Source organism: Lineus longissimus, chromosome 3, assembly GCF_910592395.1.
Source record: "Lineus longissimus chromosome 3, tnLinLong1.2, whole genome shotgun sequence".
NCBI lineage: Eukaryota > Metazoa > Nemertea > Pilidiophora > Heteronemertea > Lineidae > Lineus > Lineus longissimus.
In genome coordinates this window covers 22,034,499-22,101,823 of record NC_088310.1, presented here as the reverse complement: position 1 = coordinate 22,101,823, position 67,325 = coordinate 22,034,499, and the positions used below count along the sequence as shown (strand labels likewise).

At 40.2% G+C, this 67,325-nt stretch overlaps 5 protein-coding genes and 2 long non-coding RNA genes across 9 annotated transcripts; 3 read left to right on the top strand and 4 right to left on the bottom strand.

Annotated features, from left to right (window-relative positions):
- The first annotated feature begins 11,098 nt into the window (after window positions 1-11,098).
- Window positions 11,099-12,839, top strand: LOC135484853 (uncharacterized). The gene is made up of 3 exons (XM_064766546.1): window positions 11,099-11,492; window positions 11,809-11,884; window positions 12,160-12,839. The coding sequence occupies exons 1-3, from the start codon at window positions 11,184-11,186 to the stop codon at window positions 12,837-12,839; spliced, it is 1,065 nt and encodes a 354-aa protein (XP_064622616.1). The 5' UTR covers window positions 11,099-11,183.
- Window positions 12,840-12,912: 73 nt separating this feature from the next.
- LOC135484229 (leucine-rich repeat-containing protein 74A-like) lies at window positions 12,913-20,384 on the bottom strand. 2 transcript variants are annotated; one of them, XM_064765507.1, is made up of 12 exons: window positions 20,313-20,384; window positions 18,536-18,652; window positions 17,930-18,126; window positions 17,246-17,353; window positions 16,859-16,952; window positions 16,607-16,656; window positions 16,178-16,345; window positions 15,647-15,841; window positions 15,263-15,358; window positions 14,783-15,043; window positions 14,451-14,548; window positions 12,913-14,089 (listed from the first exon to the last, which is right to left on the bottom strand). In XM_064765507.1, exons 1-12 carry the CDS (start codon window positions 20,377-20,379, stop codon window positions 13,372-13,374), a joined length of 2,169 nt encoding a protein of 722 aa, XP_064621577.1. In that variant the 5' UTR covers window positions 20,380-20,384; the 3' UTR covers window positions 12,913-13,371. The 2 variants fall into 2 exon arrangements, with proteins under 2 accessions (XP_064621577.1, XP_064621576.1); XM_064765506.1 differs by lacking the exon at window positions 20,313-20,384 and adding an exon at window positions 18,941-19,883.
- Window positions 20,385-21,781: 1,397 nt separating this feature from the next.
- Window positions 21,782-26,478, top strand: LOC135485094 (zinc metalloproteinase nas-7-like). Its single transcript, XM_064766830.1, has 9 exons — window positions 21,782-21,892; window positions 22,871-22,929; window positions 23,309-23,396; window positions 23,784-23,931; window positions 24,216-24,397; window positions 24,714-24,932; window positions 25,334-25,366; window positions 25,643-25,783; window positions 26,065-26,478. Exons 1-9 carry the CDS (start codon window positions 21,820-21,822, stop codon window positions 26,388-26,390), a joined length of 1,269 nt encoding a protein of 422 aa, XP_064622900.1. The 5' UTR covers window positions 21,782-21,819; the 3' UTR covers window positions 26,391-26,478.
- Window positions 26,479-26,653: 175 nt separating this feature from the next.
- On the bottom strand, window positions 26,654-31,761 carry LOC135484852 (uncharacterized). Its single transcript, XM_064766545.1, has 11 exons — window positions 31,692-31,761; window positions 31,257-31,361; window positions 30,838-30,897; window positions 30,160-30,522; window positions 29,512-29,799; window positions 29,075-29,210; window positions 28,688-28,830; window positions 28,220-28,459; window positions 27,649-27,879; window positions 27,038-27,277; window positions 26,654-26,834 (listed from the first exon to the last, which is right to left on the bottom strand). The coding sequence occupies exons 1-11, from the start codon at window positions 31,759-31,761 to the stop codon at window positions 26,830-26,832; spliced, it is 1,881 nt and encodes a 626-aa protein (XP_064622615.1). The 3' UTR covers window positions 26,654-26,829.
- An 18-nt stretch (window positions 31,762-31,779) lies between these two features.
- Window positions 31,780-32,457, bottom strand: LOC135484678 (uncharacterized). The gene is made up of 3 exons (XR_010446482.1): window positions 32,364-32,457; window positions 32,091-32,150; window positions 31,780-31,862 (listed from the first exon to the last, which is right to left on the bottom strand). It is a non-coding gene; the product is annotated as an uncharacterized LOC135484678 (long non-coding RNA).
- Window positions 32,458-38,903: 6,446 nt separating this feature from the next.
- On the bottom strand, window positions 38,904-59,803 carry LOC135485093 (balbiani ring protein 3-like). 2 transcript variants are annotated; one of them, XM_064766828.1, is made up of 43 exons: window positions 59,711-59,803; window positions 59,150-59,234; window positions 56,617-56,652; window positions 56,216-56,284; window positions 55,695-55,943; window positions 55,507-55,533; window positions 55,259-55,288; window positions 54,984-55,052; window positions 54,652-54,780; window positions 54,255-54,377; window positions 53,911-54,018; window positions 53,261-53,416; window positions 52,775-52,909; window positions 52,152-52,436; window positions 51,654-51,851; window positions 50,334-50,747; window positions 49,937-49,978; window positions 49,550-49,588; window positions 49,157-49,201; window positions 48,849-48,887; window positions 48,543-48,593; window positions 48,099-48,137; window positions 47,733-47,771; window positions 47,480-47,518; window positions 47,129-47,212; window positions 46,739-46,786; window positions 46,342-46,380; window positions 46,011-46,049; window positions 45,724-45,762; window positions 45,350-45,439; window positions 44,024-44,065; window positions 43,694-43,735; window positions 43,219-43,338; window positions 42,773-42,871; window positions 42,387-42,443; window positions 41,999-42,124; window positions 41,591-41,647; window positions 41,176-41,283; window positions 40,630-40,686; window positions 40,186-40,359; window positions 39,757-39,924; window positions 39,419-39,478; window positions 38,904-39,128 (listed from the first exon to the last, which is right to left on the bottom strand). In XM_064766828.1, the coding sequence occupies exons 2-43, from the start codon at window positions 59,214-59,216 to the stop codon at window positions 39,016-39,018; spliced, it is 3,990 nt and encodes a 1,329-aa protein (XP_064622898.1). In that variant the 5' UTR covers window positions 59,217-59,234; window positions 59,711-59,803; the 3' UTR covers window positions 38,904-39,015. The 2 variants fall into 2 exon arrangements, with proteins under 2 accessions (XP_064622898.1, XP_064622899.1); XM_064766829.1 differs by lacking the exon at window positions 51,654-51,851.
- A 2,274-nt stretch (window positions 59,804-62,077) lies between these two features.
- On the top strand, window positions 62,078-64,164 carry LOC135485092 (uncharacterized). The gene is made up of 4 exons (XR_010446524.1): window positions 62,078-62,307; window positions 63,193-63,217; window positions 63,693-63,743; window positions 64,090-64,164. It is a non-coding gene; the product is annotated as an uncharacterized LOC135485092 (long non-coding RNA).
- Window positions 64,165-67,325: the final 3,161 nt, after the last annotated feature.

The following is a 67,325-nucleotide window of genomic DNA, read 5'->3' as shown; positions in this document are numbered from 1 at the left end:
AGTGCGTCGAGAATTTTTTCATGCGCACTAAAATTTTCGGATAGATTTAGCACTTACCAATCCAGTTGGCCATCTCATTCTTGTTCACTATCAATTTTGTTCGCAGCTACATGTATAGACGTTTCTTACCCATAAGTCATGTCATTTTAGAGTATGTGATAAGAAATTATGAATAGCTCGTCAATTCATAAATCATTCGCCAGATTAAAGTCTAATCATACCAGACTCTATGCTTATCAGTTTCTGCCATAGCTATAGATACAAAAAATATCGACTCTACTTTATACTATGTACGCTGCTTATTAAGGAATTCACAGCGTAATCAATTCATTGCCATCATCGGGTATGACTGTTTCAAGAAAGAAATGGTGAGCAAATGGCCTAAACAATTTATCGCAGGTAATTAAACCCCATATGAATAAATACATGTAATCAAAATACGCGTCCCAGTCAGATAAATGATTGCATTCACCACGTGCGAAAAATATGTATATAAATGCATTTTATCGACGTCCAGCCCGTCTAATTAATTTCCCGTTCGATGGCGTGATGGTGGGCATTCTTTGTCTTAGAAGGGTTTTAAAACCTCGTTAAAATACCATTTCCTTATTAACCTTATACATATAATCGCTACTAAACGAGGAGCACTATTTGAAGCATGTATTTTTTGACAAGAACCAAGCAACAACCAGCCAATAGTAGTGATAGCCATTAAATAGAGTTATCTTGCAAAATCCCCCTCTTGTCAAAATTTTGGACCTAGTGCTAGTTAAGATGCTGTATTATTGGTTCTAAATTCTTATTTATGAATACGGTTCAATAGTCTTTATGAATTCTTGGTTCAATATAAATTAAAAAAAATACAAATTCATTATTAGTAAAATATTCATGCTGTTTGATTACACATGAAAGTCTTACGGATATATCATTGAAAACGAAAACAGTAAAACAGTAAGTATGTTGGACATTCGACCTCGGTACTGAAAAAGCACCGACTATCATGTCATTTTGTATAACTAAAATAGACGAAAAAGAAGAAGAAGAAGAAGAAGAATTCAATATTCATTCTGCAAGAAGCATCTACATGTACATGCATCAAGTCATACGGCGTTCCATTTGCAGAAATACGAAAGAAGAAGTGCCCCAGATAGGCCTTGATGACTAATCGTTAGCTTATTGCAAGGTATTCGATAGCACGACCTCGTAAATAATGTATCAGTCTAAAAGGTTTTCTGTCGTGTTTGATAGTTGCTAGTCTAAAAAATGAAGGTTATCTTCTATCGACTTGTGCATCGCGTAACGGATTGTATACATGTATAACGGTCACAGAAAGAATCCCGGGAAATAATTTTATTCAAGTGTATGACGATGCCCAGGGCTTTTTATCTATGAAAAGTTTTAAAGAGGATTCGCTTGCAAGAAGAAGAACAAGAGGACGACTATTGCAACTGATATATTTTATTTCAGGAATTGTAAATTCCAAAATGTTTTACTGACATTGACTTAATTGTGTATTGGAGTCGGATGATTGCTTTTCCCAGCAATCACAGGAACCGTGCTCCTATCGGACGTGGTATTCGTCCGGCCGTAACCATGGGCCAGTCACGATGGTTACTGCACTGCCAACAGGAAACGTGGCATTGTGTAGTATCAGGCATACCGAAATTTACTGCATGTACGTCATGACCCCCCCCCCCCCCCCTCTCCCACAAACTTCCAAACACACAACTAGCATTGACTGAAAATTATTCAGATAAGCTGAAACAAAGAAGCTGGTTTCCCTCCCCTTTATGTGTTTTACTAATGAATAAAAATGTTTGCAGCAGATCAATTTGCCATTCATAGAAGCAGGCTTCAATCATGTTGAATGGTACAACCTTTCCAGGTGGACAATGGAATATTCTGGCATATTTTGATGTCAATATTTGTATTTCCTCATTTGATCTGTGGTCATATCAACTAATGCACGCTACATCAACGAGTTCTGTGAACTTGTCAAAGCCGGCCTTGCTGGCAACATCAACTCAAATCGCGTAACGGCTTCATATGTTTATGGAGTTCTGTAACATTACTCGCATGGAATTGTAACTATGAATAGCTTAAACCTTTATTCAATTATGAGATTATGGTAAATAGCAAATGAACAGTTATGATCTCAGGATCCATTCGGATTTGTTACAAGACACCAGAGACTCGACCAACGTTTAGACGAACGTCAAGTGCATCAGAGGCTGGGCACAGATTCACATTCACATGCTTCACTCGTCGCGACCATTACCCAACACCTTCCGTCCGCACCCGCAGGCCGTGATACATCCCGAGCAGCCATCATACAGTTTTGTTGTGACTATGAAGCAATATACATGCAATTGATAAGATAAAACGTTGATGAATTTTCATGAACCGCATATATGTCTCGCTTTTTACTACAGGGATATCATCTAATTTAAATTCAAGGTCTCGCCAACTGTTTACAGCTATTTTATTGCTAAGGGACTGGAAACACAAGTCATGAGCAGGGCACAATTTGATTTCGTCACAGAAAAACCAACACTCAGTCTGCTCCAAGATGAGATTGATTTGAAATGGAGGATCGATTTGATTCATGCAATTAAAAAACGTGATGTTGTGGAGGTTGCCCTTTTGGTGAACAATTCACCAAATGACATTGTTTTACTACTGAATAACTATGAACAATTGGAAGTAGCAGGAAAGGCAGCACATGATAAGAGTTTAAAATGCAATGAAAGGTTCAGACTTCCTCTGCTTCTTGCTGCCATTTTTGGCCAGATGGACATCGTCGATCTTCTGTATCAGAAAGGAGCAGATATTTATAAGAAGGACGCAAAAGGAGACAATGTTATCCATGCTCTTTCCAAGGTTGCTGGTTTTAAACCATCTCGTGAGCAAAACCTCTGCAGAGTGTACGGCAAACTAATGGAAATAGTCGGATCCGATGAGGGAAAAAAAAGACTTCTGCATGCCGAAGACTCAATGGGGCTCCGCCCACTCGAGGTAGCGGCAAAATATGGTTGTTTTCTACTTCTGAACACAATAATAGAGACTGAGGGTGTTTACAAGTCTGTCGTGACCGAGACCACCACCGGAACGATTGTACGATATGATGTCTCCGAGTATGACTGTTTCGGTGAAGAAAATAGGCGCCATCTCAGCCCACTTCAATTCCTCCGCAACGCTAGGGTATCGGATCTCGAGAAAGACGGTATCAGAGAAACACTTAGGCATCCTCTGTTCAAGAAATGGATGAAGTCCAAGTTGAGTGAGATCCGTTTTGCAATTATAATACCACTCATTATGTCTTTGACTTTGGTGATATCCTTCATGATAATGGACGAATATGGCCAAAGCGACTCGTGCCCTGCAAACGTTACTATGGCTGTAATCAGTATCGACAGTGGGGTCAAAATTGCTATACTTTACTGGTCGATTCTGTTGGATGCGTTAATAAAGTTCATCGGTTTAGGAACGTCAATTAGGGGTATGAGAAAGGCACACGGAACCTATGGGAGGAAGAGGATGACAAGACCCATGATTGACATAAGCGCTCGTCTGGTATCAAATACACACTTTGGCGCTTTCTACATTTCCAATGCGTTTGTAATGGTAGCCTACATGATTGTGACATTGACAGTGCCAGACTGGCAGTACGGAACCACGGGAAAGTTTATGTTGCTTGTTCGTGTCATGATTGAGATATCATTATGGTGGATGCTACTGTTCTACATTCAGATTCTGCCAGGGATAGGACACCTTGTTATTGGTGCATTCAGATGTTTCGGGGTCTTTACATATTTCATCTTCATCTTTTTGCTTTTCTTTGCTGCATCATCAGAAGGAATGCGGTCAGTTTCTCGGTACTATTGCTTAAACGACATCGGTTACTCATTTGACAGTATTTACTCAACCTTCCTGGTTATGATGAACATGATCAGCACAAGAGACTTGGATAATCAAACAGTGACTCCATTTGCCGTTATTTTGATGCATGTTCAAGTCGTATTCACTCTTGTAATTCTATTGATAAATTTTTTGATTGCTCTTCTCTCAGAAGAGATAGCAAATATTGAGCGTCACAAATTGATCATTCAGGCCTTGACAAGATTGAATGTTTCACTTGATGTTTCGTCGATGTACGATGGTTTGTCTGACTTGCTGCCACGGCGTTTGCAATCGAAGCGTCATCACTTTTATATTGAAAATGAAGAATACAACATATAACCAATCACCAGGTTACAATAATAATCTGTACATAATAAAACAATTCAGAGTAACATTCGCCGCGATAAGCCTACCAATAATTCAAAATATGAGACAGTGTGGCACATCAGGCATTTCCTACCTTGTTCGAGTGATTTCCTTCAATAGTACGAAAATTATAATACTGTTCACCTAGATATTGTTTTTGCGAAATAAAATATATGTCGACGAAATTCATAATGCAATGGGATACATGAGGTTTGTCATTCTTGTATTTCCGTTGTGTCTTCTCCTGCACATATTTTCTCGGGCAGGGTCGGCACTACAGCCCGCTATGAAATACATTTTGCAGACACTCTCAACCCCTGATCATCACTTGCTCGAGCCTCTTTTCATATAAAATCCAGTTGGTATCCGTCGGCACACTTCTCTTCGCGATTATACTTTGAGCAACATAGGAATCATCGCCGTAAATCGTCAAGGGAGCGGTCGAAAATGAGCGTCAGGCCAACAACTGACCCGTCAATGTTGGTCATTGTCAACAGGGCATACCTTTCCATGACAGACCCTTCATTGGGCAAACTCTTCTGGATTATCGTCGATTTATACCTCAACTTTCCAGTATTATTCACTTCATATGTATAATTTTGTCAATAATATCACGGACTGGGTTGTATCAGATATGCGGTGTTTTAATCACGCCGTTAATCGTTATCTGTACTACTAACTAATTGTGGCTTGGGAAAACAATTTAGAGACAACACAATGATCGTATACGCAAATTTATTAACTGCTAAAATAGACTGGGTTCAGTGATGACTTTTCACAGTGACATTCATGTATCACGAGTTCATCAGTTGCGTCGGGTGCCTCAGTCATAATGGTAACAGTGGTAACAGTATATACAAAAAACACATCGAAACAGCGGAAGCGCCAAGAATCAAAAGTTGACATCATCTTTGTATTGACAAGTTTCAGTATCATGCGAACTGGGATGGGTGGCTGCATAATAATACGTAAAATTACTGCAGCTGCAGGGTTAACGAAGAGCCGATAAAAAGTTATATACTGGTATATTAGCGATAGGATTCTTACATTTCAAGTGTTATAAATTACATTATAATTGCAGAGATGAAATAGTACATGTACCTCATTATACAATCCTGAACTATTACATGTATATCAATACAACATATTTTATACAACAAGCGAATGTAAATATGTAATATGCAAATGAGCGAAGGATCAAACTGAGATTTCACGGATGTATCGGCCTGTGTTAGTGCGATACATTCGTGGTGTAATGTAATGTGGTTCTGATAAAGAGCACACGGTCAAAATATGGACTACTTTTGAACAAGTTTAAGTTGATCTGACCCGTGGCAGTGCATCGATACTATACTCTTCGTGCTCAATATAGAAAGTTTTGCGCTTTAGTTGCAAACACCGAGGTAACAGATCATAGGCGCCGTTGTACATTGCCATCAAATTATGAGAAACATTCAGTCTTGTCAGAGCCTGGATGATTGATTTGTGACGTTCAATCTTTCCAACCTCCTCTGAGAGGAGAGCAATCAGAAAATTTATCAACAGAATAACAAGAATGAACACCACGTGGACGTGCATCAAAATGACGGCAACTGGCGTCCCTGTTTGACTGTTACTCAAGTTTTGTGTGTTTATCATGTTCAACATAATCAGAAGGGTTGAATACATGCTATCAAATGAGTAACCAATTTTTTCCAAACAATAGTACCGTGCGGCTGACCGCATTCCTTCTGTTGATGCAGCGAAGAACAACAAAAAGATGAAAATAAAATACATGAACACGTCAATACATCTGAATGCACCGATGACAAGATGTCCTATCCCTGGCAGAATCTGAATATAGTACAGCAACAACCACCACACCGACACCTCAGCTAAGATACGAACGTGTAACATAAACTCTCCCGTTGCCCCGTACTCCCAGTCTTGCACTGTCAATGTCACAATCGTGTAGACGATCATTGAAACTGAATTGAATATATAGATTGTCGTAAAAGTTGCGTTTGATACTAAGTAAGCGCGTTTTTCAGAGTTAGTTGTTGGTCTTATAAACCTGTTCTTTATATTTTTACCTTGCGCCTTTCTTAGTGCCCGGAATCCTAAAGTAGGAGCAAGGAACTTTAAGAAAGTATCCAGGAGTACGGACAAATAAAATATACCGTATTTGATCCTCACATCGAGATTGAATACGGATATAGTTGTGTTCGCTGGGCACGAATCGCTTTGACCATATTCATCCATTGTGATGAAGGAGATCACCAGCATCAAAGACAAAATAAATGGAACAATGATGACATAGTGGATCTCAGTTAACTTCGATTTTATCCACTTCCTGAAGAGTGGATGCTGAAATGTATCCTTAATGCCATCTTTCTGAAGATCTGTTACCTCAGCGTGGCGTAGGAAATCAAGTGGTGAAAGGTGACGCCGATTCGCTTTCCCGAAACACTCGTACTCTGAAACATCGTACCTGACTAGCGCACCAATGGTGGTCTCCTTCACGACGAACTTGTACACGCCTTCTGTCTCTATTATCGTATTCAGAAACATAAAGCAACCGAGTTTAGCCGCTAACTCGATTGGGCGCAGTCCCATCTCGTCCTCGGCATAAAGAAGCTTCTTTTCTCCTTCAACTGTTCCTGCAAGTTCCATCATTTTGCCGTACACCTGGCAAAGTCTTGGTTCAAGTGATGGCTTGTATGCCGCAACTATAGATATTGCATGTATAACATTGTCTCCCTTTGCGTCCTTTTTGTAGATATCCGCTCCTTTTTGGTAGAGAAGATCAATGATATCAAGGTCACCAAATATGGCAGCGAGGACGATCGGAAGTGTAAACCTGCCATCAGACTTTAGACTGGCATTAATCTCTTCGCATTTCTCCCCTTCATTATCCAAAGGGGACCAATTCAACATTTCCACAATGTCACTCGGAGGGCTGTTTACCGACAGAGCAACCTCAACAACATCACGTTTTTTAATTGCTCGAATGAGACTGATCCTCCATGTCAAAATATCAACAATTTTGGTCAGTTTTGGCTCATCGTCAGTGACGAAATTAACAGGAGTGACTCTCATGGCGCAGGTTCATGTCCGCACCAGGCTGTATCAGAGACCAAGTGCCAGCAATCAACATCAACAAATGTAGTGATTTTACTGATGGGGATTATCGACCCTGACCAATGTTGTGGTAATATAAATACAAAGATTCCAGTGTTAACAAGAGATGGTGTGCGAGGCAGACGTCAAATTGGTTGGTATTCCTGCTGCAAATGGGTAGGCGTGTTGACTTGATTTAATCATCAGTAATGGTTGCATCTCATTTCGGTTTGTAAAGGCTCTGCTTTGCAATCGATGAGAATTGTAAACATGTATTATATCCGATTTTATGTCCGAGCCAACAGATATCCGTCCGGATGGAACTGTTAAGGGTATCCATTCAATTACGATGTTGCTGGTCCGCCCTAGGTCTGCGATGTCATGTCACATGGATTAGATAGCACAATTCGGACCAGGTGGAACATGCTTGACTGGCAATCAAATAGTGCCTAAATGTAGCTGTACCCTGGTTACACCCTTATCAATGCCGAACTATGTATACAGAACCGACCAATCGATCATTTAAAGCCTTCACATGAGCTGATCAAGTCATCAATTGCGTATTCCTCATGCTCAATAACGAACTGTTGGCGCCTAGATTGCATGCATCTTGGTAATAGATCATAGACACCATCGTACACGGCTACTGAGTCTAGAGAAACATTCAGACTTGTCAAAGCCCGGATGATTGATTTGTGTCTCTCAATCTGCCCAACCTCCTCTGAGAGGAGAGCGATAAGAAAATTGACCAGTAGAATAGCAAGAATGAACACCACGTGGGCATGCATCAAAATGATGGCGAATGGCGTCCCTGTTCGACTGTTGCTCATATCTTTTGTGTTTATCATGTTCAACATTATCAAAAAGGTTGAGTAGCTGCTATCAAAGGAATATCCGATTTTGTTCAGGCAATAGTACCGCGCGACTGACCGCATACCTTCTGTCGATGCAACAAAGAATAGTAAAAAGATTATAAGGAAATAGGTAAAGACGCTGAAACATCTGAATGCACCAATAACAAGATGTCCTATCCCTGGCAGAATCTGAATGTAGTAAAGTAACAACCACCACAACGATATTTCGATGAAGAGACGAACCAGCAACATGACCTCTCCCGTTGATCCGTACTGCCAGTCTGGCACTGTCAATGTCACAAGCATGTAGGAAAACATTTCACATGTATTGAAAATGTAGAATATCGTAAAGGTTTTATTTGATACCAAGTAAACTTGTTTTTCTGGATAAAGCATTGGTCTGATCAACCTCTTCTTACCATATCTCCCGTGTGATTTTCTGAACCGCCTGCATTCTGATAAGACCGTAATTATCTTAAGCAAAGTATCCAACAGAATCGACCAGTAAAGTATAGCTTGTTTGACCCCAATGTCGACATTGATTACAGGAACAGTTACATTTGCAGGGCACGAGTCGCTTTGGCCATATTCGTCCATTGTTATGAATGATATCACCAAAATCAAAGAAAGTATGAGAGGTATTAGAATTGCAAAACGGATCTCACTGAACTTGGATTTTATCCATTTCTTGAACAGAGGATGCTGAAATGTCTCATTAAATCCGTCTTTCTGGAGATCTGAGACCATGGTACGGCGTAGGAATTCAAGCGGGGTAAGATGGCGCCTACTGACTGGCCCGAAGCATTCATACTCAGACACATCGTATTGTACCATCGCACCAATGGTGGTCTCCATTACGACAGACTTATAAACACCCTCGGTCTCTATTATCGAATTCAGAAACATAAAGCAACCAAGTTTTGCCGCTAGCTCGAGTGGCCGGAGTCCCATCTCGTCCTCTGCATGAAGGAGTCTCATTTTTCCTTCATCCGAACCGACCATTTCCATTATTTTGCTGAACACTTGGCAACGACTTCTTTCAAGTGACGGTTTGAAAGCCACAACCAATATAAGCTTATGAATAATATTTTCTCCGTTAACCTCCATTCTGTAGACATCTGCTCCTTTGCGATAGAGAAGATCAATGATGTCAATGTCACCAAATACGGCGGCAAGGATGATTGGAAGTGTTACTTTTTCATCGCCTGTTAGTTCTTCTTCATTTCTCTCTGCGTTCTTCGCCCTTTCCTTTTCCAACGGTACACAATTCAGAAGATCAGCGATGTCATATGGGGGATTGTTTACCAATAAGGCGGCAACATCAACACAATCACGTTTTTTAATTGCTCGAAAAAGACCTCTTCTCCATTTCAGAACATTTTCGTCTTGCAAAAGCTTCGGTTTTTTGTCAGTGACGGAGTCAAGCGATGCGACACTCATGCTTCGATCTCCGATTAACACCACCATTTCAATCCCTACTGAAGACGAGTAGGTGACCAACAGCACTATTTGACCACAACTAGTGTCACATGCAAGCATTTATATTACGTTGTTGACTTAACAGATGGGAACTTGCCGATCCCTTATGTTAGGATACACTGATACAGTGTTTGGTAAAGTGTACATACAGTGTCAACGGAAATTGTGTGCTTGTTCAGATCGAAGTGGTCTCGGCTGAAACTAGGCGTGCACATGTCACTGCTAATGGGTTCTCTGGTAATTTGTCACGATTTGGATCTCTATGATGTTATGAAATGGTGTTGATCGTAAACAGTTGACTCAGTTATCATTCCACCTGAATAAAAATGTCATCGGATGTGATACGACCTGGGTCATCAGAGGGTTGTCATAGCCAATGTCCGTTAGACAAACTAATGCGGCTGGTCCCAGGATACATGACAGCCGGGCTGGTTCTACTAGTCTGTTGAATAGCATTAGAATTATCGATGGATACACATACCATTCAGAAGTTCTAGAACAACCAAATCATGTCAATGCATTCCACTGTCGAGGGTCTCGCACTGATTGAATTTGTACATTTGTTGTGTGTGATAAGGAATTGCTTGCTGTAGCCTTTGACTCAATATGTTGGGGTTTTAAGTGATTGTTTACAATGCCGAAATGGTCCAGTCCTTGCTCAAAGGATCACATATCCTCCCGTCTTCTCCACTTGTTTGTTTTTGAAAACAAATCTTCGCGCTGACGCATTGACTAAACAACCTGATCAGAGAGTGCTCCTGTCACGATAAAGATTCAGAACCACGACAACAGCATGATTAGACACTTCTATAACGGGATTGTTTAAAAATCTGATAACTCGGCGATTTATGTGCTCTGTGGCCTGTTAGTTGCCTGGGCGACTGGCACTTATTTCGCACTTCGGAGGCAAAGAATATTGCACACATAATCTACAAGTTGTAATTCTAGCATTAAGATGTTTTCCTACATATAGACGTATTGTTGAGTAAAGTTGGAATTGTGAATTGGTTGAGGAGGCAATATCCTGAGTGCGGAAGTATAAGCCAACAAGGAAAAGTGCAAAGCTTTGTCAGAATATCACTATCGAGAGTATTCTTTATTCCTTTGCATTCGTTGCCAAAGAAATTTAAGAGACGTTGTAATGTTCATGTACATGTACATAAAGCTGTAATGTACCAATAAATAAATTTTAGCGCATTTCCATACATTACCCATTTATCTGTAATTTGGCGACATTCGTTGCTAACAGCAGTACAACTCCATTTGGGTTCTTAATGATAGGTTAATTATCTGGAATTCAAAAGGATTGATTGATTCCTTACTCCTTTCATGCACATGTGCTATAAATCTACAGGTAAAATATCAAGAATGTCAGTTGGTTTGGTCATTGGAGCTTGGAGTACTGGGGCGGCCGATTACGGACTTCACTCTGATTGCAGAATTCAATCTTCAGGGCGTTTCATTCTCCAATCATATTCTTAAATAATGGCTAACAAATCTGTTCTTGTTTTATCTTTCGTGTTTCATGCGTTTTCCATGTCGTTAGCAATGAATTGGATGCTCTCACGACCACAACAGTGCCCGGGCAAGGTACCAAGATCACAGGCACTGATTTGGACCTCCGAGGCAATATCTACAGTGGAATGTGTGAAGAAGTGCGAAGAGAACCACCTGTGTTTGGCGGTGTACTACAATGGTGAATGTCGGATGTATTCTAGTGTGGCTGATAAAGAATGCACTGGATTTGTGGTGGAGACAGACTCAGTGAATTCCAAATATTTTGAAATCCAACAGGTAGGTTGATATAGTGTACAGTTAACAATTTGATGAAATATAAATGCACTGCGGGCATTGACGGCATACCAAACCTTTGGTGAAAAACGCTGAAACGGTCCAATCAAACTTATTAAGGGAAACAATAATGTGAGCACCAGGATGGGAAACCAGTGCCGGACTGGCTTGCTCAAGGTAGAAAAACTCTGGTTTACAACGGAAAGGGATGCCCCACAAGGAACCGATTAATTACCGCCCATAGCATGCCTTACACATACTACAAAACAATGTTAGTGGTAATTTCTATCAAGTTAAATGAAGGTTGACTTTCTTTCAGAAATGCAAAGGATCGAAATGCAGCTGCACAAAAACCTACCGAGGAAGATCTTGCAACATCAATATCATTGCCATTGGTAAGTGCATGATGGTCCTTCAAACATATGCCCTAGCATATTATATGGGAGCCTCATCTTCTCTTGCTGTCATGATTGTGGAATGAACAATAGCTTTATTTGTTATGGTATTCGAATGATTTAGGATATGAAAATGGCATTGTCGTGAATCATTGCGATCAGGCAGCGGAAGCACTATTCGTAGGGAATAACTCAGAGCGAATCGAAAGATGTCAGTTTGTTTCCAAATATAAAGAGTAGCTTGGAGTAAATTCCGATCCTTGGTTTCTTCACAGGTGCCGTATCTTACCTGCCCATGGACGAAATAAAGGATGACAAGCTGGTTGGTTATGGACTTATACCAACCTTTGGTGTCAAACCGGCTTTCGAACCCGGAAAAGACGGCAACGCAATCCGAATGCAATATCCAACTTATCTGGATTATGGGGACCAACGTCACAGATGTCTGGGGAACTTTGATAAATGCAGCAGCGGTTGGACGGCTGCTATGTGGTTGTATAATTTTGATGGTAATCGTCACGGGGGATACTTTCTCTCTACTGGTGGTCAGACTGCAAGCATAGGGATGGCTCTGGTGTATTACAACGACGCGAACGGAGACTACATCAAATGTTTATTGAAAACATCGAGAATGAAGTGGTCAAAGAGCGTTAAAATGTCAGTTCAAATCTGGTACCACATTGCAATCACCTGGAGCACCGATAATGGTCTTGCAATTTATCTCAATGGTCATCTTGTAATCGAGCAAAAGACAGGAAAAGATGAGACAACCACTGTTGACATCTCTAGGAACTTCACCATCGGGGTACCAAACAATATTCTTAGTTTAAGCGACTTCAGTCAGGCTAATTATTACCCTAATGGGTATATTGATGACTTGATGGTTTGGGAAAAGAGCTTATCTGCAGAACTCATTGCAGACTTGTATAATACTCCAAACTATAAGCATGACTGATAGTAGGCTATATCATCCATGAGAAATACAACAAAATGACATATATTTCAAAAATTTTAACTCAAAATCCTGATGCCAGCTATAAATATATCGTCTATTAGTACGTTTACGTCCTCAGGTCGTGGACCATATATATCTACATGTAGCTAATTTGTAATATAGCACATTTGAAAATAAGTACATGTATATCATGTTTACATGTAGCAAATACCATGATACCACAAATACGATGTCCTCGTAGTTCCAATAGATATGCCCAACTGATTCGTCGAATCAGATTCTACCGTTGGCGTGAACCGACAAGTTCAAAACGAAAGCGAGCGGAATCGTCATGTATCCAATGATTCTGGCCAGAATTGCACAAAATCAGTTCTGAGAATCTAGTTTTCTGACCACGCATGTGTCCTAGCAGAATCTTTAGCTGATCGATTTATTACATGACATGGTAGTTATTTTATGTCCCCTCTAGTGCGCAACCCAAATGTGGAAGAAAATGTGGCGCCAACAATAAAAGTCCTTGAACATATACAGCTTAGTCGTCCGGCACTATACTGGCCATTGTTGGCTCAGGCTCAGTGAGAGGAAAAGCCTTGTCCTCCTCTTCCAAACTCCTTTCTTGTTTCGAGTTAGATTTTTTCTCCTCCGCTGCATCAAACATGTCTTTATTGGCACTATTACGTGCACCGATGTCATCGATTTTGCTGTTCCGTCCACTGACGTCACCAGCTTTGCTTATTTGACCACTGACATCATCTAGTTTGCTGTCTCGACCACATGTGTTACCATCTTTGCTCTCCCTTGCGCTGGCATCGCCACTTGTGCTATTTCGTCCACCAACATCACCAGCCTTGCTATCCCTTGTGCTGGGGTCACCGCTTTTCCTGTTTCGAGCACTGCCACCACTTTTGCTCTCCCTTGCATTTGCATCGCCGCTCCTGCTCTTTCTTCCACTGATGGCACCATTCCTGCTAACAATTTCAGCCCTACTTTTGCTATTTCGAGCACTACTTTTACTTTTGTTTAGAATGTCATCATTCTCAACGTGGCTGACATCGTCTGCAACAGAAGATGCCCTTCCACCGTCAGCTAAGATGATGTCAACCTCCTCTGCTAAATCAGACGCTTCGGATAATTCGCCATCGGACAGATCTAGCTGTTTTCCCGCTTCTGTTTCATCTGGCGCCATAGCAGCTGCTGCCAATTTCCTCTTCCGGCGCTTGCTACGGTATTCTCTTTGGTTCACCAGGTTACTGAAGTAAGATAGGTGTGCTTATAAGCTCGGCTAAGGTATTCCCCGGACACAGTGTATTCGGTCCGGCCGCCAAGTCTCACATAAAAATTTGCCTCGAGAGCCTTGTCGCGTCACTATTTAATTTCTATAAGAAAATATATCGCGATTCTTCTTCAATATCATTGCTTATTGATCACATCTTTCATTGTATTGCAGCATCGGTTACTCAGTCCAAAGTAAAATGATAAGTTCTTAAGTTCGTTTTTTAGTGAAGGTTTTTTCTTAGTGCTAGCATTGACTTTCAACATGACGCTAACAGCAGTACGATAACTGTTACTCCTGGAAAGGATTGATATAATAATGGCTGATTCCTGCCTTACCTTAAGTCAACACCGCGGTCTACACCTTCCTCGTCCTTAATCTTCAAGTCTTTTACAAGCTCGTCCAGCTGTTGGTCATTGATTGGTATGCTGGCTAACTGAAAAGATGGTAGTTGAGTATCAAAAGCCCAAAAACGCACATCGGCTTGCCAATGACTCCAACAAATATTTGACAAAAAAACGAGTTACCAAATTGGACCATCATCATGCTGCCTTGATCTATACTTCACATGAAGAGAAACTGCATATTTAGTTTAGCAATTTCAAAGAACTTATATGTCTCAATTGAAAACGTGCCATTTTATGATCTGAGGAACTCCAATTGACTCTACCTTTATGGCGTTCCTGAACTGATCCTCCTTCAACAACAGCTCCGTCTCTTCCTCACAGTCAACAAAGTAATTAACGAGGTGGACGCTTCTCTCCCGGACGTACATCTTCACCAGCCTGAGTGGGTCAGCAATCAACTCATTCTTGCCCTTGGCCAAGTAGTCTGTATTGCGAACGTAGCAGTCGTGGTGTACGTCCAGATCCTTCTTGAGCTCCTTCAGTTGCTCAAGGAGGACACCAAAGTTGTACGTCACTGGGACATCCTGGTAAACGAAAAAGCACGCGAATGTTCTTATTCCCCGGGTTATAGAATGAGAGTGCAGTCAGCATCCTTGCCTGGTCAGTCATAAGACTGGCAGGAAGAATGAAACTGTCGCTACACTTCCACCTTGATTGGGGACCAAAGGCAATTGTGACGAATTCCATCTGGAAAACTACAATAATGTTTTAGCCGTTAACTGGAACTACAAGAGACTACTTACATCGATATCTACTTCCACCATCTTGGTTTGTTCACTGTCTTTGAGGACCTTTAATAACGCCTCCGCACCAACTGACGAAATGGGATTGCTTCTCAACTGAAGAGATCACCAACAATACAAGGTAGTTGCGATATTAAAAAATGGTTCTTACTTGAATATCAATAAAATCACATTGATGTTTTAACCATTGGCCGAATAACAGGGCTTCCGCAAGGATTTTTCCTAAACTAGCTGAATGAGACTAACTAGTGAGGCAAGGGAGCATGATCAAGCTCTTTGGCCCTTCATACCCCTCCGATTCGACTATATGGTCGAAACGAAATATTTGGAGGGGCTGCAACCTAATAACTCACAGAACGGGCACCCTAGCCCAATACATCTTACCTTGAGAACAGTAAGACCTTCGTTCACCTGCAGTCCCTTCAGGAGGTAAGCCAATCCCTCTACGCTGATCCTATTGCATGACAGATCAAGTTCCTGGATGCTTGTATTCTCAGCAAGGACTTCGCCAAGGACCTTGACACCATCATTTCCAAAGCCATTCCAAGCAACATTTAGCCTTTTTAGAACCTCATTCTCCTATAAAACGGAAACATATCACATTCGTTCCATTTTTACAAAATACTTGATGATGCTCTTCGTGAGCCATTTGTTTTCGATCATGTAAGCCATTATATTATGGAGGCAAATGGTTGATGCACGTTAATGCTAAAAAAATCCCGACATTGGCCGTAGTCGAACTCGACAAGAACTAAATTTTACAGATACAGTATATATGTTTGCTTTTACACAGAAAGTATTTTTTTAAAGTGTAAGTGTCGGTACCTTCAAATGGAACAACACGTAGAAATCACTCGTGTCAAGAACGTATAGGAGATAAATCCTCTCTATTGTAGAAACTTTGACAACAAATACCTTTAGACTTTTCGATATCGCGATGGCGCCATTGAGGCGAATGTGATTCCAGCTAAGGTCAAGTTCATCCAGACTGATATTTTCCGCCAGCGCTGCACCAATCAGAGCGCCGCCTTTCTCTCCAAATAGATTGTGACTGAGGTTGAGGTACTTGATGACCACATTTTGCTGTGAAACAAGAGCAAACAATCGTGGTGAATCACGTAAAACAATATTTGTAATTGTTTTATGTAGAGTATAATTTATTCTTGTTGAACATTCTCTTCCTTTTGATATATGGTTAGTCACGCATCTTCGACAAGCCCTGTTCTTAATTTGCAGTGTATGTTTCCAATGCAGTTTATATGTAGGTTGAATTTTAAGTGAGATGGTTGATTGTGATAAGATAACATGTTTGTTTAATTTGATAACGCAATAATTCAAACTTACTCTAAGCATATCGGCGAATTCACGAGCATCGTACTCAGAAAACTTGTTTCCTGAATAAAACAGTTACTGTTAGCTATTTTACCAACGAGAAAAATAGTAAACATGTATGGACAAAGTATTGCTAAGTTTTATGAATTGTTCGGTCATTTACAAGAAGTATTTCTGTTCACTCATGAACGTTATCATCTTGCGTATATACTGAAGCTCCTGATCAGGAGCAAAATGGATATCAATGCCAATTAAACGACTTGCCCGACAGGTCTATCCTTTTTATTCGTGGGTGAGTCTGTAGCATACGACAGACCCACCGAGCTCCTTTCAGTCCCAAGTTGTTATCACCTAACCCCTGAAAGAGTAGAGCTGTTACATTATATCGTCAAGGTTCACAAACTGATGAGACAAACATATTACTTATACACAACTTCAAATTATTAGAGTATCGTAATGCATTTTGCTCCAGTGAGCATTTTTGTAACACACAGATCTACGAATTAAATATCAATATATTGTTCTTCACCAATCATGCCCTTGCAGATACGGATCTTTGTATGAATTTGGTTAAGGGCTGAATAGGCTACAGCGTATATGTACATCATCGTCAAACATGAATTGTGAACGAACGTGCTACATGTGTCTTACCAATTCGGTTATGTAAACATTTTCTTTGAGCATTTCCAAAATGTGTCGGACGCCTTGTACAGTAAAATGGTTCCCAGCGAAGTCTACGGCTGTCACAGTCGTGTTATACTGAAACAGAGAAGCAGACAACCCGAGTACAGAACCCGACAGAATGCTAAGACTACACTGAGGATTCTCGTCCAGTAACTGTGTGTTATTACTAGGATATTAGGAAAATCAAGAGTCTGATGAGAACCTGCAGAGTTGTATTCAGTTTAAAGCTAGGAAGCCTAAAACGTTTTCGTATATTCACCAAAGGGCAAATCACTTCTGACCTTCTGACTTTTTGAATGTGTTAATCAGTCCATAACAACAATATTTAAAAGGCCTCTCGATCGCACAAGATTAATCTTTCAATATCTGGTTCATGTATTCTACTACATTATCTTTATATTGATAAACCCTAAGCTCGTGTGTGAATACTCGATATATACGCCCCACCGGGCCAGACATGGCACAAGGAACACGTTATTCCCAACTGAGAAACACTAAAGTATGCAATACGTCAGTGACATCAAGATATCGAAGTTAACTTATAGGTCGATCTCCCTGAATAAATGAATCTTCATAATACTAAGAAATACTATGGGTTCCTTCCTGTAATACAGCTAGTACCGCAATGACAAGATAAACCATGAAACCTACCAAAAGGGGAATGCACATTGCTTTGATCTCATTATCTTCCAGGTTAAGATGTGTCATGTGCACCTTGGAACCTTGGAGCTGGTGGATGAACTGAGAAGAGGGCACCACGCCGAACCTCTTGCAGGCTGCTGCGTACATGATCTTACAGTCACTCCGATCTTTCTTCTTCCTACCAAGTATCTCATCCATTTCATTTTCTAAAGGAGAAAGTGAAAGGTAGACGTATAAATGTCAAGAAATGCAAGTGATATGACAAGATAATTACATGTACTTCTCAACCTATTGGTTTGTGGTGAGCCGATTCTTCGAATCTGAGAATGAAACAAGAATCACCCCTAGTAGTAGTAGTATAAGCACTTTCGATCCATCTAAATGTGATTTTGATGAAAAAGTGTGGCATTTGCTGCTGGTTTGCGAGAGGACCTCGGGAAAAGGGATGTCTTTTAACCTCGAACCAAGCCGAACCGAGGAATGAGATCGGGAAATGTGGTGCTGAATCTGCAGAGAGACCAATATTTTACATCGAGAACTTTGAGAATGTGTTGTTGTCTGTCACACTGAGTGTAATTTATTCAGTGCAATCATCAATAAAACAGTTCTGCTTACCATTGATGTCAAGGTCAGTACCCGAGTCCTCATCATCGGGGCTGGTGACTATCTCCACCTTCTTCTGCCAGTCGTCGAACTCCTCTATGTCCATCATCTCTTTCTCATCGGCCATATCTGCAGCGAGATATCAACTACAAATAATTATAATACAAAAAGTTGGAGTTTCTATTTTCACCATTGAAAGTAATCCACTAAAGACTGGGTTTTTTAATGTTGTGTGACGATGATGTCTTGGACGATGATGTACTTGACAAATAAAGACATGAAAGGAGGCTCATGACTGACTGCCTTTTATGGTGGTTATCGTCCGGCTCTGATGAGCAAGCAGTGAGCCGCCCGCTAAGCGATCTAGAGTATCCTCTGGGCACATTCAAAAACAACTTCTTTATTCCTAGTACTTACCAGAAAACCTAACCACACTCCGCCTGGGCTTGGCCATGTCACTTGGCCCTGCTTGGGCCCGGGCCACCGTCGTATGTTCTACTGTCATCATCTTGCCCTTCTATTGCTCACAACCGTTAACCGTACAACACGACACCCCGATTAATTGTATAACTGATATAAGAGATATTTCCGATCGGAAATGTGCATTCACGTGATATCCAAGGTGAAATCAATTTGTTATTTCGATTCCATGGTGAACAGATATAAGCCTTTCATTCGTTACCAATAATCCTTAAACAAGGCTAATACTCAATGACTGATATTGTGAACACGCCTCACTGCTCTGTTGGCTTGTTTGAAAATATGCTATGTGTAGTTGGAGACAATCTTTTTTCTTCTTTTAGTCACCAAGCTCACTCAGCCTTCTTCCCGTGCAGTCAGGGCCTTAGATATACTTATTGCAGATAACGGTATTCCCCGCTGCAGTGAGGTGCACAGTTTACATGTATTCCCGGTCAAGCCGAATGTATGAGCTATTTCTCGAGTATTGCGAGGTCCTCAGAGTAGACGTTATTTCCTCAGTGCATTGGGCATGTTGAGGCCAAAAGGGTACAGTTTTTTTCAATCCAGCCAAACCATTAGAGTGCCGTTATAACAACAAACTACTCCAAGCCGTGTTCAACATAGATATATACATGTATGGCCGAGGAGCAAATTCCTCATGATTTACATTAACCTAAATTGCATCGAATTCTGAAAGCGCCGCGGGGAGAATTAGAAAAAGGCGTGTGATATTGAATTTTGTCATTTTTAAGTAAACACGTTAGGTTTGTGTCCAATATACATCTATCGATACCTGACATCACCGTCGAATGTCCTTTGAATGCCAATGTCACCAATGACATAAATAGGTTTCCTATTCATTGGTATTTGTTATCGAAATACATGTACTTCGTTCTTGATACATGATCCATAAAAATGCTAATCTGATAGAGGTCCCAGAACTAATAGGTAAAGATAATTTGCAGGACCGTTTTCAGCCAAAATTTTGAAGGCGCCATGTCTCAGTATACTCAAATGCCGAGTTAAAGACTAAAATCAAATTCCGAAATTAATTTTAATCAAATAAAGGTGCAAATCGAAGAAATCCCTTGAAGCGTACCGAAGTGTTTTTCCTTGAGTAGAGTAGAAGCGTGTTATTGCCAATGCGGTAGAAGCACCGATTTCAAGAGGCGAATGCTTGACGGTATAGCGGTAACTGTTTCTGTGCAGCAATCGACAACCTGCACTGTCATCGAAGGAAGCTTGACTATGTTCGACCTCACTCTGCTGGCTTTCTCTTCGATGTGTAGTTATTGTCATAGTAGAAATCTAGGCTTCGATGACTTACCTTCAAACTCTGTAACAGCTGACTGTAACCCAAGGGTATATATTGATGTGAGTAAGCGTGTGAACATGTCAAGGATGAAGGTTATTTGCCAATCTAATGCATGTATGCCCATACCCCATAGTTTTTTATATCTCCAGTGATCAAAATCATTCTCACACTGTTGATTCACGGCTTACTTGCACCTCATGGTTGGTTTGCTTCTCTCAACGGACGCTTTGACCAAATCCCACCTTAAATTCATTTCTAACGGACTCATTTATGATATATAATTGCATTAATATTGCAAAGCCTCATCAGGTAAGTGCCAATGAATGAATTAAGTAGGTCTATCTTTGTTCGGGCCTGATGATTGTGATCTCTAACTGGAGCAGCACTTGATCTCTTGGTAAAAAGTCTGTGAAGTAAAAAGTCTTGGCAAAATGTCTGTCCCAGCCCGATTCCGACGGTAACTAACTCAGCTTGCAGTCGTATTAACATGATAACGGTTAAAAATTCTCTTATAATGGCTCATTCTCTAAGCGTCGTCAATGGTGATCATCATTGTCAAGCCACACTCGATCTACTATGTGAACATTTCAGCGGGTGCATGTAAAATTCGACAGACGGACCGAAGACCGGGAGATTGATAATGGGTTCCCTTGATTGGGCAGCAGCAGAAGAAGTATCCTTACCAGGAACGATGTATCGCTGAATGAATTCTTGTTGCCATAAACTCGACTTTCATACGATGTGATAATTTTACTTGACGTCACTTAAATCGACAAGTCAACGACATCGTAAATCAAGAAGGAGTGTAACCAGATGTTTATTCTCTCGGTTAGCACAGTTCAGTTCTGCGTTAAAGCTGAACCATCACCTTTATTCACAGCAATATGGTCCTTTTGTAATACCAGTAACTGCTCTAAAATTCCTCGGCTCCGATGTTCTATTCAAGTCGCACAGAATTTAACGCAATACAGTTACATGGCCCACTCTACTTTCATGTGAATTTAACGCAATAAAGTTACATGGCCCACTCTACTTTCATGTGATAGAAACGGACTTTGGATAGATGCAGAATCTCCGATAGAAGGGCGATTGTTTGTGCCGTATCTAATACTTAATCTTGACACATTCAAACATAAACGCAACATTTCGATGTAAAATAAGCCAATCTTCGACGTTTAAGGCGATCTGCATTATTTTCCTTAACCCCCGGATTATAAGAGTATATTTTTATATCATACTAACCGGAACACAACCTGAATTTGTGGATGGATAGTAAAGGATTTACTTTATTGGATAAAAGTTGATGCCAAAAGAAATCATGAGCAGGACCGGGAATTGCCGCTTTGTCAGGTTGCCTTGACTTGAAACAAATACGTGTGAGTAACCTCCAGATGACAATGATTGACTCGCATACAATGCCAGACTTCACTTTCACACAAAAAGTTAATATTTGTTTTAAACGACCTTAATAAAGTTGGAAATCTTATATTATCCTGTTGGGCGTTGACAAAGTAACATCATGGCGGCTTCGTTCATACTTAGCATTTTGCTCGTAATCGGATTACAGACTGTTTTGGCTGAAGATAAAAACGGTAAGATAGAATTGATAAGTATATATGACTGCATCGATTGGCTATCTGGAAATTTAGCCGTTGCCACGTATTGGTCCGCCGTCATCAAATAGAGGATCACTCCGGTGTATTCCTGTTTCGCCTATTCCTGTTTCGCCTATTCCTGTTCCGCCTATTCCTGTTTCGCCTATTCCTGTTTCGCCTATTCAAATGTATTGCTAACCTCCCCACAGACGTAGGAATATGAACCGTCCCTTACTGACCGACCAAACCCGAGGAGAGCCACATATGTACGCATTGAAACAATACGTCAATGGAGAGAGGGACATAATGAGTTACGTTGATGCCATCAGTTACCTTGTCTGACATAATATCATGATATGTATTTTCCACCTTGTTTGACTTTATATGTGCTGTACCTACATGTATATTATGACATGGGTTTTACAGCTGATTTTGATCAAATAATTATGAGAATGTACAATATTATGTATTTTTATCAAAAACTCATGAATTCAGTTTTCATAAAATAAACGACTGCTTTACTCTACTTAATCTATTAGTTTTTACTGTGTGTCAGTATGGTCCTATGGTCCTATGGTCAAATAAGTCCCGGACTGTCCCCGCTTTCAAGGTGACTCTTTCAAAACGGTCATGGCATAACAAAGTTGATGGCATTTGATTAGTCAAATTGTCATCACATCGTTAACATCATCCAATTGTCCCCTCACATTTTCCCCATAAAATGGACATGCATCCCTAAGGTTCCCCGTGGGAGAGTCGATTTATTGTAGGGGTACTGGAAAGTAGGCGAAACAGGAATAGGCGAAACAGGAATAGGCGAAACAGGAATTTTGTAGGCGAAACAGGAATAGGCGAAACAGGAATAGGCGAAACAGGCATAAACCATCACTCCACCAAGCATGTCTTTTTATATATTGTGTCATAATTGGAATTTTGCCTTCCCCTTAACAATTTACTCTCTTTCATTCTATTTAGTCTATGCCTTTGATCAAGATCTAACGAAGTTCCAAGGAGATATTGACATACCATCTTCAGTAAGTAATTGACATTAAATCGTCTCAGAGATATATTACATTCTTTTCAACTCAGGTGGATAACAGGATGGTACTTTGGTTGTCAATGGGACGCCTGTTTTCCTTGTACACTCATTCATATCTGAAGAGAACACAAAAGGATCCAGGCTGTTTACCCTACTCAATCATAAACCATCTTCATGAGACCAAGCTGAATTCGTAAATGTTTTGTCCGCATCATTTGGGGCTCTAAAGCCGACACAACTGGTATGATTTCATTGAACTTTGGTTTTTATCGATTCTTTTTTCACGAACCAACAGATTGGCTTGTTTTATTAACGATTTGTTTTATAGGAGGGGGTTGAAGCTTTTTATCAGCATTATGTTTTTATCATTTTAGTTTCGCAATGGACTCATCGGTGCTCATACTATCTGGCCCGATGGAATACTACCGTATGAATTTCTTGATGATCCAGAACATGCGTATCGTGAGTTGCATACACTGTTTCCTTTGCTGTCGTCCAGAGAATCAATTATTATACCATTCTTTCCATACCCCTTACCTTGCATTGTGCCAGTGATGTTTGTGAACACGACGGATCTCCTTTTCCTTTTTTAGACGAGTAGGTTAACGTGAGATAATAACTTCCATTTTGCAAAAATAGTCGAAGATCTCTCTAGAGGTAACTTAGAGAGCGTTAATGTGATGATATTGCTGAAGTGTCAAGGTTGAATACGCAATCATAATTTGTGGACACTTGGCAATAACTAAGAACGCAGAAGAGGGAGAAAAATAACCGGAAAGCATTCTAGCTGAAGATTAAGGTGTGATAGACAGCCCCTGACATGCTCCAAGACTGGCAATTATCTTACAGAGCAACATCATAAGGACAAAATCATCAATGCACTGAAAGACATGGAAGAAGTACTGAAGGTGAATGGTAAGAAATGTCTGACATTCAAACCAAGAGAAGTTGGGAAGGATAAAGGTGGATGGCTGTTTTTCGTCAATGGAAAGAACAGGTAATTATCAATACATTTGCTCATGGCTAGTCAACTAAGACCTTTTACCCGAGCGAAACAATCAATCATAAGCAATCTTAACAGTATTGTTTTAGACGTTGAATGATGTCAACAAAATTGATGCAAAAGCATTTCCTGACCGCCGAATAGCGGTACTGCAAGAGTGTCTAGTGCTTTATCGACGTATCAATCGGGCAATACACGTAAAGCTGATTAACAGCGCCTGCGAAATACGTCAATATTCTCATGGTTTGATATGTCTGTAAACAGTTTTTCTTTCACAGCCTTACCTGTCATTCGCCGGTCGGCCAGCCATACACAAAGAACTACGTGAACCTTGGTTACAATTGCTTGAGGAAGGGTACCGTCCAGCATGAAATAATGCATGCCCTTGGCTTCTTCCATGAACAGAGTCGGTCAGACCGAGATGACTATGTCACGATCAACTTCGAAAACATGGGAAAAGGTAGGTGGATATTTTCTGGTAGCATGTCGTGAGAATGTGAACGCAAAAGTGCAACGAGGTGAATGGCTATAGGCATAAAGTCTTGTCGGATAACCACAGAGCCTTTTTGGATAATGAACACGACAAGGTTCGCTGAACTATTTCCATCAGTTTATTTGATGTTCGATGTTGACTTGATTTTAAGGCAGAGACAAAGTTTTTAAGAGGAACATATTGATTAAAAGACATATGTTATGAAATTTCGATTATAGGTCAGAATCTCAACAGCAAATTTAGTCGTCTCAAGCTACAACATATGTTTTACTAACCTCCTTAGGTGCTCATTCACAGTTTGCGAAGTATCCCGACACAAAAGTGACTGCGTATGGGGAACCATATGATTATGGCTCCCTCCTACATTACGGTGAATACTACTTCTCCAACAATGGACGCCCGACCATCACAGTCAAGAAACCTGGGGTCAGTATCGGCCAACGAGAGAAAATGAGCATACATGATATCAGGAAGATCCAGAAACGATACGGTTGTAATGTCGGTAAGTAGGGATTTGCGAAATGTTTTCTCGAGTGGTATTCATTCTCCGGAAGATCCCTACTCTGTACATGGCCATCTGAAGGTAGCACTCATCACAGTTTAAAATCAAGGTACATGTAGGCCTATAAGGTGGGCTTGCTCATGATGGTATTCAGCGATAGTGGTAATGGCTCCCCTCCCCAAATAAATAGTCCGATCATTTGGGCATCGCTAATCAACCTTTGACTAACACCCATTCCTTTTCTTTGAGAGACTTCACATCAGTTCTTCAATAAGAAAGTTCCTGTTATGAATCATATTACTGAATCGTCATACATGTATACGGGAAGGATTTTATGCCCTTTAACAACATCAGGATTTTCAAGGAAGACGTTTCTACACGTTCTACGATGTGTTTTTCAGCTCCCCTTCCAACGCAACCGCCAGTGGGAAAAGGTATGATGACTCTCTGCAAACCAATGTTTTAACTCATCGTAATACACATACTGTTAACTGCAAAGGTTTCGCCGGCGTCCTATTTTTTGGCGGTTTACAGTCCCTTAAGCACTGATGAACGTAACCTCAATCCATGCTGTAGTAATTGTCTTTCAACGAAGAATGAAATGTACCTGCCTATTCAGGTGCAGTTTTACGAGAGAGACATGCAGAAAATAACAAAATATCAAATGGCTGGCCTCCTTGATACCTGATTCCTTTACTCTCTCGCTTCAGACCTGGTGGACTGTGACTTCGACGGCAATGGTGACGAGGTGAAAGGGGATTGGTGCGGACTTAAGCCAACTGGGTCAACCGAGAGATGGAGTTTCAGGAATACTCGAATGGACCACGGAGCCCCGCGCCCATACTTCACAGGTAGGTTGGCCAGACCAGTTCTAAGATCCTCAGTGTCATTAGGACAATACTGAAACTTGCAGAGCCTTATATGTACCTTTATTTTGGTACCTGACTTGAATATGTTCAGAAACGGTATTAGATCGGTGAACATTGAGTTAAGGTTGTCAGTGGAAGACAGCGCACACAGAACGAAAGGTAAGCACTTGATTTATGCATTTTACAGTTCTGGTCATACATTGCATAAAGTATTTTGACTCCTTTAAATCTCAAGTGAAGTGACTTTTTCTCATTGTCTACAGACTGGTATCTTCGATTCACGGTCAGGAAAGATGAAGTAAAACCGTTCGATCGCACCTCGCACATCTCTCTCAAGGAGCTCGACTTTGGGAAGAAGTACTGCCTGATTATCTGGTACAGAACGGGCGACAACGCAGAAGTAGCAGTCAAGTCCCGAAGCCAGGTTTTGTCGAACCTTTCTCCTAGTAGTGACTGGAAGGAGTACAAGTCGACCATGTCTGCACCATCGAAATACGACAACGACCTGCGTATTTTTGTCAAGGTCGCAAGCAACAGGTACGGAACTGCAGATGTCAACGGTATCAAGCTGAAGTTCGGCCCTTGCTGATTAGCATGGTTGTACCAAGAAGATTCATATTTTTCCTGCCATCACATAAGATGCAATTAAAGCTATCGTAATTAAAAACATTTTCGAATATTTCGCTTGTCGTTACTGAATCACGTGAACAGCTCGGACGCAAGTGGACAGCTGGCGACTAGAATAACGTTTTCTGCCAAAACCTACACAGCTCCACAAACAAATGTCATGATACAAATGATGATGCTACCTTTATTGCAACGAACCCTAGTAGTAGATACTCCACTACGGGGGTAATTCAGAAATCATGTTGAATAATGCTGATATTTCGTACTTCGTAAGTTTACATTTTAAAGGCTAAATCGTATTAACTGTATGTTCTTATCGACATTAAACAGAGTCTTAGATGGTTCAGATTTGACAGCTGCATTTGCTCCGCCCATGCGAGACGAGGTACGATCTTGGAAAGTTAGCCTGCAAGAATAAGTGGATACGATGGTCATATACATTATACCAATGGTTTATACGCCGGGTGTGGTGGGACCATCTGCTTCGGGATAGCGTATTCCGGGAACAAATGATTCCTTTAAGCACGTGTAACCTCTCGGAGTATTGATCTATTAGAAATGAATAGAAAGGAAATCATACAACATAGTTGGAAGATCAACAGTACTTACCAGATGGCAAATTTTCACCATATACCTCCACCTCGCACAGGGCCAAAGGTGTCTTCCTATCCTTCTTGCGGATGACAACAAATCGTCCTACCATCGGTCTGTAGCAAGAGAAGGATTTGGTCTTTCCCTTCTTGAGGGCCGAGACGCTGTAGTAACATCTGTCGTTGCGGTCGATTTTGAAGGTGGCCGCATTGGGCAATTTGTTTGAGACCGCCACCTCAAAGTTAACCAGATTTTTATCTAAAAGGTAGAGAAGTTGAGATCGTGACGAACCAACCTCTTCCATTAAAGAGTGAAACAATCTAGTATGTAGTACATGAATGAATCACTTTCTAATCAGCACTTGCACTTCGGTTTTGAAATTCCCAAACCCCTGTCACTCAGATAGTTGATGGACTGGCTATGTTCACCAAGGCATGAGAATGCGTGTCGAGACCAACACCACCAATTACTCCTCACTGTGACTTCGCAAAGGCTACTATTTGGATAGGCACACGATTACAATTTCAGAAAACGGTGAGAATTGGATGCTGATATAAAATAAACACATGTGTACTCATAAAAAATCCATTTAGCATGCTTTAGAAGTTTTTTTTAACAGAAACACTCACAATTCGCAATTTTCACAGACTTTACTTTGTATTTTCGGCCGAGATCCACCGCCCACCAATGTTTGTGTCTCGCTGTATTTTGTGTCGCTGAGCACGATTTGCTCTGCAAGGTGGTACTCTTGTTGCCATCAACGGCTCGACCAGCAACAGCGCCATTTAAGGTGGAACTCTGGTAAGCTTTCTTATTCTTAGCCAAGTTGGTAAGCGCTGTCACCTTTGGGGTTGTCGTCTCTGTAAAGAGGTTACTAAGTATTCTTGCATGGGTATACTGATCGATGACGGGCAGTGGTGTTATTTGATATGTGTTATGTGAAGACAGACTAACACTTGGATTGAAATTTGAAAAATGACCCTACCAAAACGAAGGCCAGACGAAGTGAGCAACAGCAGCGAGGAAAATATTGCGGAATGAAACGAGCCAAGGCTTCAAAATACTGTACATGTATAGCTTTAGATACATCGAACACATTAAGTCGTGTGCTTCCTATGAAGTATGACAAAGCCTTATTTATGACACTGGTTTATGATAAGAAATCAAAACTGTTATACATGTAGATGTATTATGACTCACGCCATTTTAATTTTCCGCTGTACACCTCGACCTCGCAAAGCGTCAAAGACGAAGTTCTATCCCGTTTCCTTACGATGACATAGCGGCCTGAAACTGGCTCTTTGCAACGGAAGAATCTGCCTTCTCCTGCCTTCATTGGAGCACTCCGGGAAACGCAGGTATTTGTGCTGATTGGTTTTACGTCTCCATCACTTGGGTCACTATTGGTGACGAGGACTTCAAACTTGTGTAGTCGGTTAGCTGAAAAGGTGCATGCATATTTGAACTTGCTACAGACAGTGAGAAATTAAGTAACTGCACATATGGAATACCTATCCGGATGATATATTGACATTTTTGTTCCCCAATGAATTAATTTCTGTTTTACGTCTCTGTCGCAATTTTTCTTAAGAGGAATGCTTATGCCTACCTACATTGCTCAATCTGTGGAAACATCTCCTTACCAGTATTTTCTCGGATTTCACTTACCGCAACAGTCTACTCGGTTCATTATGTACACAACTGAGACTTTCCTTGACCTTCCAAGGTCCACTCTCCACCAATGGTACCCTTTCTTATTGTCTGGAATGGTCTTTGTCATCGTACAAGATCCTTTAGAAAAGTCAGAATTTCTGAAATGGTTTGAACGGTTGATTGCTTTTGCATTTCTGAGGAAAAGGTCTAATTCTAGTAAACCCGAATGCCACCAACGGAGGAGATCTTATGCGTCTGGTGCGGGTTAAGAGTTTGGTAACTTTCTGATAAGTATCTATAGCCTTCAGTGTACGTTGCAATCGTATCACCCCTGACGGCTTTTGGTCCTTTGAGTGGTAATATTAGGATGGCTTCAGCCTCGTCTATTGGCGTCTCACCTACCTTTTGCCGTCGACCGCACGTGATGCTACGCCATTATTCACTGTAGAGCTCTGTTTTGCTTTTTTTCCTTGGGCAAGGTTCGGGCCAAGCTTGGCGTAGTCTGGATGACGCTTGTTCTTTGCGGGAGCATTGCCAGCTGCATGATAAAATTAGCAAAAGAGTACCACTCGGTACACAGGACATGTTCATAAAATGACCAAAGAGACGAGACATGGACAAGTTGCAGAAAAGTCCTATTCCTTGATCCTATTCAGAAATTTATAAATGTGGGATTCGGCTTTTACTTTATCGGAGAAACGATTTCATCGAGAAGAAAACAAAATGCAAAAAGTCAGCTGCCCCTTTACTCATATTTAAGCTGACTGGGCCTGACATGGCGTGCTAAAGATTCGCATCAGTTGCCAGTGCATTTGAATATATGCTGAAACATGACTTACCCTTTACACGTTTCGTCTTGTGGGGCTTCTTACTCTTGCTTTCACCCGCATCCTGGCCTCCTACGCCATATACCTCCACCTCACACAAAGTCAGAGGAGTTTTGTTATCCTCCTTCCATATTACCACGTAACGGCCTTGCATTGGTCGCCGACATTTAAAACGAAACGTTTGGCCTTTTTTCATAGGTTTGTCCTGATTGGCGCAACGCTCTTCCAAGCTGGACCGCATCATCATCGGTCCTGGGCGTTTGTTTGTTACAAGAATTTCAAACTCCTCCAAGCGATCACCTGCGATGAATTAAAAGAGTTTTTTTACCTGTAGATGTGTACATTGCCAGGCTTTCTTTTAGACAAGCCCTCGGTAATCAAGGACCACTAAAGACGGCGTTGGCATTAACGCCAGGACAACCGAGTTAGAGGCTTCTAAGCATTTTGTGCTGGGTAAAACGTTGAGGCGGGTGATATTTATGAACGTCTGCAGTCAAATATTTAAAAGTGCAGTTGGACCCTTTCACCCTCTCGCCTACTTTTAAAACTCTTTAGCTATTTGCCTGCCTGTATTGGTAGTCTCAAGGCTAATATTTTTGTGTAGTCAAACGTAGGCAACTAAATTGAGGTGGTACTGATCTGGATATGAATGTGAATTACCACAGCAATCGCCTCGATTAGTCAAAACAACCTCCTGGACTGTTTGAGGTTTCGTCATGTCGACTGCCCACCAATGATGATACTTGTTGATGTCCTTTGTTCTCGTACACGTGCCCTTTTTGAAGTTTGTGTTCTTGTTGCCATCTACCGCCCGGCCTGCTACAGCATTCTTTGCTGTGGTCGATTGCCAGGCTTTCATCCTCAGGGCGAGGTTGACTGGGGCTTTAGGTCCACCTTTGCTTTTCCTGACCGCCGTCTTCGCATCAGTTTTCTTACATATTCGTCCAAGGCGAGAATAACCTAATGGACACTTTGGCAGACATTCTAACCTGTAGAGGTCGTAACCCTTCTTACAGGAGATCGCTGGAATATTGAAGTTATTTAGGTCAGGTGTAATATTATTACACTCGACCTTGACCGAGATATTTTCACACAGTGGAATAGTTCGGTCTAGCCAATGAGGTTATTTTTTTTCGGTGAAACATTTTTCAATTACAAAGATCCAATAACCATTGCCAATGATCAAGCATACATTGTAGCATGTAAAGTTATACCTGGACCAAAGAGTAATAAGGGAGCATTATAAAATATTGGTTGACTAGTTACATGAACGTTTGATAGGAAATCAGTATTCTTTATTGGCACAAGCCCTCCACAAATTGTTTTACCTGAGCCTACCTGGTGAGTAAACGCATAGTTTTCCTTTTTGGTCGGTTCCCTTTGGGCATCTGTAGTCAACTGAAAAATAACCCAATTAGATTGTAAGAGTGACGAACACCTATTTCGGTCTATATATATATGTGTGTTTATTCGTCGAGAAATAGTTCTGACACATGTGGTGCATTTACAGATTTGTGCTGGGTGCTAGGTGCTTGTTTACAACGATCTATTTACATATCCGTGAAAAATCAAGGTTCAAAGAATTTAACTAGTGCAACTATGCTGTGCTCTTACCTTTACTTTTTTATTAGCCTGCGAATACATGTCTTGAAGGACGATTTAAGAACATACCTTCCCGAAAGCTGTCTACTCCGAGTTTATCAGCAAAAGTATTACTGTGCGGGTCGGGAAGTGCTGTTACAATAAGTGATACTCACGGTTTGTCGTCCGTAAGCACAGATTCCCTTTCCGGTAAAACTTTCTCGGACAGCGGTACCGACATCTTCCATTGTAATTCTCGAAGCCGCGTGGACATCTAATTTCTAGAGAAAAAAGCCAACAAAACAAGGAATATTATTCCTACTGTTACTCGTACTCCATTTTGGATCAAAATCCCGAACATGTGCTCAGCTGATGTGTGTGATTGCTTTTTATTTATTCAAAGGACCAACACATCCCTACTGTTATACTTTCAGAGCTCTGAGAACCTTATTTGCAAAAAGAAATAGGAGGATCTGATTTCCAAAATGAGCGTTAAACGACGTCATCACTCTTCCTATACGATCGACACGACCAATGGAACCACAAGTTACAGAGACTGCCATTAGAAGGGTGTAAAAGAACATTCCCTTCCGTCAGACTCATGCACTTACTCTGCTTCTTGATCACGCATCGACGCCCAACTTTCACAGATAAATTTGGGCACTTTTTCCCAGAAAGCATGTTCGTCATGAGGCAAACCTTCCCCGATCTTGTGAAGGCGCTTGGGCATTTCTGCAAGCAGGTTCGGTGCACCCTCTCAAAGCCACTATCACAGCGCAACTCTGGAATACATTTTTTCAATGAGATTCTCATCGTATTCGCTGATTAATTGTATAGAACATGGTACCAACACGACTTTACTGAAACGACCAATGGGTTTTTGAATCTCGTAGGATTTTTGCGCGATTCTGAAACTGGATCCTCTTAAAAGTTAAGTTTCAAACTGTAGGATTTCCGTTAAACTTTTGACATGTTAAGATACCGCCTGGGTTACATTAAAGTAGACTTACGTGGTTTCTTAAGTACGCATCGATTGGCCACCTTCAGGGTATTGGAAGGACACTTCGTCACTGGAAGGAAGCGTGAACGGCAAGCACATAACGGTACATAGAAATGAATGAGAGATGAGAGTACATGTCATGGTTTCGTGTATTCAACAATCCATTGCGACTAAGAGCTATAGTGTAATTTTACAACTCAAACAAAAACATAGAGTACCAGCATTTGTAAAATCGTATCCTTCGTGAATTTTGTAATGTGCATATGTTCTTGCAAACACTTACGCTTGCTACTTGGGCGGCCATAGCACGAGCTGTTACTGGGGATGAACCCGGTGGGACAGATCACCCGGCATTTGCCTCCCTTATTGTAGGTGCCTGACGCACATATGGAGCCTGCAACATAAGGAAATTAGGAAATAATGAAAACAACACGCAATTGGAGATGATATCAATATTGAAACATAAAATTGCGAGAAAGGTGAAAATCTAGAAACCTTCCAGCAGTAGGCCTAACCATATATTATGTTGAGATTTAAAATGAAAATAGATAAAATGGACAGACAGAATGCACCCCCAAGCGTAAATGATATTAAATTTGATCTTCTTCTCAAGTACTGTACTTCGGAGAAAACATCAACTTACCAGGGACTACACCAAGCTCTGTCACCAGTGTGGACTGTTCCTAGCGGTTCTCTTCAGGAGTGATATTATTACGAATATTTCATGTAAAAGATTACTAAAACGATAGTAATCTGTGCTATCTGAACACAGTCTTGGAGCAGAGCACATGGAGCGATATATTGGTGTGGGTTAAACTCATTTCATTACTTTAAGGACAACTCAAAGTTCCGTTACCCGGATAATTAATGCTAAAAGCATATTTTACACTCAAGCATCTGGCTTGCCTCACACAATCGCAATTCTCATCTCTCGAATCTCACCCGACTCGATGAAGAGAAGAAAACTAGTCTTACTGTTGACATTAACAATTCAGAAAAGGGTCACTTCCACAGAAACTTCTAACAATAAGGAGGCGGAGTTGTGCTATCCTTTTACATGGTTACCTTTTATTTTCAAAACAGCAGGCCCAGCAGCTTTTGGCATCGCAACTTGTGTTTTCTTCTTCGTTGATGTCGGTGTCACTATACCTTTCGGCACCGTTTTAACAGCGCGAGCCGATACTGATGTTTTGGCCGGTTTGAATTTAACCTTGCCTGCTCGAGAATCTTTGTTAGAAGGAGGTGGCAACAGATCACTTTTCTTCGGCAGGAAGTTCAGTGGGTTGAACTCTCCTTTCGCATCTTTCTTCCATACACCCTTATACATGTTATTCTTTGAAACTTCCCTTTCTCTACTTTTGACATTTCTCTCCGACTTTTGTTTACTGCTACCGTGTACACCTGATTCATTGTTCTTTTGAACAAGTTCACTGGCTTTAAGTGCATCTGTTGGGCGTTTTGATTTGACCTCCTTTTTTATATTCGTCACCGTATTTTGTTCAGTCTTGCCATTTGATCCTGATGCCCTATTCTTTGGAACAAGTTCACGTGATTTGATTGCATCTGTTGGATGTTTAACCTTGACGCTTATGTTTTTTTTCTGAAAGCCCTTCGCTAACTGGGACTCCATTTCCTTATGTATTGCCTTCTTTAGCCCTGCTGACTTCTTGTTTTTGGTAAATAACTTTGCCAACTTTACTTCCTCTCTTTCAATAGTTTTAAAAATTGGATTTCGCATTACGTTCTTTATTACCTTGCGAAAGCCTTTATTGTTCTTGCTTGTAACCGCTGCAACCCCATTACCAATCTTGCTTGAATTAATAGATTCATCAGACAACTTTGGCGTACCTGAATGTATCATAATTGAGCTTGAAGATGATGCAGGTTTTTCCATTGAATCTGGAGATGGTGTTAGCTTTCTCACCGAGTTGTAAGAGTTTTCATTCTTTCTTTTCGAATTCGTAGAAGTTGAAGGAGAATCTTTCTTCGTTTCTTTCGAATCTGTTTCTGATCGTTTAGCAGATTTTGCAGATGCCTGGGTCTCTTCCTTTAATCCTGCATATGTCGCAGTCCTCTCCACTGGGTTTGCAGGCGTCTGTTGAACATCCATCCAACAGTAAGCTTCGATTCTTACAAATGGTAGTGGACATCGTCTTATGCAGCCACCATCGATCTTGTCGAAATTCTTTGGGCATGCGAAATCTAAAAAATAAAGTTGAAATGCATTTGATTGGTCTATGTCACAGATATACTTATACAAGTATCATTGGTTATGGCTTTCATTACACATTAAGGATTTACAAAGTAATGATTGATGTTCACAAGGCAGCATTTATTGCAGAGAGCAATTTTTATGAGTAATGATTTTGTTTGATAGCATACATGTACATAGGATGGTCAGTGGCTTTTAGTATATACAGTCAATACTTACTTGGTATCTTAAGAACGCATTGATCCTCTGATGATAATGTCCACGACGGACAGCCTGCAAGAGATATTTGATAACAATATTATAATCAAGTAAGTGTGGACCGAATGTACACGGCACAAAATGCAATGTCTGATGCTTCACCTTTATAGAGTATGGGACGTAGTCCTTTAAGAATTATAGAATGCAATGTTGGTTACTTTTGAGGCACCATGCATAAGTCGGTGCCAAATATCCTGATCTCAGATGTTTTAGATGGAATGTGCAAAAGTACCTGTTGCAAGAGGCAGAGTCCAACATCGATTTTCTCTCTGGGCATACCCCTTGGGACACTGAATTACGCACTTCGAGCCTGTTTTAATATAATATCGGGAACACCTGATGTCTGAAAGAGATGACAAATACACCTTACTAACTTTTAACTACCTGTACTTGGTAACATCAGAAAGAATGGAATGGCTAATTGAGTGAACGATGGTTTTCCAATTAACTTTAAAGCGCGTTAGCCTTACCTTTGATCCGAAAATAGCATTTATTTTTCAGTTTTGTAGATCCATTGGGACATATTCCACCTACGATGAATCAAAAAGGAGGGGGTAAGTCGCGAAAAATGTAGTAGAAGAACGTTAGCCCTGCTTCCAAATACTAGACTCCAATATTGTTCCCTTCGTGTTTTCGGTAATTTAATAAAGGTACATGTAGCACTGGCACATTGTACATTTATCAATTCAATTATTGCAAATAAAAAATCGCATTTTCTGACAAAGCAGTACTGTTCAAGATACTAGGGTTGTTTTCATGAAATATATTGTCTGTATCACAAACAGTTTTTCTTACCTTCCTTTTGATTTTGTGATATGTGCTGAAGTTTCTTAATACATGATCTTCCAACACGGTGGAACTTAGGGGGACATATCAACAAGCATTCCATGTCTGTCAATTCATAACCCACTGGACATGTTTTCGCTGAAAGAAAGATACGAATCATCATCAACTTAATTGCCAATCGTCAAACAATTTCAAGATAAGATTATTTCTCGTATTCCCAAACATTCTAACCTTTCCTCCGTAAAAGGCGAACCTGAGAAATAAAGCTCCATGCACTTACCGACTGGATTGAAAACACAGTAGTTGCCGACACTCTTCCCAATGGTGCAACCCATGACTGAAACGAAATTTTGCAAAAGCGTGTTGAAGAGGCAATTTGCAGAACGCACGCAGGCTGGTTTTCCCCTTTTATATGTCTCGATTTCGCTTTCGAATTTGAAAGGAGATTTTTTTAGTGCATTATGTACATTGACACAATTACAGGAAAACGTTTTTTTGAATCCCCGTATGGCTATTCAACTTCTTCATAATAAAACTTAATACATGCATGTACATGTATAAAACGTAATTTCGAAGTCAGTGCTGCCAATAGAATATCACATATAGTATTATTCGTTTACTTCTCTTGGTGTTACGCATTATACATACTTGGTTTCATCGGTGCAGAGCAGACGCCGAACATTTCCTTGAAGCCCTCCGCACATTTCACCATGCACGTGTCCTGAAACTTTCGATAACCCCGCGGGCAGACCATATCTGGAGCAAAATATGAATCAGGAATTCAAAATGATAAGCGTTATCACACAATCGTGTACATCCCAAAGGTTATAGGAACAATTTTGTTAAGGAAAAGACTTTATCTGACTTCTTAATTCAGAGCCATCAACGGGTCTGGACAATCATAATCATCAGTTACCTGTAGCAAATTTAAAATACCGAACAAGAGCTTTCGTGCGACTTCGAATAACCTTTCGTGACAAGGCCAGAGAAACTCACATTCTAAAATCAGTTGGGTGGGATATAATCTCAAGGTATATTATGATACCTACTTGTTCTCTCAATGACACACTGCAGCCCGACTTTCTTCGTCTCAATAGGACACTTTCCATCTGAAGACAAGAACAATGTCTGTCTGAATCATGGCCTTAAATAATCCATTTTTACTACCTATACTCACTCGTCTGCGAGAAAGGCGTATTCGGAAAGTATGGATTGTTTGATCTAAAAGCGAGCGTGTGATCAGTTCTGTGATATCCGTTTTTATAGATTCATTTTACCTCGCAAAACTTGAAGGTGCTTTTGTCTTTTGAAAAAGAAACAACAGAAAGATATTGAAAAGTAGTGCAGAGGTAGCAGTTACACAGTAACGCGACACATTGCAGAATCATGTATATAAGAGAAGTCGTGTAAAGCATGTTTTAGTGTTGATACTGAGGTTAATATGAATATGGCCACTATAGATTGATTACTCAGTGACGTTTCCTTTTTTTCAACCTGTTTTTGATTGAAACTTTTCCTGCAGAAATGGAGGTCCGAAGCATGTACTACGTGATGACTACATTTCATTCATACTTCGGGCCACAGATAAAGATTTGCGGGAAAAAGTTGGCAATGATTTTCAATTTTGTGAACTACGAATGATGTTATGATAATATCAACGTACCCGTAAACTCAATCCATCGTGTGCTTGCAGCTGCGTGTTGTCACCAATTCTCCTCTTCATCCGCCTTATCGTCGAGCTGTCCATATTTCTCGATGGTATGAAAGGCAACTTAGACTGCTTGGAGAAGATGTCCGGGGAATGATATTGCAAGATCACAATCAACCCGTCATTTAAGAATAGCGTATATAAGCAGTAGAACAGCTTCTTCAAGGGACTAAATTTACTTTCACGTCGTGTTCAAAATAACGATATGACAAACTCGGCAAGTTAAATTGGTGTTAGCCTTGATATTTCTCTACACTTTTGTTAAAGTGGAAGAGACAGTTTCTTTGTGCCATGATGATCGTTGTGCTTTTCGAAATAATGGTATGTATGTAGAATGTAAGAAATCGTAGGAAACGACTTGCTTTATCATTTTAGGTCAATGTGTACCACGTTTAGGGGCCTTAAGCGCAAACTACAGGTTGAAATACTTAAACAAGATGGAATAAAATCCAATCTTTGTAACCGATCGGACTAGCGAGTAGTTTGTGTGACTGCAACACCAAAGGATGTGGACATCTTATTGTTTACTTCTGACGGCGACTAGTTCCTGGTTTCCTGACTCGTCCCGGATAGGTCACGTGATGTCGCGGACTTAATGCTGTCCTCAGGTGACTGTTTGTCAACTTGAATGATTATCATAACCAAAAACCGTTTAATAATATTTTTGTTGTATGCAATGTCCAAGATATGATGATAATAGGGAATATTACGCAACAGATTGTACAAGCAAGTACCTCTTCGTCTCGCTTGTGTGGGTGGTCCTCAGAGTTTCTCCCCATGTCTTTCCCTCAGGAGTGAAGTATTTCGTAGCTACAACTGGGGCCGTGCAACTGTATCTCTATTCGAATGCGTACTGTCAGACAGAGAAACGTTAGTAGTCCCGAGTATATCTGGCAAAATCAAAATACTAAAGAATCACTACATGTATGTAGTGCTTATTTGGATGCTTTCATGATGTAGAATTACTGATCTACTGTACCCAACCTATTTTGTAGCAGTCATACGACATACGTCCGTTCATGATATACCACTTTTTCAACATCGCAAGTCTCTGTTTGGTTGGTCGTTACTGGGTAATTCCACATGCTGAACCATCGAGCTAGCAAAAGCAGTAGGTATATCACAGGTATACATGTACAGATGTTTGATAATAATTTGACATTTTGATGAAACGTACTTTTTTCAGCTCTCAAATTCTGATAATGTTATGTTATGTTAGATAAACTAACCAGGTATATTCCATCACTTCTCATACCTTATGAATCATCTAAAGCTGAAAATTACTGAGCTCAACCAAGATGGTAAAGCGTACATTCTTGAAAATTTTGAAATGTGTTTTATAAATGAACATCATCCAGATACAGTAACGCACAATCAATGCAATTGACAAGCCGGAAAAATATTCGTGGTACAATGCGATTTTCGTTATTAAGGAGTGATCAAATCGCGCCGAAATAACGATACTACATAATAGCTTTTCTCAATGGAAATTCGATATCCATGATATCAACGATAAATAAGTTGATCTTTTATTTATTTTTGATAATATGATACAAAATTCAACGAATAAAAGTATACCTTGTAAAACCGATACCCACTGACTTTGCAAGCTTGATGGCAATATACCCGGTTGCAAAATGCATCAAGGGTGTAAACCACTGAAATCTATAGAAAGAACATGACTCTTTCAGAGTAATCGTTCTCATTTCCATCCAGTGCAGGTTCCAATCAATTCAAGATTAACATCCATTCGGTCTTCTTAAAAGTCATGTTGGTGACCAATTTCAAGGGTATAACACGTCATGATGCATTTTGAGTTTTCTAACATAAAACGAAAAACACAAATAATTTCTTCTTTATTTATCTTTTCCTTATGTATATTACCATCAAATAACAGTATACCTGCAATATTCTCTACGAAACGAAGTGAAAACCAATGGAAAGGCCCACGAACCAATGTCAGGAAAGCGACTAACGTTTGCTCAGCTTCTTGATGCAGACGGCGCCAACCCTTTTGAAGCCTGACGGACATTTCTTAACGCATGCACCGGCCGTGTGCTGGTAACCCTTTGGACATTTCATTGCTGGAAGGAAAATGTGTTGGAATCTTAAAAAAAGGGATTATGAAACCGTTTTATTGAAACTGAAAATGCTTCGTCTCGAATTGACCCGACAGCGATTAGAGTGCTTCATCTCGAAATGACCTGACAGCATTACTGTATTGGAAATCCATCATCTTATTGAATGAGGTATGTGAACCCATGTTGTTTTGACGAAGATGTTCCATAACGACCCAATTTGCATGAATATAAACGATTGGAACTGTCGACTTAAAAGTCGAGAGATATAGGAACGTGAAGCAATGTGCGCTTACGATTCGGTTTGTAGACACACGCCGCGCCTGAAGCAGTTGCTCCTTTCGGACACTTGTTGCCTGGATGGATGAAAAATATATTTACCATGCTAAATATCAAAATTTATACAAATACATTCTTCTTTAAATACGTGTTTATGGTACATGCAATAAGTAATCTGGAGCCCTGTCACGTCAGGTGCATTGGAGATTCATCCAATATCATACCATAATTCAACGCTGGGTAATACTCAACAAAGATTACATAATTGTTGGTTGCACTGTTTCATCTTAAAAGGGAATCCTGAATGGCCATAAAAAGCATTCCGGCTCAATCTGTTTTCAGAAGTTACACTCACCTAAAGACTTTTTGAGGGCCACGCACCCCTTTCCCTTGATGAGACGGAACTTAGCTGGACATTTTTGAACACATGACTTTCCTTTAGCTTGAAAGCCGCGGGGACACGTTCTGCCTTTGCTGATTATGATACATGATTTGCCAAGCTTCTTGGACCCAGCTGGACAACCTGCAATGAGAGGCTAGTGTTAGGATGTATTGCCTTTTCCTTTTGTCATAAGTGGTAGGCTACGCTTTTATAACTTGATTGATTTGGCCCGACTAATCACTAGATCGCCACCCCTGGAAATCACGTGTGGGTCGGGGCGCACGAAGTAAATGAGAAGGATATCAGTTATAGGCATCAAAAGCACGTCGCTATCTACGTTACTTACTAATCTTCTTTTAGGCAAACAGAATGATATCAGAATGATGAATGATATCAACGTACCGCCTTTTCCTCCTTTCACCCCTTTTTTACTTATCGACATCGGTATAACGCGGGCTAGTAGGGCGCCACCTGCTAGAATACAAGTTGATGACGTCCCCTTGCGCTTATAGCCCTTAGGACATTTCTTCCGACAGATTGCGCCTACTTTCTCAAAATTAGGTGGACACTTGAGACCTGAAGAGAAAGTAGCATACGTACTTAATAGTATACGACACGTCGTACCCGTTCGCCATCAGACAAAATAGGTAACTAACCAGAAACTTGATCCATAGCAACATGTACATTTATGGGTCGTCATAAGATTTGTCTGTCTTCATATGAAAGAGTATTACATTACGATTTTCTCAGAGTAGGAGTGAACTCAGTGTATTATTGATATACTAATCAAGGATGAAGTTATTTTATTCGGATGAACCTGGAGCTTGTATTAACCAGTGCACTTACATGGCTTCAGCACGCATCTGTTACCAACCCGTTTTGCTCCCTTTGGACACACAAGTTCTGAAAGATATAGACAGCAATTCTTAAAGTAATACCTCAGAACTTATAGATCTCGCCAATATCTCATAATCTTGAATGCCAGTTCATCCTGCGATGACCATTGGCTTGAAAACAACTATGTGTAAGATCCTCGTAGCATTCTTCCCAACTTAACATGCTTAATGGAATATTGTGTCGAGTGCGACATCTTTATGCGCAGTGAAGATGTCCTCACAAGTTTATGACCTGCTAAACGTGTTGTAACGTTAAAAGGTAACCATTTTACAAGTGTTCAAAATTCATGCATTTCATTGCTGGAAAATAACATAACGTCACGCAGTTTCGAAAAAATGATTCGCCGTCAGTGTCACTCCTCTCTTAACTATATTAAAGGATGCCGGGATAAGTTTATAGACACGTATCATTCAAAAAAACATTTCCTCTGATATGCGGACTGCTGGCAGTCATGCCAACTCATAACCTGATAGTACTCAGGAAGTTAGTACTTACTCATGAAGCACACATTGCCTAACTTTGTGAAATTTGGTGGACATTTCACGATACATTTGGGATTTGGAATTGGAGGTTTAGATGGAGAAGGCTTGTCACAGGAGCTTGCTACAACAGAAAGAGAAACATGATAGCTATGTTTAGGCAAGTGTAAATGAGCTATTTATGCCCCACATTCGTAAAATGATTATTGTAAAATCATTCGGAATAACATAAATACAACAGCTGACATAACGCTGAGAAAGGGAAAAAATAAAAATGCACGAAGTGCATTTAAGCCAACATCTTTTCCAATCCTGCCTGTCAATTGTTGGCTTTTGCACAGGAATGAGTGAAATGAAAGAACCAAAAACAAGCTCCGCACGGTATGGGTCTTCAAACGTAGCCGCCGAAAATCAATAATGTTGTTACTTACGAATCTTCAGGATGACGCATGATGTTCCAACCTTCATCGACTTCTTTGGACATTTCTCTGAGTAAAAAGTTTGGTGAATTAGCCAGCTGCATGTAGTAAGATATAAGTAAAAATGCTTTTTTACAAATCATTTTTGGCCGCTGGCCTTTTGTTACGGCGAGTGACGATGCCACATGACAAATTAAACTCATTACGCAAGGGATAATGACACATGATTTTCATTTCGAAGTGTTCAAGACTTCCAATATTTTTGTTCAATTTCACTGATTTCGTGCAGATGGATGAAAATTGCTACTTCTAGAATAACATCGAAGGTCTTTAACCATAGCTATTTGGCTATACAATGGCAACATTGACAATCAGGAACAGTGATATGATGGAGATCATGGTAATTGTTAAAAAGCTCACCTTCAAGTCCAACAACCTTCAAGCATATCTTCCCCCTTTTACTGAAACCACTAGGGCACTTGAGGATACACTTTGGCGGTGAGGTGTTCACAGGTGGTTGTTTAGTTGGGTTTATACACTTTTGAGCTGGATGATAATAAGTGAGAAATATAACAACTACTTTTGTGTTTAATTCGGTGTAATTGCTGGGACTTTTTATAAAGTGGATGATAATAGCTAGGGAGCAAAACGGTTGGCGATGGCTTTGCTTAGTAAGCTCAGCTACTAAGACAAGTGTCCATCGTCATTAACGGCTTCTCTATCTATACCTCGTAAAGTCTAAGTTCAAGTGAGGCCTAAACGAAATGACTACCAGGATAGCAAAATCATCCTTATTATATTTACTTACGTGGTTTGTGCAACACACATTCTTTGCCTTTCCTTATGGTACCCTTTGGACAGCCAACTGCATCAGAAATGACACTTTATAAGTTAACAAATGGTTAAGAGCAAAAAGTCATGATTAAAATATGAAAATAGTGCTCTCAGTTTATAGGGCATCATAATGGTATTATGATTCTGCAGCATGATTTTTGTTAGCACTGCACATTCGCAAGTATTTTACCTGCGAAGCGACTTTATAGGGTGAAAATTTTCAGAGCATAGTTTGAATAACGGATCTCGATACACATCGTCTTCAAGAACTGGGGTATGGTGCATCCGAAAACGAGCGAACCCCTTGAACTACATGTGGTCCCTTGCCTAGTGACATTTGCCCTCAATCATCAAACATACCTTTCAGGCACCTCTTTCCAATTCTCTTAAAACCCTTCGGACAAATCATGACACACTTGCCACCCACTCGTTTATAGAATTTGCCAGGACATTCACCCGCTGTAACGAATATTGTCAGGTATTTTAAAATGCGATTCGAACACGATGTCCATAATCCTATACATTCCGTTGTTTATAAGCCTATAATACAAAATGTACTTCAAAGTAGGGGACTGGACGCCGCGTTGCTTTCCTTGCAGTGTCATTTGACTTATCACATATGGCACAACCATGAGGACACCAATCTGTGCTTGAAGGCATGCCATTGCCAAGAAGGCAATCACAAGGTGTTTCAAGTGTCACTTCCACCTCACCACTGCACTCTGTAGTTCTTCTACTTGAGGATGATACATGATGGTAGAATTACACCGTATCACATAGATCTCCCCTCTTACTAATCTACGTACGTGTATGGACTTCTGGTGGTGGTTTTCTGGTGCTCTTTTTTGGTTTAGAAGTGGTAATAGATGGAGGTTCTCTTTTTGGAATTTCCGTGGTTGTCTTAACCTCGTTTGGCTTTCCTGGAACTGGTTCAGGACCAAGCGAAACAAAAGAGTACATTACACATATTTACCAACATAGTGCCCAAAAGAGACACATGCTTACGGTATTATGTGATGAATGCGCCATGGCCATATTATTTCTCATTCCAAGTGGGACACGTCTACACAATAATATACACAAACGAACTACACCTTTGATTGTTCATTATCTTAGCTACATGTAATCAGAGGTGATGGGTGGGCCCCTGTTTGTTCCTACGAGCCCTAGCGCATCAAATATGAGCACTGAACCTGCCACGCTGAGAACGATCTATTTACTCGCATTTGCATTTTTTGCTAGTATCTTTGCTTCACGCTTTAAAGAATGCACCCTGCTTACCACATTTGCCTCCCTGCAGTTTTAGAGGTGCTGGGCAAATCACTGAAAAATATATTGCAAACGTTGGATACCTTGCTTGATGCTAGACAGTTTACGAGTTTACTTCGGTTGATAGACGTCCGTTTAAAGAAATCACACAAAGTGTTCTAAAATCGAGTGTTATGAAGCAAAAAATCTCTGATGTCTCTAAAGCGATAATTTATAAGCTATGCATAATTTCCTTATTTAGGCATGCTGCTCCAACACATTAATGACGCATGCTGCACGCCGATTCACTATATTCTTTATTTCTGCTGAATCATAAATCTTCTACTTGCTAAGGAGACTTACAGACACACTTTCCACCCTTGTAAACCTTTGGCTTTTTGCATTCTGGAATGTGAATGTTGTGTTTAATACATAACAACGGTACATGTATTTCACGTTATAAAGCTGCCATTTAGAAAAAAAATCTATTCTCAACATTTTAGGCTTTTTCCCTGAATCGGGATGTTTGTTTTGAGTTTTTAACGGATCTTTCACATAAACTTTTATTTCTAAAGATAAAAAGAAAATATAGGGCTTCTTTAGGTTACTCCGATAGCGGACCTTTATACGGTTAATCTTGATTTGTATGAGAAAATGGGCCTATAGACAATTTTACAATAAATACATTCGACATGGATAGAACAAAGATAGGATACGTCGAGTATGACCCAGAGTATGGAAACAGGAGACAAATATAACATCTACGACAGTAGTGCGTTCACTTTTTGTGGCAAAAATATCATTTGCTCATGATGAAATGATAAAAAGAAAATTAAAAGAAACATTGCATAAATTATGTTTTTACTGATAATACTAGGCAATGTTGATATACACCATTGGTGTGTTTTTCCAGTCGTTATGGGAAAAACGAGGAATAACTAAAACAGACAACAATACACGGCCTGAAATGATTTTATTTGGAACACATTTACAATTACCGACAAATCATATACATGTAACTACTCAGTCATAATATAAGAGAAAGAGCTACAGCCAAATGTTGAGAAATGCAGGCCCTGTATGTTTGTTATCCCAGTGATATGACAAATATACACTGAACAGTCACACATGCAGGCGAACACTATGAATGCTGGTCGAGAACTGATTTCTTTGGTCCACAAGTCAGCCGTCAGATTACACTGTGCGTCCCTAAGCATAACACAACAAAGGGCTATTACATTGCTGACAATCAAACAAAGCATTTAGGCGAACACAATAGAAGCCAATTAATTGGAGCCATTTATTTGGTCCACCGGTCGGTCTAATATACGCACGGATTACACGCCATAGGCCATGTGTCGTGTTATGCTTTGGGGCATGCAGTGTAATCTGACCGCTGATTGTGGACCAAATAAATCACTTCTCGACTGACATTCATGGTGTTCGCCTGCGTGTGTGACTGTCCAGTGTATATACCATTCATTGCGACAGGAACATACATTTATTGGGCCTGCACTCTCGTGATTTGGCTGTAGCTCCTGCTATTATTACATGTACATGTATTGAAAAATGTGTTCCAAATAAAATCATTTCAGGTTGAAAAATGTGTCTGTTTCAGTTATTCTTCACTTTTCCCAATTTTATTACATTAACATTGCCTGGTGAGTATTTGAAATATGATTTACGTACGACATATTCCTTTGATAACCGTTCTCGGTGGCTTACAGACTGAGACAGAAACACACTTTCCTTTCTTGAAGATCGTAGGCGGTGGACAACCTGGAATATCCAGGTTTTAAATGATCAGGTCACATTTAACCCATAGATGGATGACACGTCAAAGAGAAACGTGTTAATAATTTTAGCAATTAGAACTAGTTCCCTCTGATTTAAGCGAATTTTACTTTAATCGTTAAACGTCATTGTGACTCGAAAATCAAACAAACACACGCACACATACGCGTAGGAGTATGATATTATGCAAATTAAGCGGGCACATAAATGACACGCTGAGGAGTTCTATTTAAAATACCAGTCCGATCAAAAATGACAATGATACTTACGGCATTTCTTGCCAACCATCTTAAGAGGTTTCGGGCAAACTGAAAATTGCAATGTAGTACGTATATACAGCCTTGCGACAGTATGTCTAATGTCTTGATGAGTACAGTTTTTTTTCTTTGACAAGGGCCTGAATTGTTTCACATTGCAACTCGACAAACAACAGACAATACATGTATATTGAACAGTTATTCTTCATATAATGAACCCACTAGAAATTCATCTTTTTAGAACCCCGAGCATTTAATGGGATTTGAGCAGCTGCTGATCTTACTTAGGTGATACGTACCACATTGTCCACTCATGAATGCCAAAGGTGCAGAACATTCTGTAAAAAAAATGAGGCTCATGTTATGACGGCTTAGATTTTTCTAAATTTTTCTAATACAGCAAACCGACATCGTCATGAGAGCAATTGTCAGGCACTGGCAGTAATCAGAAAATCACTTCCAGGCCGAACATTTCATTTTTACAACTTGATTGAATGATTATGGTGATCAGTAATGACAACAAGAGCACATATACTTTCAACGTCCAAAATTTGGGGCGAAAATTACGACTTCAACATTTAAAATCTATTGCATTATCATGCAAGTAAAAAGCCGGGAAAAAGTTCTTACTGCATTTTCCTCCAATCAGCTTCCTTGGTGCTTTACAGGCTGAAAGAACACAAATCTGTTGCGATTACATCAGTGAATTGTGAGAGTGGAGTGTTAATGGGCCAGTGAGGAGGATTATTGCCCATCGTTTCGTGCGTTAGTATCAGTCATAGAATGCCATGTTTAAAGCATGTTCACGCTCAGGTTTGGACTCCACTACGTCGACCCGCAACTTCGTGACACCATGGAAGGCTGTGTAAGGAGTACCTCTAGTCGTTCAGATTGTGGTAAGATAGACATAGAACAAAGCTTGTGAGAAAACGTAGTCCAGTATCCGGGATGACATGTTAGTGGATTGTCCTTTACTGGCTCCAAAGTAAGTGCGGTTTATGAAATACAGAAAAAATACCTTACTTACCCTGTGCCACACACTTTCCGCCTTTAAACTTCGTTGGTGGTTGGCATTCTGAAAATAAATGCTTTGGAATAGTTTAATCAGTCAGATTGAAATGATAATAAGTAAGCACCGCATCGCGAAATGTAGCACACAAGTAAAATAACACATATGAGAATAATATAAAAATATATCATTGATGTTGAACTCCTTCGTAGAGCTTACAAATGTTGATAATGTCGATAATGTCAAACGCTTCATATTGCACAATTTTTTTAGACCATCTAAAAACATCCAAAAACTTCTTTCCTACTTGGCTTATTTTTGTAATTTCTTTCTTCTAGAAGAAGCAGTTACATGTTAATGGAGATTCTAGCTACTTTAGTTTAAATGTAAATATTGGTGTGTCCTTACTGCACATTCCACCAATAATCTTTCTTGGGGGTCGACAGACGGAGGTGCATTTTCCATCTTTATACACGGTTGGCGGTTTGCATCCTGGAAGAATGTTAAAAAATAAACATGCCACACCTGTATTATAAAACGAAGACACAGCGAATTCCAATGTTTAACACCTTTGGCAACAAATGGATTCTGATATCCACCATCAAGCTACACGTATCATACACATCAAATTTCACAGAGTCGTATTCGTACAATGTAGCTACATTTTACATGCATGTAGTACGGCACTAGAAGTACGATTCAAATTAGCTAAACTAAAGTACACACGAAAGTATATGACGGAAATATTCGTAAACTTACGGCATTTCCCCTTGATCATAATCAATGGTTTTGAACAAACTGAAAGATAGGCGATGTCAAAGTATTGATGAGAAGTCTTTGGTGGATATTTTTTAAGTATACGTGATGAGTAAACATTCGCTCCCAGCATTTGGCTTACTCTTGCAAACACACCGCCAGTATATACACATATGTAATTTTTATTAGGCAAAGTTGTAAACAGCATGTAAGTTTCGACTGAGATGACTAAGTCTTCCCTAGAAATGCTACTCACTGCATTTTCCATTGACGAATACTAGCGGCTTCTTGCATGCTGGAAGAAGAAGCATTATATGTTACTACGAAGTGACGTACATGATAATACATCTGGACGATTTATTTGACGTGTCGTTTCATTTATTGATGTAAATGTATAACAACGATCATGTCATCATGATGTTATGAGCTAACATGCTAAAACCGGGCCAAGGTTTCCAAGAAGTTATAACTGATAGTCTTGGTCAAATGCGTGGATGAACCTTAATGGCTCATATCAGCGTTGTCCCTACTGTCAGCATCACATGCCATCCGATTTTCGTCAAATCATAGTTATGACTTGTTACCAAAAGGGATCAACGCTATTAATCAAAGATAGCCTTACAGCATTTGCCCTTTATCCAACTTCTTGGTGGTACACATTCTAAAATGGAAAAAAGTCTTGATTACATTATGGACACTGTATGTGTCTCTCGTCGTGCTGCCAACAACCGCAAAGGAGGTTGAGGACAGTTAAATATATTTTCACTGGGCGTGTTTGTGACTTACCATGAAGCAACAGTATCTCCTTCACGCATCTGCGTTATTTCATACACAATCTCTTGAAGGCCATGACATCGCCACTCGTTTAAAAATTGAAATCAAATATTGCGATTTTTCAAAACAGTAAATACACGCTTGCTTCTGTGTGAACCAATATCAGATTAAACTATAGGAAAGTCCATTTCTTTAGTTAATGCACAGCAACATGTTCTATTTATGTGCAGAGAAAAACAATTTACAAAAAAGCGTAGGCCTTGATTCAATGTGTGCATTTTCTCTTCCTTACTTGGTGCAGTAAGGCACTTCCCGTTGATCTTCGTCATACCACCTGGGCAAACTGGAAATACAAAAAACAAAAAGCAACAACATCAATTCATGTAAAGCAAATTGTCGTCATATAAATTGCTATATTCTCTTTTATGGTACAGAGTTCAAATAGGCATCAACACCCCACAAATATTTATTGCTTTTGCCACAACCTCTTGAACCTCCTGACGTCATCAGACATGGTCTTTTTTGATTGCATTGAGAACAATCTCAATCATGAGTTGCAGGATTTAGCATTCTTAGGAGATGAGTTACTTCCACTTACCGCAGTTGCCACCCTTCCATATCATCGGCTTAGCGCATTCTGTGAAAATAGAATCAGTTCAGTATATAAAATACTGTAGCCACAATTGACAGTCATACATTCGCTACCAAAGTTATTTTTTAAAGCATTTTTTTCTCAGCAAAATGTGGTATGATTTGTGGTCCTGCCATCTACATACAAAGGATCCGCAAGCCATAATGGATCATGTTGATTGGCTGGCGAGTGGTTTACGATACTGTAATAGCATAGTTGCCAGTGAGTGGGAATGATAATGAATAATATTAAGTAAAATAAACAATGATACATACTAGGCACACATTTCCCTCCCTGTCGCACTAATGGAGGCTGACAACCTGAAAATTTTAATATATACAACATTATTTAGTCGATGATTTAAATAACGTACAAGATTCTTTTTCTTAAAAAATTTATGCTTACCCAACGCACTCGCGTATGTTAGCCTGGTCCTGTCAATGATTCCCTGTCAATGACTCAATGACTGGCATGAATTGGGGATGATTCAAAACGTTACAAAAACGCAAATTTTTATTTGAATATATGAAACATTTGTGATCAGTTAGAAGGGGAGCATGATGCTGTCCGGTATTTTAGTATGAAGAAACTTTTTTACACTTAGTACATGTAATCACACAAACGCATATTGGAGGAGCAATTTTACTTTTACAATTTGACTACCTTACCACATTTCTTGTTAATCCAAACTAGTCCGGCTGGACAATCTGTTCAAAGAAATCAGTTATCAGCAGTATTATGATTAGTATGACTTAACACCGGACTCGTGGGTCCCTGTACTAAATCAAGACCGGAAAGGAGGAGGTTCTTATATACAGGTTATATATCAGGTTCTCTCCATATACAGGTTATATATCAGGTTCTCTCCGTATTTCGCTTGACATCTGGCTCATTGTTAGAAAGTGCTGTTGTTGTTGATGTTGGTTTTATATCACAGTTGCTATTTACCATAAGAAATGGCTTACAGATAGTGAAGCGTTTCCCATCTAAGCTAGAAGTAATATTTGATGTACGTGATATACGTAATTTATCTTTGAGTTGCTTAAATTACTTACGCGGACATTTTTTGGAAGGTGGGCATTTAGATGGTGTGACCGCTTGAAAGGAAACAATGAATCATGTTTCAGCAAAGGCATTTACTTAGCAGTATTTCAGGACTCAAAGTTACTGACTAGTTCAGTTGCCAATTCAAGCAGCATTGTCGTCAATGTTGGCTCTATTTTTTGATGCCCCTGGATTATTTCAAAGAGGAGTCAATACACTTCAGGTGAAGCTGAATACATAACAGATGTTGCTGCCAACTAGAGAGTTGCTAACCCGGCCCTAGTTGATAAATTAGTAGGCGTACAGGGCATGGTGTGTACAACTCAGCGTTGTCTTACCAATATATGTATAGGAAGGTGGAAGATTGATCGGACATGAACCAAAACTGACAGAGAACGGTGTACTCACGTTTTGGTGTACCAGGCTTCACCGTAGGTCCTGGTGTTGGAGCGTTCATGCACTTTCCTCCAACTAGAGATTTTATATGCGGCGGACAGCACTTCCCTTTGAGAACTTTGTAACCCTTTAGGCAACATTTTCCACCTCCTACATGTATCAGGCCAATCTTACAGCATCGTTTATTTGTAAAGTGGTGACCCTTCGGACAGCACTCGTTGTGACTCAGGATCATTCCTTTTGGACAACATTTTGGCTTTAGTGTTGTCAACCCTGGTCTCGTTGTTGTGGTCGTTGTCGTTTTCCCAGGTTTTACGGTTGTTGTTGTGGTGGTGGTGGTGGTGGTGGTGGTCGTTGTCGTTGATGTCGTTGTAATGATAGGCTTTACGGTTACAATCACAGAACCTTCTGGACATTTCACCGGAACTGTAATAATGCGGTGATTATTTCAATCGAAATGCAGCAACATTAACAAAATGCCACAGACTCAGCGATTCAACCATCCAAGTAACTTAAAAAAATGATCAAGATACGAAGATCATCGAAATGATAACCATCTGTTAATTTTCTTCTCTGTACACACTCTTAAAATAAAGTTTTTTTAGCTTTCAGAAATCCTTTTAGAGCTTTTTTAGCTAACAGAGATATGCACTCTGTTGAGGGGGATATTAAAAATTCAGGGATATTAAAAACAAGCTGAATTGTTTAACAAGCACAAACAAAACCATAGAGATTTTCCAGTTCTCTGAAAAAACAATTTTGTAGGTTGAAAAACCATAAAAGCTTTTTGAAAAGCACAAAACCTTTATTTCTAAGGGTGTTGGGTCTTAAAGTAAATAAATATTAACACTTTTTGTATTAGATACGAGTGAAATCTATTGACATGATTGAACTTTATCTAATACAAAAGATGCAAAGATTTTTATATTTCTTCAGTTACTTTGAAGACTGATTAGACCTACAGACATGACCATAAGCACGGTGACCAATCGATTGGCGTACTACGTACTGTGGGGAACTGAATTCCGGTAGCAACAGACACGCAATAATCTATTGTGGCTGGTTAAACTGAGAGGTGAAAGAAGTCCTTACAAATCACTAAAAATTCATTTAAACAATCGTTTCGCAGGTCTATTGAGCCCAGTAACCATATTCATTCGATTGACCTCCGTGATAAATAAGCTGTGGCATGAGCGCGCTTCTCAAGTCGAGTGAATTTTGCAACCCGGCTATTTGTATTCACGAGATTTAAAAAAGTGTTGAGATGTCAAACGCTATCGCCCTTAGGAAACGCGCAGGAACATGCTTTACTTATGGTCATGACTGTGGTACCTGGTTTTGGTTTGACTGTTGTCTTTGGAGGTGGTGGTCGCGAACACTGGCCTCCAGACGGGTTACTTCCAGGTGGACAACATTTGCCCTTGATAAGGACAGTGCCCTTTGGACAGCATTTGCCTCCCGACCAAACTGTACCAATCTTGCAACATTTTCTCATTGTGCCCGTTTTGAAGTAACCTTTAGGACACTTCGCTGGAATAATAGTTTGAAGTTAATACAACAGGACGTAAAACAATTGGGCACCAAAGCCAACCCAAAACGCATCGACCAATATTTTTTTCTTATTATTTTGAAAGTATACATGTATAAAAACTCAACCATACCAGTTTTTTTTTTGTTAAGGTAGTTACTGCCGTGCTGAAAGGTACTACCAATATACGCGTGTCATACAATGTATGTTTGCAGCTATAAACATAGTGGATGTATACTTTTGAAAATATCATTGAAAATATCCCTGAGTACAAATTTGTTGGTACCAGGACAACTACCTACGTTTTGTGGTTGTTGATTGTCCGGGCCGGGTGGTAGTAGTCGTAACCAGGATCGGTGGTTTGGATGGCGGCACAGTTGGCGGCGTGGTGCAAGATCCTTCCCTGATGACTTTGGTACCCGGTGGGCAGCACTGGCCTTGGAACAGTTTCGTTCCCTTAGGGCAGCATTTATTTGGACCGACTGGCTCCTGTCCCTTTGGACAGCAAATGCCTTTACCCTTGACGTTGACAAAGCCGAGAGGGCAACACTTTCCAAGCGAGAGCATGGAGCCTTTCGGACACCTCACTGGAATTAGTTAAGATAGGTGTTTATGCATTGCGTTGTTAGAAAGTAGGAAAAGCTAAACGAATCCACATACAATTACGTTCGCAGGATTTGGAAGCTATGCCGATGGATTCAACAGGCCCTTCGACCTTTATATATTGCAACATATGGCCATCTTAGATGTAGTTTCGAAGACTGACTTAATCCATTTCTTCCTTTTTCTAAGGACAAATGTGGTTCGACCCCCCTCCCCCGCCCCCAATAAAAACACAGAGACCCTCCGACGCTGTTGGTCTCCATCAATGTCAAAAGCGGCTTAAGACTTGTTGCACTGTGAATAAAAATAAAAATTTACTTACTATCTATTTTGATTCTAATTATCTTAATAGTAATGTGTTCACAGAATCCATCCGTTTTTAATTTGAATTTTTTTTCTTTACAATATGGTAGGCATTTTCCCTTTAGCTTCTTCAGTCCTTCGGCGCATATTTTTTCTAAAAGAAGATGTATTAAGTGTTTTTTTTCAACATAAACGCAATGTTCGAATCTGACATTGCCTGATAGCTTTGTAACTTGTCTGCGAGTAGATAGATGACAAACATCCATTCAGACTTAAGTCAGTTATTCAAATTCGGTCTGCTATCGCTGGTTCTATAAAGACGAGAATTGCATGATTGTATGGCATCTATGGTTCATTTCTTCGAGATTTTCGGCATGGCTTTATGTACATGTACATTGAATATAAAGCACAACTCCATTCACCATCAGTCTGCATGGCTTCATCGGACCGTTATAGCTTCATGCGCTGTTTTATCTATTGCTTATCATCCCCAAATTAAACTTACTGTGATTGGTTATCACCTTGATACACTTTTCGCCTTGTTGTTTGTACCCAGGTGGGCACTTAGATATGCAGATACCACCCTTTCTGACGAAGTCGGTGGGGCACTTGCCAACGCATTTATCACCTTTCTTGACCATATTCTTCGGGCAAAGAGTCACTGGAATTACAAAAATATGCTAGACTCAGTCTGTTTCTTTTTTTTTATAAATCAGATTCCCGAATAGAACGGTATTAATCGTTGTTGAATCTTGCTTTCGGTGGGTGTGAGAGATTGCCGATTACAAAGTACGGAGAAGGAATTTGTCCATTTTGTGACTGGCATTCAAGGAGATAACTAAAGGTAAGACGCAAAGCAAATTCAACAGATAACTGGCTAGTGCTCAAGTTAATGATTTTTGGCTAGTATTACCTTCATGCTATGGCACATTCAATCGTGACCGAACGCGGTTGGTTTTGGACCTCCTATGGGAATCCAATGATGTTCTGGTAATATTTCAGCCATGTTTTTGGTGAGGAATGTTGCCTGTATATAGGTTTTTGGTCCTAAACAAACCCCTTTTGCCACATTCATGCCAAATTTGCATGAAACACACATTTGATAGTGAGGCCTGTCTGGGGGCAGTACACCCCCACTATGGCCCCATCGATTACCTTTGGTAACAGTTGTTTTATGACATGTATCCTTTATTCGTTTGTACCCCGGAGGACAAACAAAGATGCACTCATTTCCCTTGTGCTTGGCTGCTGGACAACATTGATCTAAGCAAAACAAAGTACCGTAATTAATTGTAAGATACACAGATATAGAGAGTATGAAATAAAACAGTCAATACCGTTATTTAGTATATGGTTCAAAATTCAACAGCAAATACAAAAATACCTCCTTGTTTTTTTGGTAAAATAAAGCAGTTCAAAACAATACATAAAATGTATCCCCTCTATTCGCAACAGGCAGTTTTCAAATATGCGTTATGCACACATTCACGGGAACTTACTTTTCTTGACTACTTTCTTCACACATAGGAATCCTATTCGTTTCGATCCCTTTGGGCATTTAAATTGACACACCAGCTTTCCTCCTTTTTTAACCGGTTGCAACCCGGATGGACATGCCTTCCCTGAAAAGAATTTAAAAAGATGCAAATGATCGCATAGAGAAAGAACGCAATCGGAATGACAAAAAAGTGCGGGCTCGAAGAGGTAGAGACCCTATCAGTAAATGTGGTATCATTCAAACTCGTTTGATTGCTGAATCCTTTAATAAAGTTACCCAGTAAATCATTCAATCGTTGTTATCAGCATTATTAGCGAGAAAAAATGTCCAAGAAAAGAGTTATTTTGAAATTAAGTGCACCATTGTCTGAAGCAACGACCACACAAGAGATGACTTACTCAGTGTTTTAACCTCTTTCCTCACGGTCTTCTTGTGGCACCAGAACTTCTTGATTCGAGTCCATCCCTTAGGACATTTGTAGGTGCAGAATTTTCCAACCTTGGTGCCGCCTACGGGGCATTTAAGATCTGAAACGAAGTGGGATGACCTTATGTAAGACTCAGTCGCTGACAGAACTTCCGAATTGGCAACAACTCGCCGGTTTAATGACAACTGGCGCAAAAATTTGATCCCTGCCTGACTGGTTCCTCGGGTAATGCATATTGTAGAATTGTTTTAAGATGAAGTGATGTGATGTGATATGATACTAGATGTGACACCGTAAACCTACCAATGATTTTCTTCCTCTTCACACATTCCTTCCCTTCTTTCTTGTATGTCGGAGGACACTTGCCTGCAACTAGAAATTAGAGAAGATGGTAAGATTTATTTTTGGGAAGACTCAGGATCACTGCTAACGATAAATTCGGTACCGGTTGCTCACGTCGTACGTGCAACCAACCAAGCCATTGAAAATACATATACAACGTTCTGTGCCTCTCGCGCGGTGGAGGCATGTTCTGGCGCCAGCCGCTGAGTGCGAGAGTTTTTCTCTCAATTACTCACCTTTCGCAAAAACCTTGGAGGTTTTCCCGGCTGAAATAACAGATGAAAGAGTTTTTGAGCTTATACATTCAAGAACAATTGCTGATCGATGAAGAAGGGTTTGGTCTCTTTGCCAATGTTATAATAAAATGAGTATCTTCATGTTAGGTGCACCGCTATCAATATAGACATGTACATGTATAACAATTAATTAACTAGTCTAACGTTCCATTTGGCAAAAAATCACGACTAACTAAAATATTACGCACCCGATAATACTTTTCCAAAGCCTTTGCCTGCAAATTGAACGAACACAATTTCTATGATTGTCAATATTTTGACAAAAATATAGAAACAACGAAAGCTTGAATAATTAGACGTGTTTATTATCGAGAATAATTGATGATTATTATCAAGAATAACTGCCGCCAGCAGTGAGCTGTTTCTCAAGCTTTACCTGATACTGAGACCTTTTTCGTTCCCACTGCACCAGCCTTCACTTTGCTCTCTCCAGCCTTTATCACTACATCCTTCGCTGCGCCTTTTGGTGGTGTACCCTTCGCTGTGCCCATTGATGCCACTGTTTTTTTACCCCCTGCAGCTAATTTGCCAACTTTTATTTTCTTAGTCAGCTTGGCTGCTTTGCCTTTTTTAGAGACACCTGCCGACTTCGTCAAAAGAGTAGTTAACTTTTTTAGTTTTGGTCCTAAAATAAAATGGAAATGGCTGTTCGTTATGATTATCAAATAATGATAATTTACTAGGATCAAAGTGCTAAATTAATGTACATGCATTTCCCAAACAATGCATGTACATTAACAATGATGAAACATTTAGTACATACATATAAAACATATCAGTTATAATGACAATAGTAATGATAAAACAGGTCAAATGAATTAGTATTATCATTATTTTTTTAAACCTGCGACACTCCAGCATTCAGTTATAAAATGCAGAGATATATTTTTACTTTACCTTTTAAGGTTTTCTTTGCTATGTTCAACTCAGCAGCCAAAAGCGCCTTCTTATTCTTTACACCTGAAACTAAATTCGAATAAGCTATTGCAAACGGTACTCACTTAAAGGATTACAAGTAAAATGACCTATACATTCAAGTCCAATGGATAGTGAATAGGGCCTGTTGTTTTGCAATGCAGCCCTTTCGATAGCCCTATTCCATCGTTCATTAACTTTAAATGAGGTGTGGGACTTAGTCTAAAAAATGACGTATGCTTGATGTCGTACAACAGATACAGTAGGTCTTTGGTCCCTGTCACACCGGATTTGATGATTATTTGTGTCGGACAATAGAAAAGGTTTTCATATAGCCTAACATTAAAAACAGACACGTTCATTCGGTGATAGGTAATACGTACTTTTCACGCCTGCAGCCTTGGCGGGTTTCGCCACATCTGAAACGCAAAAATGCGTTGGTGTTACACAGGGAAAGCATAAGATTATTGTGTCTTTCAGACACACCGATCAAAACAGTGCAACTTTGATGGTGGCAAACCAGTTTTTAGTACTTCTTTGTATCAAATTACACATGCCTCTAAATGCATTTTTGAATAGATTTGGACAGTTTGCAAATTTATCATTCTGGATATCATAACATTACGATGTAATAAAATATCCAGAGTTATCAAGTAACAAGCTCAAATTATCATTCACCTGCTGGATAGATGAATCTACAGATAGTCTTAAAAAAGTGCTATTTAATCTCGTACCGACGCTCACGTACTATCGCATTTGCCTCTATCATTACGTTCAGACCGATGTTTAATTGAGATGCTACATTCGTAGCTGGGAGTATAACTACTCGACTTTGTTAAGATTATTGCCGCTTGTAAAAAAGACGATACACTTAAGACTAACAAAGAAGAAAGTCTCCTTAGAACATACAGTGTTGCGATCAAAAATTAAATGCTCACCATAACCAAGTTTGAAGAAAAATAAGCAGAATTCTGAGAAAGAAGTTGGGCCTGGCACATCTACATCGATACCTTTGGTTGGACTTACTCTTTCCATGCTTCGTGCTGTGTTTCCCGGGTTTCCGCCGATTGTAGCATCGATGCCCTTTGTAGCAGGACATCTCTGCAAATAGATAAAGATTCCTGATATTGTCGTTTTTGGTACGTCGTGAGGGAGCACTCTTGAAGCTTTTTTGCGTTTGAAATTTGTTTTGCCCAAAACAAAATTGAATATGCACCCCTCAAAGCTTTTTCAGCGAAATATAAAGGTTTAAAGCTCATTCTTCAAAAACTCAAAAACCTTGAATATGGTTATATCCCAATGATCCGGATTGGTGTCGTACTGCCACAACCTTAGGGTTGTTTGATCCAAGTGACACCTTAGCTGCTAGCTGCCGTACTTAATTGGTACGTCCTCAATGTAGTCCGTTTTGGAAGAACGATTGGTGCTAGAGAAACAAATCACCTGCGAACGAACTGCCACTGCACTGAACAGATCTATCAGTTAGCCAGTTTCGTTAGCCTGCCCTAATGAATGAAGTCTTGTTCTTTACAAAAAATCATAGTTGGTCTTCTTATGAAGCAGAGCTTGTGCAGAAGCTAGTGTAACTACTTGTATCAGATTATATATCTTGCAATTGAGCATAGTCGTGACCTCATCAACACTACATCTTACCTTCACATATTGCAACTTCTACTTCAATAGTGTCAGCCGACAAAGGCTTCTTTTTGGACGAACTGAAAACATGCGCCGAGAGTCGCTGGCTGGCTGCATCAACGAACTCCTCCGACATCTTCGGGTGTCCCACCCCTATTACAAAAATGATAACACCTGCTGCCTTCAAGACTTGGGCTTCCCTGTCGAACCGCTTCATATCATTGGCGATGCCATCAGTAAGAATGACGAGGATCTTTTTGGCATGCGGCCGGGCGTTGTTTGAAGAGAAAATCTTGGTCCGGGCGTACTTCAGCGCTTCACCCGTCCAGGAACCTCCTCCATCGTATGTCATGCTGTTAATACGCTCCATAAGGTCGTCCTGTCTGTTGAAAGAGCCAAGCTTGATATACGCTTTGATCCTGTCCTTGGATGAGTACCGGACGACGGCGACTTGGATGTACTTTTTTCCGATGAGGAAAGAACTTACGAGGGAGTGGAGAAAGAACTTTATCTGCTCGAAGGTTGACTGACCGATGGTTTTGGAGCTGTCCACCACGAATACCACGTCGGTTGGCTTACTGGTGAGGCAAACTTAGAAACAGCTGATTTAATATTTTGTGAAATAGAAAAACAAAATGTATGTATATTTAGTTATTCAGGAGGGAATTTGTACCACTTCGAAAGTGGACAGGAAGATTCCCCAAAGTTACTCACTGAGGTTAGCTGACTTCCAATGTCCAACTTGCGGCACCGAGTTTGGTGGGTGACCAGACACGATTGATACTTAATAGCCGCGTCAATGACCTATTTGCTATCCACATCAGTATATCTTTGTGGGCACACGTTTGAGCCAGCCGGGTTCGTCATTACGACAGAAAGGAACTCGGTCGGTCTCTGCATTACCCACAGTTTATATTCACTGGAGGTTCGAATCTCAAATGAGCGGTGGCGATGTCCACAAGAATTTGGTTGGTCATTCGATAACTTGACCTGAGGCAAGCAGAAGTTCGATTACATGCATTCACGTCGTATGCACATTATTTACCATTCCGCAAAAAAAGATAAAAAACGTGAAATATGGATGTAGATGTGTCGGTTGTAAAGATTCAATTTCCCAGCGCAAAGAATATGAGCGTAATCACTTCTAAATAATAATTTTATCTAGAAGATACTGCAAGAGCAGATACTAAGAAGGGGAACATTGAATTTGATAGATAAAGCAAATAGTCCATCACCAAACAAGAACCCTTGGACAGGTGTTTTCGGCTTCTTTTGACTTACTCTTGGACACGACTTCCCTGACAGCCACGGCCAGCAGAAGGACTAGGATGACCGTCTTCGGGGTCATAGCTTCTGCTCACGCAGCCTGCAAGAGATACGGACACTTGTGGCAGTTAAACGGTATCAATATCCAAAATGAGAAGGAAGCCTTTTACCATAAACCCAGAACCTTGATATTAAAAAATCATTGTCATTCGACCTGCTAGATATCCTGGTTGTAGAAAGTATTGTATAGATGATCCAGATGATTCCGTTTTGCCCTGGCCCTTTTTTCCCTTGCCTTAATTTTTCCATTTGTCGTACTGCTGGTTTGGTAGTCGGTAATTTTGCAATGAAGACCGTCTTTGCAATTGGATTAAATTTCAGGATATGTACATGCAGGACACAGTCAAATCATGTTGCTGGTATATTTTGATATTGCAAACGTTTGAAGTTGCTCAGAGTATAGGCGACATATCTCTTGCACTGCAGGACCCATCAGCATCGCCGAGCACGATCACGATCGCATGCAATTTTCACCAGTCAGATAGTTTCCAGTGACCTGCAGAATCGTCAACCTACCGTTTTGCCTCTTCTAACTGCCTTTTCCGTAATTATAATAAAGTATAAATCCAAAAACGGGTAGGCAGCATTTCTTAGGGCCGTGTTATAGATAACCGCTATGTTGCCCCGTAGCGACTACCCCGATGGTGAAAAACAGTTCCCTCCAATGCCTGATCGATACAAGCCCACCATCTGCCACGCCAGTCTCATTCAGCTGATGGTTTAAGGAGTAAAATAATTGGACATTTAAAGCGAGCACGTTTTAATGAATACTGGATGGGCAATTTATCGAAATTTTAACATATCGTGATTGATTTTCTAACGATTCTTTTCCAAACACCAGATCACTTTTCATGTTTTCTGTGCTTGAGGCATTGAACAGTACATGTTGTAAATCCCATACCATTGCCATTTCTACACGTTCATGCCACCCAGAAAACTTTTGTAGTGATTTTTTGGTGTTACAGATGATAAGATGCATACTCGTATCTGGGGACTTATTGGAAAAATCCTTTTGACAGCTGATTCAGGAGAAGTTGTAATCGCGGAAGGATGTCATCATGAAAAACGAAATAGCTCCCTTTAGCATGTCCCCGCGTACTTTTTAAAGACAGATTAAGTAGGTTGTCATCGTTTAAGACCTGGCAATAGAATCCTTTATTGCCCGCTGTAACATCCGTCAGTGTTTCCCCATTTACAGAATAATGCGCCACCGACCGCAACCCAACATCCAAGGAGGATACCGCGGTGACGTCACGGCTTTTCCAAGATGGCGCTGCATATTGTAAACAAACTCGATCCACGGCCAAGGGGAAAATCAAGTCATCAAAAAAGTTAGATTTTTCGCATCAAATCAGAGTTATTAGTACTTTTCTGCTATGAAATAAGTCTTCAGACAATAAGCTATCATTTGAATAATGAAAAGTGCTGTTTTGATGGGGAAAAATAGGGTTTTTTAAACTAAATAGCCGGGCACCGATCTTCCAAAATTAGCGATGGTTTCAAAACAGTCTCCCAGATATGGGGCAATCTCTTCATTATCATAATGGGATTTGGAGGCATGTTTACAGATTTTACAAGTTCGAGACCTGTAGGACCTAAAACTCGCATAGATCCTCATAGATCCCCTCTATTTGTCGAGTTAGCGCCCCTGTAAGATCATGCATTTTCGGACACTACAACGAAATCTTCCTGCGGATATCGCGGTTTCGGTGATGATTTAAGGAGAAATTGACTGTTCTTAGAGTTGTATGGGACAGAAATGAGTTCATACTTCATGAATACATGAATATATTATGATATGGGCGGGCTTCTAAGTCAAAACAATAACAAACTCAACTGCATCTCTACTGTATATTGCGTAGTGCATTGCCTAGTGTATTTCGTAGTGTATTTAAGCGGAGACATTATTTTCGCACTTTGGCCACGCCAAACGTCTTTTTTATTCGTGGAAGTTAATCTGCTCTGTAAATTTTATTTTACACAGGAAGAATCCATACTAGGTATTGCAATATTTCATGTCTATTGGTGTTTTTGTGTACAGGAGCGCACCAGACAGTGAGACGTGGAGATGTGTGCAGTGCTGGTGCTGTCAGTAGACTGAATCTGATTGGCCATAGCGATCAGTAATATGGGTCGGGATCACGTGATGTGACGTCACCGCGGTATCCTGCTTGCCCAACATCAGTCATTTGAGGCCTGATATATTGAAGGGAAACACAGTCTTTGTACACAGAATCCGATTGACAACGGTTGTGCTTTCAGGCTCCATGCATGATCTGTATCATAGGCACATGAAGATAAAAACTTTAGCCCAACTGATGACAACATACAAATCATTAAGTGATAATTCTATTATATTATGAGTGGTGTCAGTTGTACTACAGTTTTGATCATCATTTTACTCAGTTTTCGTATTAATCTATTTCTATATATAGACAGTTTGAATCAGATTTCTAATCATCTCTTTGAATGACGCTGCCACTTTTCTCCAAAAGCATCCAATGGCCACTAAATCGTCCATATATAAGACTTAGTCTGTTTGAATCTGGTTTCTCTTTATCTCTTAGACGGACGCTAAATCGTCCCTAGGATCTGTTGCTAACTCATGTGTATATCTCCCAAAGAGGCCTGATCAGCTAGCATTGGCTTTTTGTGTAAATCACTTTTCAACGAGGTCTGTCCAATGGACGCTAAATCGTCCGTACGACTGATTGAGAAATAAATCGTTTAGAAATAGGCCCCCTGCAGCGGCCGCCTCACCGGGGCCTAATCGTATTAGGCTATATGCACAGCTGTTCGATGGCGTGACTTGGCGTTGTGCCGGGCGTAGCATTGACGCCATTGTGCACTGGTCAACACCCGTACAGACGACTACATGTATATGTAATATAATCGAAGTATTGTATAAGCACGGCTCTAGCTGTATATATGCGTATGAACATGCATAGAAGCTTTCCTTTATATGAACCTATTAACCTACATGTGGTGCATATATAAGATATATAACGTGTCAACCAAAGCAAAGAGGTCATATACCGAGGAAGTCTACATATCGTTTTTGCCAGGCTTTCGATCGTCATCATCATGGTTGTTACAGTCGAAGTCATCTACTGGTAAGTAAAAATACTCCACAGTGACCGATTTGGCATTCACAACCTGTCATATTTGGTTCCTTTTTGCATAAAATGCTTCGGAGATAACTCTATATTGCGGTCAGGGCGTGGTCGGTCTAAATTGGCTGGCTGATGTAGCCACTTTTTTTCTCCTCGCTGAACTGCTGAAGAAAAATATACTGTAGATCAGAACATTTCGCGTGCGGGTTATTTTCGCAAATTTCGCGAGTAGGTTACGTTCGCGAAAATATTCTGCCCGGCGCGAAAATATATATCAATTATGCGGACATTATCTACTTCATCCGTAGCAAAAGGTAGAATTAGAAACAAAATGGCTGTAATGATGATTTGATTTCAAAACATTTGCTTGGTATTTTTCCATCCTCGGATATTTCAAACGTGTGTACACCTGTTTTGTTAAACACATCCTTTTAGGTCGTTCTTAATAAATATTTATCATTTCGTTCCTTTGAGGCATCCAGTGGAATGGCTCTGTTGTCCTCAGGATCAGACAAGAGGTCATTCCTGAAACCGATGAATCAAATTGGAGGAAAGACTGTTTTATTTCCCGTAGACAGCCTTCGTGACTCGAGATGATAACAAATGGGCCGAAATATCGACCGGTTTTATGTGAAGCCATAAACCAAAGGATGAATACGTTTTGTGATTAAACTCTTCAAAATACACGACTTGTATTAAGTTGATGATCTGTTAAGAGGCAGTTTTTATAAGAATCAGGTGGATTTCTATTAGAGGGTGATATATGATAATATAATTAATGAAGAAAGAAAATTAGTACTTCTGACGAAATAAAATTCTGAACTAAGATAATTCGATTTTTATTATTTCATTATGGGTTAAGAATTGTTTTCATTCAACTTTCAGCGGTGGATGAGGGTACGGGAGCCGGGTAAGTGAACAGTTCCAAAGAGTAAATACTGCAAAAATGAAAGTCTGGTAACTATACTACATGTCCGTCGCGCATGCAGTCACAACTGCCAAACGATGGAATGTGCCTGATGAAGTTACGTCTAAATAGCATGCTGTTTGAACGTCTGGATTCAGAACAACAGGCGTATTTGTATTCCTATAGATCCAGGTCAATTCTATTGGGTGATCCGGTCCATCAGACAATTCGGATCAGAGACAATTAGTAGAACTGCACCAGACCTAGTTCAACACAAAATCCACTTTACTCTGCATAACTTGGAAGTTATGAATACACAAATGCATGCAGCTCATTATTAGACACAGAAATTTAAAAAAAATTATGGTGGTGTAGTGACCCCTGTCTTGACGAACTTGCATAGCGGATGCCGGTCACTGTTGCAAGACGTGATGGACATCATTCCATTTAGCCATTGAACACGTTATTTACCTTTCAGTATCGGCGATTCCAATCTGAACTGGAGGAAGACTTCCGCTCCATTTCAGTAGTAAGCATAAGCACTTTGGCATACGGCTGGGAAAGTTACCTACGAATCCAGTCCTTTAGACTGGGCGAAATGTTTCTATGGTAGCGGCGAAAAAACAATTACATCTTTATGGGTTTTCTTGCAAGCAACCAGCATGATTAGAGCTATACTTCGGTGCTCATACCATGTAGTTTCAAGACGATGACATGACCTTTTCCAAACTACATGCAGCCCAGTGTGATCGATATGAATGATCCTGAAATGCATATAATAGATATAGATCATTCGCGTAGACTTGAGAATGCTACAATAGCTGCAAAAATACTACAGTGGTCTCGGAGTAACCGTCTGTCTCTTTCTTTTGCAGACTGGTTCCTCTACCCCGGGTATAACTGGGTATTTTGAGGTTATAGTCAATGGTGAAACCGTCCATTCAAAGAAGGTAAGTGAAAGTCACAATACATATTCGAATATGCAATTTCAATTTCAATTTATTCTGTATTAATACCATATGATTATTACAGAGGTTAATAAGCAAGATAAGCAATGTACAGTATGAAATGTATGCAAATAAACATAGATAAAAGTACAGAGGTGAAAGGAGATACATGTTTTAAACATACCGTACTGACCTATAAGAGCATATGCACTGTATACAGACGTATATAGATGCATAGAGATATTCAAACGACGAAAATAATGAGGACGCACCAGGCTGAACGCCAGCCCGCAGTTTTTCGTCCCTTAATCCCAGGCGTTTCCAAGCGTTACTCTCGGCGTGTAAACTAAGTTTTCATTTAATATCTAAATTTCAGAATGGAGACGGCTTTGTCGACAATGAAGCAAAACTCAATAAAATTAAGGATGCTATAAAAGCGGCCATGTGAGGTGCCACATGTAGCGTGACAACTTCTAAAAGCAAGAGGTGAGCCTATAGAACCAACCCCAGCAAGCTTTCTGTTTTGTTACGAATACGTTTATTGACAAGGTTAATGACGAATAGTTTTTTTTTCGAACGTTGCCATTAATATGCCTCATGTTCGGGAAAATGTCTTCGCACAAACTTGTGAGATGATCTAACGAAAACATGTTAGGAGGGCACCTGGCAAATATCGTTTGACGCACAGCTGAAGTTTATTTCAAAGTAGAACAACAATCCGATCAGTTGATCAGGGAATAGCAGATCACAACTTACAGTCTACTCATCACAACGAGTTTCAGTCCTCTCTCACAATGTTGCTGCATAACTCCATGGTATAACTCCATATAAGATCTATCGTTTTCTTTTCAGAAATGATCTCCATATCGTGCTGTCTGTGGTGTTTCTCGATGACGGAACAGAACCTAAACTTTTGCGGCCTGCTCCTGACGGTTTGAGACGACCCGGTCTGCACGTGCTGGATGCATTTCCCGAGCAATCGGAAGTTTTACACATTTTGCACATCGATATTGCACAAGAACAAGAACTGTATTCTCTGAAGTGGTCCTCCTTGGACAATGAGCGGACTCCATCTCGTAATTTCTGTCACGCCTTCATTTGGGACATGATTGAAAAGATCACCGATTGCAACCACGGCTGGCTATATAATCATCAAACTCAAAATCTCAATTGTATTCGCACGCAGCGCTTTCACCGACTTCACCGACTTCATCCAATCATTCTCCTTCATATACATTGCAATAAATTTTAAAGCTGCCACCACTGTGGTGTTGAACACTCTTTATACGATATAGCTTAAATTGTACGGCACAGGCAACTGCGACAAAAATGTATATGTAGGCCTACAAAATAAAATAAAGGTTGAAGAATCAAAGACAAACGAGCACCACTTCAAGAAATTTCATGAAATAAAAGGACAAATATAACACAATGCAATCCTATTTTTTTCTTTATGTATTTCATCTAAATTTGCATGATGGATCAACCAATCAGTCTATCGGTGAAAAATTATCTTTACCACGATGAATTCTTGCTATCGTAGAATCCCTGATGCCACACTGCCAAAAGAAATGATATTCATGAGAGGCATATCTATTTATGATACTTGTCAGGTGAAAATACCAAAAAAATACATAAAAGGATTTTACGGTGAACACTCAATGGGCATGTAAGCACTGATTTTAATTCCGCCACTTTTGGTAATGGCTACATGTCGACATGGCTATATGCGTTCGCCTACTTACGGAATGAGGATGAGGCGACCAACCGTTTACCCAACATCAACCATTCGAGGCCTGATATATTGAAGGGGAAACACTCGCATATGCTAAACACCGGACTCCCCCTCCATGGAGCCTTAGAGTCGATCGACTTATAAGAACCTAATAAAATGATTACCGCATGTTTGGTCAATGGCTAGTTGAAATGTTGATACGAATTGGCGATACTTTTAGTTCAGCAGAAATAGATTATATGATGTGAATGGATATTTCTGTCAAACAACCCCAAGGCGTCGAAAAGTATCAAGAGTATGCTTTAAGTGGTACTGTGCGTTCCAAATCCGTACTTGTACTCTAGTTGACAGGTTTTACCACACTCTCGCTGCAGATTTTCATTCAGAGGACAGCATCCACTGTGAATCAAAACTTCCAACCAAGGGCAATAGTAAAACAAAACGGCAAATGCAGTGATATAGTCGCAAGCCTTTAGGAAGAGTGAACGAACGGATGGACTCGATTGTCCATGGATTTAAGATCGACTAAGATATGTACATGTTTTCAAAATGAAGACAGTTGCTCCTTTCACTGTCTCCGATGGTTTGGACAAAAATGAAAAACACCACACATCACTTCACACAAGGTCTGCGCCGCCAAGTCACGATACATCAGAATTCATTATTTTCTTACAAACGTACCTTTCACTTGCCGTGATAATATTAGGAATAGTGGGGAACGTAATTTCTCTGACAGTTTTTGTTCGTTGCCGAAATCGAAAAGATGCTGTTATCTACTACCTTACGGCGTTGGCCGTTTCAGACTTACTTTGTACGGTGGGTCCTTCCACATACATGTGGCTTGCGACGGGTCTCCCATACTTGTCGGATGGACGTTTCAGAATTGACGTTTTGTCTCTATCCGCTTTTGCTTGCAAGTTTACCAGTTACTTATCATTTTCGGTGATGTTAATTTCATCCTGGATAGTTGTTGCATTTACAGTAGAACGCGTTGTGATAGTTTGGTTCCCGTTTAAACGACCCGAAATCACGAAAGGAAAACGGTTTATGGTCATCATTGGTATATGCCTTTGCGCAATTAGCACTCCTCTTTACAAATACTTTGAGCTTGATTTAGTATCAAGTGAAAGCAGTGCTGTCTGCATGTTTCCAAGTCAAGGTATGTTGTTTCTTCAACTCGATCTCATGCTGCTGGTATATGCCCCAGTGATCACAATAATCGTAAGCAATGTCCTCATTATTCTTGGTGTCGCTAACTCAAGGCAAGCCATGGCAAAATCGTCGAAAAACACTCAATGGGATTCAACTGAAAAACGAATGCTCCTAAATTTGTTATTGGTGTCGACCATGTTCGTTTTATTTCTCACCCCGAATGCAATATTAGGGTCGTTTTTCTATAGTCTTTCTTCCACTGCTCAGGATCCAGGTT

Coding starts and splice junctions, on each gene's coding strand:
- LOC135484853 (XM_064766546.1), top strand. CDS start 11,184: ATGGCTAACAAATCTGTTCTTGTTTTATCTTTCGTGTTTCATGCGTTT. Junction 11,493..11,808: donor AATATTTTGAAATCCAACAG/GTAGGTTGATAT, acceptor ACTTTCTTTCAG/AAATGCAAAGGATCGAAATG. Junction 11,885..12,159: donor CATCAATATCATTGCCATTG/GTAAGTGCATGA, acceptor GTTTCTTCACAG/GTGCCGTATCTTACCTGCCC.
- LOC135484229 (XM_064765506.1), bottom strand. CDS start 19,031: ATGATGACAGTAGAACATACGACGGTGGCCCGGGCCCAAGCAGGGCCA. Junction 18,127..18,535: donor TACTGACCTTGACATCAATG/GTAAGCAGAACT, acceptor TTTCTCCTTTAG/AAAATGAAATGGATGAGATA. Junction 14,549..14,782: donor AGTTCAGGAACGCCATAAAG/GTAGAGTCAATT, acceptor CCATCTTTTCAG/TTAGCCAGCATACCAATCAA.
- LOC135485094 (XM_064766830.1), top strand. CDS start 21,820: ATGGCGGCTTCGTTCATACTTAGCATTTTGCTCGTAATCGGATTACAG. Junction 22,930..23,308: donor ATATTGACATACCATCTTCA/GTAAGTAATTGA, acceptor TTATCATTTTAG/TTTCGCAATGGACTCATCGG. Junction 25,784..26,064: donor CCCGCGCCCATACTTCACAG/GTAGGTTGGCCA, acceptor CATTGTCTACAG/ACTGGTATCTTCGATTCACG.
- LOC135484852 (XM_064766545.1), bottom strand. CDS start 31,761: ATGCTTTCTGGGAAAAAGTGCCCAAATTTATCTGTGAAAGTTGGGCGT. Junction 29,800..30,159: donor TAATCGAGGCGATTGCTGTG/GTAATTCACATT, acceptor AATTCATCGCAG/GTGATCGCTTGGAGGAGTTT. Junction 27,880..28,219: donor CAGCGGAAAATTAAAATGGC/GTGAGTCATAAT, acceptor ACCTCTTTACAG/AGACGACAACCCCAAAGGTG.
- LOC135485093 (XM_064766828.1), bottom strand. CDS start 59,216: ATGACCCCGAAGACGGTCATCCTAGTCCTTCTGCTGGCCGTGGCTGTC. Junction 54,019..54,254: donor GAAGAAAGTAGTCAAGAAAA/GTAAGTTCCCGT, acceptor TGTTTTGCTTAG/ATCAATGTTGTCCAGCAGCC. Junction 44,066..45,349: donor GGTTATCAAAGGAATATGTC/GTACGTAAATCA, acceptor TTCACATTCCAG/AATGCAAAAAGCCAAAGGTT.